Source organism: Ascaphus truei, chromosome 15 (assembly GCF_040206685.1).
Source record: "Ascaphus truei isolate aAscTru1 chromosome 15, aAscTru1.hap1, whole genome shotgun sequence".
Taxonomy (NCBI): domain Eukaryota; kingdom Metazoa; phylum Chordata; class Amphibia; order Anura; family Ascaphidae; genus Ascaphus; species Ascaphus truei.
In genome coordinates, this window is record NC_134497.1 from 1,166,589 (window position 1) to 1,238,677 (window position 72,089).

Sequence of the window (72,089 nt, forward strand, 5' to 3'; positions counted from 1 at the left end):
TCCTCCGACAGTATAAACCAGGAACGGACAACTCCAGTTCTCAAGGGCCACCAACAAGCAAGGTTTATAGGATATCCCTGCGTCAGCACAGGTGGCTTAATCAGTGGCTCAGTCAATGACTGAGCCACCTGTGCTGAAGCATGGATTTCCTGAAAACCTGACCTGTTGGTGGCCCTTGAGAACTGGAGTCGGCCGTTCCTGGTATAAACACTCCCCAAAAATCTCAAGGGCATAAGTGTATCAAATTAGCAGTAATGCACCTTGATGCAATGATGCAAAAGGACGCGTTCTGCCCCTGTTTTTGCAATATGGATACATATCCCCCAATGTGTTGAGCGTGCCGTGCCCATTAAGCAGCTGCTCTTAAGAGAGAGTTTCAGAAGAAGGTGCTAGAGAGCGGTTTGCAGGCAGAGATCATCCGATGCAAGGTCTGAGTCGGCTTCAATCCGCACATTTTAAGCAGCAATGCCAGCTGCCCATTTTTGTGTGCCCCCCTATTATTTACAGCTTGGGTATTGGGTTCAGTCCCCCCCACCCCCAAGTCCACAGATAGTTACCAGTGCCTATGCCCCGCCAGGGGAAACAAAATGGCCTTTCAGATCTCGTGTGTCTCGCGAGCCAATAGGAAGCCACAACGTTATCCATTGCAGCTTTCCATTGGACGGACATTTAAATCCTCGAGAGAAACCAGGAAGTAATGCTGGTAACTTCACAGCTACGTCTCCCAGGAACCTGGGGTCCCCACAGATGGAAATAGTGCGGTTATTCTCCCAGTTCCCATCATGTAGAAACTAAAGGGGCTCAAAAGTACGGGATTGCTGCTTTAAGAGATATGCAGACCCCATTTTATTACATGCCAAGGTATGATATAGTGTTACCCAGACTTGTTACCCAAACCTCTAGGAACATACTGCTTTGCCCCTAGGAACATAGCTGCCTGCGCTCCCATTGTCTTTTGTTTTGCCACAGAAGTAGCACAAAGAATTACTAATATGTTTGTAACCCGCAGGGTTCCCAGACAGTGAGAGTAAAGGAATAAAATGTGGTGTAGTCAGAAGAAATTAGTCCTAGTTACAGACAAAATGAGATTATTGTTCATTTTAGTTAATGCCAACACTGTGGATGTTCATAACAAAGGTTGTATTGAGAAGCGATGATGACATCACAATATTATAGATAGAAAAGTAAATTATTGCTCTTATTCTTTATCTTCTGGAGAGATTTCTTCCCCACAAGCCAGCTGTAGCTTCACACATTATACATAGGGAACATGAAAAGCTTGTTAAGAACCCAAGCTGCACTTCTTCATTCTCCTCTGTTCTTTAACTCGAACTGTGTAAAATATATTGTAGACTCAGGGGTCTATGCACCAGCGTAGAGAAAAGTGTGGTTAGACTCACTGTCCGATTGTTGGAGCAGAGCTGAGTCATACGTCTATTTCTAACATCCTATGCGCAATTGTAGGCTCCAACCACTTCAGCAATGAAGACGTTTGGGGGCAAATAAAAGGGAGAAAGTGGTGGAGAGAAACGCAGAATGTGATACATCTCGTTATAATCTGTGCCCCATGTAACTCCCCCAACTCCTCCTACTGACTCTCCCCAAGGTGCAAGCTGGGGCAGAGACGCAGAATGTGATACATCTCGTTATAATCTGTGCCCCATGTAACTCCCCCAACTCCTCCTACTGACTCTCCCCAAGGTGCAAACTGGGGCAGAGACGCAGAATGTGATACATCTCATTATAATCTGTGCCCCATGTAACTCCCCCCAACTCTTCCTACTGACACTCCCCAAGGTGCAAGCTGGGACAGAGACGCAGAATGTGATACAGCTCATTATAATCTGTGCCCCATGTAACTCCCCCCAACTCCTCCTACTGACTCTCCCCAAGGTGCAAGCTGGGACAGAGAGACGCAGAATGTTATAAATCTCATTATAATCCGTGCACAATGTAACTCCCCCAACTCCTCCTACTGACTCTCCCCATGGTGCAAGCTGGGGCAGAGACGCAGAATGTTATAAATCTCATTATAATCCGTGTACAATGTAACTCCCCCAACTCCTCCTACTGACACTCCCCAAGGTGTAAACTGGGGCAGAGACGCAGAATGTGATACATCTCATTATAATCTGTACACCATGTAACTCCCCCAACTCCTCCTACTGACACTTCCCAAGGTGCAAGCTGGGGCAGAGACGCAGAATGTGATACATCTTATTCTAATCTGTGCACCATGTAACTCCCCCCAACTCCTCCTACTGACTCTCCCCAAGTGCAAGCTGGGGCAGAGACACAGAATGTGATACATCTCATTATAATCGGTGCCCCATGTAACTCCCCCCAACTCCTCCTACTGACTCTCCCCAAGGTGCAAGCTGGGGCAGAGACGCAGAATGTGATACATCTCATTATAATCTGTGCACCATGTAACTCCCCCAACTTGTCCTACTGACTCTCCCCAAGGTGCAAGCTGGGGCAGAGACGCAGAATGTGATACATCTCATTATAATCGGTGCCCCATGTAACTCCCCCCAACTCCTCCTACTGACTCTCCCCAAGGTGCAAGCTGGGACAGAGACGCAGAATGAGATACATCTCATTATAATCTGTGTACCATGTAACTCCCCCCAACTCCTCTTACTGACTCTCCCCAAGGAGCAAGCTGGGGCAGAGACGCAGAATGTGATACATCTCATTATAATCTGTGCCCCATGTAACTACTCCCAACTCCTCCTACTGACTCTCCCCAAGGTGCAAGCTGGGGCAGAGACGCAGAATCTGATACATCTCATTATAATCTGTGCCCCATGTAACTCCTCCCCAACTCCTCCTACTGACTCTCCCCAAGGTGCAAGCTGCAACAGAGACGCAGAATGTGATACAGCTCATTATAATCTGTGCCCCATGTAACTCCCCCAACGCCTCCTACTGACTTTCCCCAAGGTGCAAGCTGGGGCAGAGACGCAGAATGTTATACATCTCATTATAATCTGTGCCCCATGTAACTCCCCCAACTCCTCCTACTGACTCTCCCCAAGGTGCAAGCTGGGGCAGAGACGCAGAATGTGATACATCTCATTATATAATCTGTGTACCATGTATCTCCCCCAACTCCTCCTACTGACTCTCCCCAATGTGCAAGCTGGGGCAGAGACGCAGAATGTGATACATCTCATTATAATCTGTGCCCCATGTAACTCCCCCCCAACTCCTCCTACTGACTCTCCCCAAGGTGCAAGCTGCAGCAGAGACGCAGAATGTGATACAGCTCATTATAATCTGTGCCCCATGTAACTCCCCCAACTCCTCCTACTGACTCTCCCCAAGGTGCAAGCTGGGGCAGAGACGCAGAATGTTATACATCTCATTATAATCTGTGCCCCATGTAACTCCCCCCAACTCCTCCTACTGACTCTCCCCAAGGAGCAAGCTGGGGCAGAGACGCAGAATGTGATACATCTCATTATAATCTGTGCAACATGTAACTCTCCCCAACTCCTCCTACTGACCCTCCCCAAGGTGCATGCTGGGGCAGTGACACAGAATGTGATAAATCTCATTATACTCCGTGCACTATGTAACTCCCCCCAACTCCTCCTACTGACTCTCCCCAAGGTGCAAGCTGGGACAGAGACGCAGAATGTGATACATCTCATTATAATCTGGCACCATGAATCGTCCTGTCCGTACACTGACTGAAAGATTGATTGAAACTGCTATTTCATTAGGCGCACAAGCACCAAATAACTTTTCTGTACATCAGTGGTCAATAAATCCTACAAAAATGGCCGTGCTGGGCCTTATTTCCTGATATTTCCCACCTGTTAAACTTTGGGACAAACCTCTATACTTACATTATACAATATCTGTTCTCTCAAATAGGAAGGGGAAGAGTCTTAGAACAATAGGAACCTTTTCTTATTTTTATTAAACAGTTTGTGCAATAATACGTTTGTAAATGAAAAGGTTGTGCTACTCCCTTCACCGTGCCTGCTACTCCCTTCTCCGTGCCTGCTACTCCCTTCACCGTGCCTGCTACTCCCTTCTCCGTGCCTGCTACTCCCTTCACCGTGCCTGCTACTCCCTTCTCCGTGCCTGCTACTCCCTTCTCCGTGCCTGCTACTCCCTTCTCCGTGCCTTCTACTCCCTTCTCCGTGCCTGCTACTCCCTTCTCCGTGCCTGCTACTCCCTTCACCGTGCCTGCTACTCCCTTCACCGTACCTACTCCCTTCACCGTACCTACTCCCTTCACCGTACCTGCTACTCCCTTCTCCGTGCCTGCTACTCCCTTCACCGTACCTACTCCCTTCACCGTGCCTGCTACTCCCTTCTCCGTGCCTGCTACTCCCTTCACCGTACCTACTCCCTTCACCGTGCCTGCTACTCCCTTCTCCGTGCCTGCTACTCCCTTCACCGTGCCTGCTACTCCCTTCACCGTGCCTGCTACTCCCTCCACCGTACCTGCTACTCCCTTCTCCGTGCCTGCTACTCCCTTCACCGTACCTACTCCCTTCACCGTGCCTGCTACTCCCTTCTCCATGCCTGCTACTCCCTTCACCGTGCCTGCTACTCCCTTCACCGTGCCTGCTACTCCCTCCACCGTACCTGCTACCTTCTCCGTGCCTGCTACTCCCTTCACCGTACCTGCTACTCCCTCCACCGTACCTGCTACTCCCTTCACCGTACCTGCTACCTTCTCTGTGCCTGCTACTCCCTTCACCGTACCTGCTACCTTCTCTGTGCCTGCTACTCCCTTCACCGTGCCTGCTACCTTCTCTGTGCCTGCTACTCCCTTCACCGTACCTGCTACTCCCTTCACCGTGCCTGCTACTCCCGTCACCGTGCCTGCTACTCCCTTCACCGTGCCTGCTACTCCCTTCACCGTGCCTGCTACTCCCTTCACCGTACCTGCTACCTTCTCCGTGCCTGCTACTCCCTTCACCGTACCTGCTACTCCCTTCACCGTGCCTGCTACTCCCTTCTCTGTGCCTGCTACTCCCTTCACCGTACCTGCTACCTTCTCAGTGCCTGCTACTCCCTTCACCGTACCTGCTACCTTCTCAGTGCCTGCTACTCCCTTCACCGTACCTGCTACCTTCTCCGTGCCTGCTACTCCCTTCACCGTACCTGCTACCTTCACCGTGCCTGCTACTCCCTTCACCGTGCCTGCTACTCCCTTCACCGTGCCTGCATCAAACTGTGATTACTTCTTTAAGACAGATCAATAAATCATTGATTCTGTGCTGTCCCTATTATCAAGAACAAGGCTGGTGTTCTACAATGTTCAGTCATTTGTTATCATACGCTGATACATCTCTTTATTCACTCCTGTGCAGTACTCCCAGCTTAGGAATGCAGGCCTATCCGTTTTAATTTGATTATACATTTTATGATTTTTTTTTCTTTTTTCTGCTGGTAAAATAAACAGTCTTTAAATATAAATGGAATGAATCAATTGCTCCAATTGGCAACTGCTTCAAACAAAAAGGCGAAGAATTCAAGCGGTAACATGGTTTCGTTACAACAACTGTGGCTTCCAAAGTGTTGCCAACAAAAGTTAATTATTCCTCCTGAGGTACAGCATTAAAACTTCTGGATCTGTACAACAGCCGAGCAAAGCAATGTGTGATCTTACCTGTATAATTAATGGTCGCATCGTGCACACCTATAACCGCTTGTATTTTCTTATTCCATTGGTACACTTTTTTCCCACCAGATTGGAGCCATAGGAGGATAAAATAAAAACATACAAGTGCAATTAACGTTAATTAAAATGCTGTAGGATTTTAAATTGTACGATTGTGATTGTAACAATGAATAAAGGAGAAGTATCTCACCTGGTTATAATTTAAAGAGGCAATCCAAGCATCTTTTGTTTTAATATATGCAGGCTTTGATTATCTTTATTGAAAAATAATTACTTAAGCTGCGGTTCGATCAGCACAGGTCTTGCTTCCAGGGTTCACTAAATGGCCGCCTTTCAGTTTCAATTCAATCCTTCAGTCAGTGTAACTCAGCAGCTACAATGTATTCTTATATGACTAAGGTAATATTATCTATTACAGTTTGCAGCTCAAACTGCTGGGAGCATTGGTAACAAATTATCATAAACAGGAAAGTGTTACAAAGATCTTGCACTGATGGGGAGGTGGCTAAACCCGCTATTGAAATCACATAATACTCAGTATATTAAAACTAATTAAAAATGGCATGGAGTTGAATTTTACATTTTTTTTAGTAAGTGTTATCTAATACTACAGATTTTTTTTTTTTAAACCTTGGATATTCCTTGGATTGCTCCGCTAACAAAGGTTTAACTCGGCGGACATGTGTACTGGTTCTCCGTGTTCCCTTAGTAATACCATCATTTGACCACTGGTCATAATAATTGTAAGCAGTAATATTTATTTAAAGAGATGTAGCTCTCTCTGTGGGGGCTACTAGTTTGGTAAAGGGGTTAATTTCTTAAGGGGTTATGTCCTCGATAATTACCTCCAGTTCTCAGACTTTTAGTGCAATACTATGGCGTGTATTCAGATAGCCCAGGGGTGCGCAAACTGGGGTGCGCGCCCCAGATTCTCTGCAGGGGGCGCGGCGGTTACAGACGCCCCGCGCTCTTCCCGAAGGCATTTAAATGAAATGCCGGGGGAGCGGCAAAGGCCTCTGTAACTTCACTTACCTTGGCTCAGGCGGCTTCTGGCAACACGGCGGGGTCACGCGACGCCGCGTTGCCATGGCAACGTGATGTCAGACCGCCGGAGCCAAGGTAAGGAGGGGGGGATAGGTGCGAGGAGGGAGAGGCGGCAGGGGGGTGCAGGGGAAAAAGATTGCGTACCCCTGAAATATATTTTCAAAATGATCCAGAGGTGATCATAAAAGACATCCCGGTATTGCACTTTTTTAACTTTTTTATAGAAGAGTTTAAATAAAATGTTATTGTTTTTTCATTCCATGTACTACCTTTCTCCCTGATGTGAGTGCTACATGTTTTTGTGGCTTATATTGTGATTTAAGTTATATTAGGCTGAGTGCAATACCGGGATGTCTTTTATGATCACCTCCTAATCATTTTGAAAATATATATCCCCACTTCCCATGCACTGCGACCCCATATATTAGTGAACACTTAGGTAGAGCTGGTATGACCCCCCCTTCTTATGTACCCCTGAGATAACCTACACATGTGATCTGCTGTGCCTCTGTGACATTGCTAATTAATAATCTAAGGATTCTCAGAGCTGCTTGTTCTGACCCTAGATTATTTGTAACCAGCTGATTGCTAGATTGGCAATACAATTGTACCCATTCAGCCTGCCTACTAGGGAATTCCAGTAAGGACTCCTGGTTCTTTCTAAGTACTGGTTACAAAGTTTCCTGCTCAGCTGTTTGCACTGATGCCTGTATAGCTGCAACATTACACTGCGAGGCATGAGATTGCCTCTTGTTGCAATTCCTACTCTTACAGCGCAGCTCTCATACACCAGCAGCAGAGTTTGAGCTGAGCTTCCCTGGCCAGTTAGTATCTATCAGCGCTGCCAGAGTTCTGATCACGTTACACATCTCAGCCGTTCCCTCCCCTTCGCTATTGGTCAGAGTAACTAGTGAACATTTTGCACCGATCTAAAGCCTTCTGCAGTGGCTGATTCAGTGGACTGTAATCTATGGGATCTTTTAAGGTACACTACACAGTACAGCCTACGGGGGCCCCCTAACCATGTGCCTTATGGGTAATATGGCACTTGATGTCATTATAGGGAGCATAGAAGGTATATATACTGTAGCTCCACCGTTTGTTCTAGAAGTAGGTTCTTCAGAGTTCTGACTTGGGGCCTCACTGTGAGTCCTGTATGTAGATTTGGGTGTATAGCTAACTGTATTAAGAAGTGTCCTGTCACAGTTTGTATTGTATTGTATGTCTTTATTTATATAGCGCCATAAATATACATAGCGCTTCACAGTAGTAATACATGTTGTAATCATATAAATTCCAAATAATATAAATAACAGGTCATGGGAATAAGTGCTTCAGACATAAGAGTAAAATTAAGGAAGAGGAGTCCCTGCTCCGAGGAGCTTACAATCTAATTGGTAGGTAGGAGAACGTATAGAGAAAGTAGGAGGGAATTCTAGTAAGTGCGTCTGCAGGGGGCCAAGCTTTATATATCATGTGTCCATGATTATCCACAGTGCTATTCATATGCTTCTTTAAGCAGATTTGTCTTAAAGGTGGATAGAGAGGATTCCAGAGGTGAGGGGCAGTCAGTGAGAAAGGTTTAAGGCGGGAGAGGGCTTTAGATACAAATGGGGTAGAAAGAAGACATCCTTGAGAAGACCGCAAGAGTCGGGATGGTGCATAACGAGAAATTAGGGCTGAGATGTAAGGAGGAGCAGAAGAATGTAAAGCTTTAAAAGTGAGGAGGAGAATGGAGTGTGAGATGCGGGATTTGATCGGAAGCCAGGAGAGGGAATTCAGGAGGGGAGATGCGGAGACAGATTTAGGAAAGAGTAGAGTGATTCTGGCAGCAGCGTTTAGGATAGATTGTAGGGGAGACAGGTGAGAGGCAGGAAGGCCGGACAGCAGGAGGTTACAGTAATCAAGACGGGAGAGAATGAGGGCCTGAGTCAGAGTTTTAGCAGTCGTGTAACAGAGGAAAGGGCGTATCTTTGTTATATTGCGGAGGAAAAAGCGACAAGTTTTAGAAACGTTTTGAATATGAGAGGAGAATGAGAGAGAGGAATCAAGTGTGACCCCTAGGCAGCGTGCTTGGGCTACTGGGTGAATGATTATATTTCCAATAGTAATGTGGAAGGAGGTAGTAGGGCCAGGTTTGGGAGGAAGTATAAGGAGCTCTGTTTTTGCCATGTTAAGTTTCAGTCGGCGGATGGCCATCCAGGATGATATTCCAGAGAGACATTCAGAAACTTTGGTCTGTATAGCAGGTGTAAGGTCAGGGGTTGAAAGGTAAATTTGTGTGTCGTCAGCATAGAGGTGATAGTTAAACCCAAGAGATGTGATTAGATCACCTAGAGAGAGTGCGTAAAGAGAAAAGAGAAGGAGTCCCAGGACAGAGCCCTGGGGTACCCCCACAGAGAGATCAATATAGGAGGAGGAGGTGTTAGCAAAAGAGACACTGAAAGTATGACAGGAGAGGTAAGAGGAGATCCAGGATAGAGCTTTATTCCGAATACCAAGAGTATGGAGAATGTGAAAGAGAAGAGGGTGATCCACGGTGTCGAATGCTGCAGAGAGGTCGAGTAATATGAGCAGAGTGTAATGACCTCTGTCTTTGGCAGCATGGAGGTCGTCAGTTATTTTAGTGAGGGCTGTTTCAGTGGAGTGAGCAGTGCGGAAGCCAGATTGTAGAGGGTCTAGAAGAGAATAGGGGTTGAGAGAGTGTAGCAATCGAGAGAACACAAGATGTTCAAGGAGTTTGGAGGCAAAAGGCAGGAGGGAGACAGGTCGATAGTTAGGAGGAAAGTTAGGGTCAAGCTTGCTGTTTTTGAGTAATGGTATAACGGTTGCATGCTTGAAGGAGGATGGAAAGGTTCCAGAGTAGAGGGAAGAGTTAATGATCTGTGTGAGCATAGGGATTATAGAAGGAGCAAGAGGTTTTAGGAGACGGGAGGGAATGGGATCAAGAGGACAAGTGGTAGAGGGAGAAGAGGAGATCAGCAGTGACACATCCTCCTCCGAGATAACGGAAAAAGAGTCAAGAAAGGCAGGAGGAGAGTTGGGAAGCAGTATGGGGTGGCAAAAGGCAACAGATGGGATGTTCTGACGTATGGATTCCACCTTTTCCTTAAAAAAGTCAGCAAAGTCCTGAGGTGAGATGGAGGAAGAAGAGGAGGCAGCCGAGGGTGGTCTGAGTAGAGAGTCAAAGACAGAATAGAGTCGGCGTGGGTTAGACTTGTGTGTGTTGATTAATGATGAAAAGTAGGTTTGTTTAGCCTGAGAGCGGGCAGAGTTGAAACAGGACAGCATAAATTTGTAGTGAATGAAGTCTGCGAGTGTATGAGATTTCCTCCAGAGGCGTTCAGAGGAACGAGTGGAGGAATGCAGCATGCGTGTGTGGGTGTTTAAACAGGGTCTGGGGTTAGAAGGGCGAGGACAGCAGAGAGAAAGCGGGGCATGAAGATCAAGAGAGGAAGATAAGGCAGAGTTGTAATTCCTGACCAGGTTGTCAGGGTCTGAAGCAGAACTGAGAGAGGAGAGGGAGGAGCGTAAAGTGGAATCAAATACCCACAGATATTTCTGGGCTGGAACATGATAACACACTTTAAGGGGAAGAGGGAACAATTTCTCCCAGAATAACCAGCCCACAGCAGAACTGGTAATTTCTTGTGTGAACAAGCTGTGGTTTCTTTGCTATCAACGTCTCCTAAATATGAATGGATCATTGCATATACTAATTATAAGCAATTATCTTTTCTTGTGTCCTAAATAACTAGAGCTGCAAGTGCTCCTCTGATTGCATTTTTGCCCTGCCCCTGTGTTATTAAAGTAATATTAATAGAAGCTTTTCTGCATCCATACATAAGTATTTAGGGTTTCTGGATCTAGGTTATTTCCCAAAAAACACCACTAATCCTGCACCACTTCCAGGTAAAACCGATGAAGCATCATTTCCTGTTGCGTTCCACCTCTTGTAGCAGCTCAGCCACAGGTAGTGCACCGAGAAACACCAGATTCAAATGTGTCTCCGTTGTCTTTTCATGGTAAACGCTGGTAAACGCATGGTCTTTTCATGGTAAACGCTGGTAAACGCATGGTCTTTTCATGGTAAACGCTGGTAATTTTTTATTTTTTTTTAATAAAATGAAAACACTGAAAAAGCCACAAAATAGACAAGGAAAACCAGAATCCCTTTATACAATATATTCTATTCTTGGAGGGGAGTGATACCTTGCTTAGTAAGGGCAGGCTTTTTTTTTTTATTAAAGAGAATATTATACCTTAATATAAATATTAAACTCACCCAAAATTATGTATATTATGCCATAATGAAAAAATGGAAAAATTGAGAGAATATACATACTAAGATATTACAATTTATAGTTAATATGTTTGCTAATAGCCAAACAAGTAAAAACATAAATTAATTTAAAAGCCACAAAAATGATGATATCCAGACGTGCCAAGACAGGCCAAACAGACTAAAGAAAAAATGGTACTAGTGTCCACATTTTCATTGAGACCCCCGGGAATCAAGCTTTGCAGCTTGAAAATCCAGTAGGTCTCGCTACGGGAAAGAACTTTAAACCTGTCACCTACCAGGACAGAAGGCGGAATTACTTCTAGTCCCATCATTTCCAGGCCCTCAGTTTTTTTGACACGCTATTAGAGAGGGTTGGGGTTCCTTACAATGCATCTGATCTCAGACACCCTATTAGAGAGGGTTGGGGTTCCTTATAATGCATCAGATCTCAGAAGGGCTATTAGAGAGGGTTGGGGTTCCTTACAATGCATCAGATCTCAGACGTGTTATTAGAGAGGTTTGGGGTTCCTTACAATGCATCAGATCTCAGAAGGGCTATTAGAGAGGGTTCGGGATCCTTACAATGCATCTGATCTTAGACGCGCTATTAGAGAGGGTTGGGGTTCCTTACAATGCATCTGATCTCAGACGCGCTATTAGAGAGGGTTGGGGTTCCTTACAATGCATCAGATCTCAGAAGGGCTATTAGAGAGGTTTGGGGTTCCTTACAATGCATCTGATCTTAGACTCGCTATTAGAGAGGGTTGGGGTTCCTTACAATGTATCTGATCTCAGATACTCTATTAAAGAGGGTTGGGGTTCCTTACAATGCATCTAATATCAGACGCACTATTTGAGAGGGTTGGGGTTCCTTACAATGCATCTAATATCAGACGCGCTATTTGAGAGGGGTGGGGTTCTGCAGAATTTCACAATATACACTAATTATAGGGTTCCTTAACAGTTCCCAGGAACGATCACGTAACCCAGAGGTGGCAGAGTTCTTCTGGTACGCTGGCACCCAAAAGGTTAAGAAGCTGGCATCTTTTCAAATGAATGAATCACAAGAGCCAAATTTGCCTGATTATTGGAGGCAAAAATATTGCAGGACGGCAAAACCTTAATATTATTACTGTGATGGGTGTTAACATTCCCGAAATAAGGGCACAGGAGCAGCCCAGCCTGCAGTGACAAAGTATTGTGCAATGTGCTTTTCCTACGAAATTGAGCCAAGTCACGGCATGATGAAAACTTGGCACAGGCATAATAACCTTTGAAGTGCCTGAGGGGGCCAGCAACATATTGCAGCGGTTACCTACAGGCTGGTAACCAGAATACATATGCTTGTTCAGCATAAATAGGGGGAATAAATAAACACAAATGTAAAAGAAGGGTAGAATATTTAATATTTAATATTTAACTAAGCGTCGCACACAATGGTAATACAAGCAAGTATAAGAGAAGCACAAACATGACAATATATATTATTGTTGTTTTCAAGGAAAAACGATTGCTGGAATTGAATGGGTGTAATCCATGTACGGATCTGTGTATTAATGCATAGAAACGTTTTGATCTGACACTTTCTGTTCTCTGACACAGATTAACCAAGGGCATTTAAGCCACACATACTGCTGCTTGTCTCCAATACACAAGCTTACACACAAGTGGATCAGGGCACTATCAAAACGTAATCAAAGTAGCTTTACCTACTGTTTTTTTTTTTAATACCTTTTTAACTTTGTTTGCAGCAGGGGGTCTCCGGAGCTAACCCGCATTGATTTCATCTCCGGGGACCCCCTGCTCCCTGAGATACTTACATTTGAAGGGGGTGCCATTAGCAGCTCTGGCTTTATACAGAAAATATCTGTTTAAAGGTCCTGTTTCCCAGGGGCCAATAGGAAGCCTCGATGTCATCCATTGCAGCTTCTTATTGGACCATGTGCTGTTGGTGCTTTACACAGAAGTGAGATTCCGGCATCACCTTCAGATGTTAGTGTCTCAGTGAGCAGGGGGTCCCCAGATCTGAAATTACAGAGGTTCATCTCTGAAGACCCTCTGCTTCAAACAGAAGTAAGAACAAAGCTTCTTCAATAACCTCCATAGACCGCGGTCAGTTATATGTATTAAAAACATGTACAGCCAATAAAATAATTAAAACTGTTAAGTAAACATTGGTGGGTTGAATGATAGAGCTTAAATAAATATATAATTCAGTGATTCATTACACAAATGGCTTCACCTCTCACATTGTCCATGTCCCATCTATAAACTACAGTACAATTACAGGCTGTACCCAAATTAGGGATATGTTGATGTGCCAACCAGCTTTGTTTGGGACATGGGACATTCCATACAAACGGTGAACTTTCTTACTAACTTCAGGACAATATAAACTGCGAATATGCAAGATAAAACATTGTTTTACTTAGTCGGTAAGACTCTGATACTACACATTGTGGCCAGCTAATTAATTACAAGTGATTAGATCAGAATGTGAAAATATGATGCAATTTGTGCCTGGAAAAGATTTACATGCAATACTTTACATTTAATTGTGATTGTAGCTCAGACTGCTTTCCTTGAAAGCCATTACACTGCTTTTCACAGCTGCATTGAATCTCAACCACCCCAGTGTACATCTGCATTACCCCAAAGGCGGACAGACTTTGGCACAGCCTAAGGGCAGCCAAAGGGTGCGAGCCGTTTGCTGCTGTTTGCTGCCGTTCGCTGATGTTAAAGTGATGTTAAAGCGGCTCTATTTCAATCTCAACCTCCCAAGCCCTTTATACCCTGTACCCAATTTTCCAACTCTATCTGCCCATGAAATGTCTGTGAATTGACTGTATAACCCTGTTCTTTTAATGTAACCATGTATTTTTATAACTCTATGCCCAGGACATACATGAAAACGAGAGGTAACTCTAAGTGTATTACTTCCTGGTAACACATTTTTATAAATAAATAAATTGGCCCGCAAAGCTCAGGATAATGAACAAGCCGTAAATGGCTTGGAAATGATTATTTTGGAGGCCAGGGACTTATATATATATAGTATACTTGTAGCTCAGAATTTGTCAGTGACAAACTGTAGAGGGAGAAAGGGGGTGGCCCGGGATTAAAGGGGTTACACCCCATTTGGCCATCCCTTGACCTCACCAGGGAGACAAAGGGTTAACTGGGCTAAGACCCAGTGGTTTAACCCCTGTTATAACATGTAAATGTATATTCCCCTGTTTCCCCTGTTTTATTATAACATCTGGTTAATCCGTGTCTGCAGCACACACACACTGGGATCCATCCGGGAGCACAAGGGTTAATAGTTGTATAGTGATTATAGCCCTGTGTGTAACTTTCTCGCCTTTTCAGGCACCATTTTGCAGGCTCCCATAGGCCGCCATTGGGACTCCATGTCTTTCAATGGCGAATCTTGCTGTTGAGTCCTGTTCCTGAGAAGACCAGCAGATGGCGTCCGAGAGGGAGAGCGGCGGTTTCCCATTGAAAGTCAATGGGCTCATTGACTTCAATGGAGAAATCCTTGAGAGAGCTTTCCAGGAACGAGTTGGCTGCCGTCCAAACCTCTTAACCACAAAGCGGATACATTTTCAATAGGAGAGCTTTGATCACTTACAAGTCAAGTTCAATGACAAGTGGCGTGGGAATAAACAGTTCTAGGGCCCCTAGGAATAAAATTCTTTCTGTCCCTATTTCCTAGACATCCCCCCACTCGACCACCACAGGGTCCCCGTATCCTGGACCCCCGAAAAGGGTCAAACCGAGAAGAGCGGGCCGCGCCATAGGTTCCAATGGCGGCGGCAGAAACAGCTCAGGAAAACGGCTAAGTGTCAAAAGCTGAATTTTGGTATTCCATAGCTCCGGTTCCAGAGGGCCCAGAGAGTCAGGGTTTGGGGTATCTGTAGCCACTGCTCCGGCATCGCTGCAGAACCATCCTTGATCCTCTTGGACCAACCCGACGGAGTATGGACCCCCTTGAAAGTTCGGGATTTTTCCCATAGACTCCAATGGCGGCCAAACCCCATTGACCGGCTACGGCGGAAAACTCCCATTGACTTCAACGGCAGCATCGCCCCGTTGAAAGTCTATGGTGGGGATTCCCATAGCCGCCAACGGTGGCAGTTTGCCATTAAAGTCTATGGCGGCAAAGCCCGTTGTTTTCAATGGGGATTTAGTGAAAAAGTGTGATTTAATTTACAGCGGAGATTTGTGTATTAAAATGTAAAACGGTTTTAAGTGTATTTGTGTATCTCCGGTTTCCCAGGTCGTAGCAGGTCGCAAATTGGACCATAGGGTGTCCCAGTTCCGGCATTGAGAACTGGGAAGTTTGGACCTGCTGGACCCAAAGGAACCGGATATTTTAATATGTTCATGTTTTATCCAAACTATTGTATTCCGAGATATGGGTAAAACTCAGAGGAAATTCCTTTGCATACCAGGGTAGCATATGGCCAGAAAGGCGACCCAATGTCTAGGACCTGAGTATGTTTCAAAGGATTTTGTCACCTCCACTGTTTGCATGAGGGTGGAGACTACTCAAACCAGAGCAGTCTTCAAGTGTTCCATTTCACACCTCACAACAAAGGATTTCCTGCCAGGTACTCCATTTGGTAGACTGGCTGGCATTCCTGGTATAGAGGAGGGGTTATAGAGATGGGACCCCAGAGCTCTACTGCGCATATACCAACTAGCCGGGGGGCATGTATCAAACAGTGTTCCCACGTTAACGAGTGGCTGGAGGTAATTGAAAACTAATCCACGACACTCAATGTTAAGGATAGGGCACAAAATGTTTATAAACTGATGTCCACCCTGTATCCTTTGTTTTCAATTTATCACCTGAATGATTACCTGATTGCGAGAGAATTGCTATACCTCATACTTCTCATTCCCCAACCCCAAAGTAAGTGTACTTCTTGTTTGTTACTGTATTATTCGTGTGTTCACCTATCCAAAGGAATAAATATACTTTATTATATCTAAGACTCGTTCAGTTCAGACCCAGTGATAAATACATATCATCTGTTATATATATTTATGTGTGACTATACAGCCCGCCATAATCTCACCGTGACACAAACTGCGTGGATTGGTGTGTTCAAAAGTCGCGTAGTGAAGTGTGAGAAAAAAAACCACATATTCTCTATTGGAAATCGTATCGTTTAAACGGCGTCATTAAAAAAAATCTAAATGCCGAACCGCGCGGGTTAACAGCAGATTGGCGCGGGTTTGTTCTTTCCGTTGTTTTTTTTTTTAAAGAGGAGAGAACATAATAAGATGCAAAATGTTGAGTTGGTATCATGTGTTACCACATAAATTCTTGTTAGGGACATGAACACTAATAGATAAATATTAACAATTAAGGCTGCAGAACAAGTCAGTCACAAAACGAGTCCAAAAATATGTGTACATTCTCCCAATGAGGAGCGAATGATTACGAATAATCAACATATTTCCCATTCAATTATTTAAAAGTTTGCTAGGAAGACGTTTCCCCTTATGTACAAACTGAGCGTGCACCATTTGTATTATGTTGAACAATGTGGTGTGAAAAATCTTCTAACATAATATGCAACCTGCAGTATAGCAAACATCAATATACTGTACATGTTTGCACCGACTGTAAGATATTTCTTTGGTAGGGATTTAATGACACCTACAGAAGGTTAAAAGACTTGTGCCAGTTGCACTATTACACCAGTTAATCTAAAGCATAGTGAGTATGAAGGAAAGATACAGAATACAGAGCATTCAAAGGTTTGTTAGCTAATTCTCAAAAGTTCTACACATTTTGGACCAGTAGATAATGTGATCAGGGTCAGGCTGCATTACCCAGCAGCAACCAATCAGGATGGAGGAAGCTGCCCAGGCCCCTAGCAAGATCCCTGCTCTCTCCCTGCTCTGGGAAATCTTGCGGCCCCCAAAGCCGGTCAGGTCACCATGTCCAGAGAGGTAATACCGGTATATACATACATGTCCAGAGAGGTAATACCGGTATACACATACACGCCCAGAGAGGTAATACCGGTATACACATACACGCCCAGAGAGGTAATACCGGTATACACATACACGCCTAGAGAGGTAATACCGGTATACACATACACGCCCAGAGAGGTAATACCGGTATACACATACACGCCCAGAGAGGTAATACCGGTATACACATACACGCCCAGAGAGGTAATACCCGTATACACATACACGACCAGAGAGGTAATACCGGTATACACATACACGCCCAGAGAGGTAATACCGGTATACACATACACGCCCAGAGAGGTAATACCGGTATACACATACACGCCTAGAGAGGTAATACCGGTATACACATACACGCCCAGAGAGGTAATACCGGTATACACATACACACCCAGAGAGGTAATACCGGTATACACATACACGCCCAGAGAGGTAATTCCGGTATACACATACACGCCTAGAGAGGTAATACCGGTATACACATACACGCCCAGAGAGGTAATACCGGTATACACATACACGCCCAGAGAGGTAATACCGGTATACACATACACGCCTAGAGAGGTAATACCGGTATACACATACACGCCCAGAGAGGTAATACCGGTATACACATACACGCCCAGAGAGGTAATACCGGTATACACATACACGCCCAGAGAGGTAATACCCGTATACACATACACGACCAGAGAGGTAATACCGGTATACACATACACGCCCAGAGAGGTAATACCGGTATACACATACACGCCCAGAGAGGTAATACCGGTATACACATACACGTCCAGAGAGGTAATACCGGTATACACATACACACCCAGAGAGGTAATTCCGGTATACACATACACGTCCAGAGAGGTAATACCGGTATACACATACACGCCCAGAGAGGTAATACCGGTATACACATACACGCTCAGAGAGGTAATACCCGTATACATATACACGACCAGAGAGGTAATACTGGTATACACATAAACCCCCAGAGAGGTAATACCGGTATACACATACACGCCCAGAGAGGTAATACCGGTATACACATACACGCCCAGAGAGGTAATACCGGTATACACATACACCCCCAAAGAGGTAATACCGGTATACACATACACCCCCAGAGAGGTAATACCGGTATACACATACACGCCCAGAGAGGTAATACCGGTATACACATACACACCCAGAGAGGTAATACCGGTATACACATACACACCCAGAGAGGTAATACCAGTATACACATACATGTCCAGAGAGGTGAGGTGATGGGGGCCAGGATGAGGTGAAGTGATGAGGGGGGGCCAGGATGAGCTGAGATGATGAGGGGGGGGCAGGATGAGCTGAGATGATGAGGGGGGGCCAGGATGAGCTGAGATGATGATGGGGGCCAGGATGAGGTGAAGTGATGAGGGGGGGCCAGGATGAGGTGAAGTGATGAGGGGGGGCCAGGATGAGGTGAAGTGATGAAGGGGGCCCAGGATGAGCTGAAAAGATGAGGGGGAGCCAGGATGAGCTGAAATGATGAGGGGGGCCAGGATGAGCTGAGATGATGAGGGGGGGCCAGGATGAGCTGAGATGATGAGGGGGAGCCATGATGAGCTGAGATGATGATGGGGGGCCAGGATGAGGTGAGATGATGGGGGGCAAGGATGAGCTGAGATGATGAGGGGGGGCCAGGATGAGCTGAGATGATGATGGTGGGCCAGGATGAGCTGAGATGATGAGGGGGGCCAGGATGAGCTGAGATGATGATGAGGGGCCAGGATGAGCTGAGATGATGAGGGGGAGCCATGATGAGCTGAGATGATGATGGGGGGCCAGGATGAGGTGAGATGATGGGGGGCAAGGATGAGCTGAGATGATGAGGGGGGGCCAGGATGAGCTGAGATGATGATGGTGGGCCAGGATGAGGTGAGGTGATGGGGGGCAAGGATGAGCTGAGATGATGAGGGGGGGCCAGGATGAGCTGAGATGATGATGGTGGGCCAGGATGAGCTGAGATGATGATGAGGGGCCAGGATGAGGTGAGGTGATGGGGGGCCAGGGTTAGCTGATATGATGATGGTGGGCCATGATAAGGTGAGGTGACGGGGGGCTGCTACTACATTTTATACCCTCTCCCTTGATAAAAAAAAATTGGGGGGTCCAACAAAAAATATATAGTAAATATTTTTTTTAAAGTTTGTTAGCGATGACATTAATAAAAAAGTGTTTCTCGAACAAGATTACAGATTTAAGCCAGTGAGATGGTCTATGTAATCCCCTCTCATCAGTTACTAAGGCCAGGTCTCCGCTGGCTACTGCAGCGCCCCCTGTGGCGGACCCTGCAGGGACAGGAGCCGCCCCTCAATGGGGACGGGCCCGCTGAGAGGGGGGGGCGCTGCGCTGTGTGATGAGTTTTTCCAGCCTGCAAGAAAATTGGGAGGGGAACTAGCGACGGAGCGCTAGGCCACGCCCCCCGGCGGTTCAGCCAATGAGGGCGAACCTGCCGGGTGACGACACGGCTGCACCCCCATCACTCCCCCATCACGCCCCCCTGTCTTTCCCCCTGCAGCTCTCTGCAGACCGGGGAATTCGGCTGCACGCGCCGCCTGCCTCGCAGGCTCGCGTGCAGCGCAGGCACTGGGGCCGAAGCCTTAAAGTAGCTGCAGGCTCACAGTCTGGGAGACAGGTGGGGTGTTACAAGCAGATCGAGACTGGGGCTCTGGTGCATAGACGAGCAGGACGTTTAAACTTGCTAGAACGCAACTAGCATCCCTCCAGTACCATGGTATCCAGAGACTCGGCATGTGGACGACATCCTGGGTAAGCCTACTGAAGCTGCGCCTAGAACCTAGCAAGCTTGGATGCCCCCCGTAACCCATTTTGGTGCGTATAAGCTCTTTTTGTGTGTTGTGCTGTGTCTGCTTTCTTGGTCCGGAATAAATATCCTTCATTTGACTCCTTTGTCCTGTCCCGGTGCTTTGATCCCGGTGACAGGCTTGATTACTCATGATGGGGTTTTGCCATTTGGGAAGGATAAGGATGCTTGATAACCACACAGTATCTCTACATTAACATTTATCCGGAGAGTATTTGTCAGGCCCCTCTCACACTGAGCATGTGGTATGTTTGCATTCCTATCCGAGCTGTGAAACAGAATGTTCTACACTCAAGCACCTTATAATTTAACTCAGAAGAGGTTCTTTCAAGTTGAAATGCACTCAAGTTCCTCCCAACATTTGGAAAAACCCAGTGTGGTGAGAAAAAAAAATCTGAGCACTGGCCTCAGACATTAAAAGAATGTCATTAATGTCAAATCTGGTACGATCAAAAGGGTCCCACAGCTGTTCTGTCATGTCACTGAGTGTCACAGAGCCGACACTTACACAAATGGGGTTACATTGTAAAGTTTCCGCTCCCTAACTGGGGCAAAAATAGAGAAAAAACATTGCACCAGATTTAATCAAAGAAAAATGTTTCATAGGATACAATGTTTTTTTTTGCTTTGATAAATATGGGGAGTTTGTGTTTGCTACAGTTTTATCCCAGTATGAGGCTGAGAGACTTTGATACAGAGCCCAACGTGACTTGTACATCTTCTGTATCTTACTAGCCTTTATTCCTCTTAGATTGCAAGCTCTCCGTAACAGGAGCCTTTTTTTTACGTTACCTGTAAGTGGGAAGATATATTTGACTCTTGAACTTGCCCTAGCTCCTGCTTGCGTCCTAATGTCTTTTGAATCCTGCAATCATTATTTTGCCACCGTGAGGCTGGAGACAAGATACTGACCGGTGGTCAGAATTGCAGAATCAGCATTTCGTTTTGAGATAAACCAAATATTTGCAATCTGTGCTTTAAAGAAGATTGTGTTTGTTCTTGGTTAGCTGCTTCTATAAGGAATCCGTAAATAAGAATTATTCCAGGAAATCGTGCACTTTTCATGGCCAGATTCTTGCAGAGCGAATTAACTGATTGGATGGAATTGCACCGACCTGGATTTTCATCAGAGACAGAACAGCATCTTTTTCTTCATAATAACACTCCCCATCAGTTTGGATTCACAAAAGTGTTATCTTGGAAGGCTCAAAGTGATGAGTGCTGAGCACATTCCAAACTATTAAGGAAGGGATGTTTTCCAGATGATTCTCTCGTCTTTTAAAGATGAAGCCACACAGACCTACAGTATAGCAAAGAATATGTTTTCCATCAAATGCACTAGGACTGTTTTTTCATTGTAGTAATTAAGTGGATATTCCCCTAGAACACATTCACAACCCCCTCCAAAACCCTCCCCCCCCAAACCCCCCCTCTCACCCCTCCCCCCGCATTATATGGCTGTCACGGGAGACTAGGAATTTACACCTTTTACCGGGAACATAACACTGAGCAAAACGAGTTGATGAAATCAATTGTAATTTATTCACTTAAACAGGCAAACACACGAGACACAAAATACATGAGAAATACACATGTCACGGGAGACTCCTGTGGCGGGTAGGATCTCGGTGGCCGGAACAGCATGAGCGTAGTAGGGGTCACAAGCAGGGGTCCGAGGCAGGCGGCAGGTAGCGAAGTCAGGTAACAAGCAGGGGTCCGAGGCAGGCGGCAGGTAGCGAAGTCAGGTAACAAGCAGGGGTCCGAGGCAGGCGGCAGGTAGCGAAGTCAGGTAACAAGCAGAGATCGGCAACGAGGAGACTGGAACAGGACAGGGGAGCAAGGACAGGTCTGGGGGCAGGGACTGAGAACAGGAACAAACAGGGATAAGCCAGATTACCAGCAAGGGCTTTTACTGTGAACAGACTTCATGGTACAGGTACAGAAAACAGGTCAGGATCAGAAGCATGTGCATAAGGAGTCTGACTTCAAGCAAAGGCAAACACAACAGACAGGAAGCAAGCTATAAAGGACAGAGACAGGAGCAACAAGAAGACAGACAGACAGACAGAGGAACCCAGAGCCAACAGAAGGCAGCAGCACACCCAGTGGACAAGGAAGCTATGGCTAGGCAGGAGGTCTAGGCGATCCTGACAACACACTTACTGGGGGTCTGGGGCAAAGAACTAGCCTTTCCTTGTTGAAATACGCAAAGAAACAAAGTTTTTAGTTGACCAGGATTTGGTCCCAAATGTCCTGGAACTCAAATCGGCCTGAAGTTCCTGACGCCCCCGCTCTCTTTCTTCCGGAGGCGCTGAAATCCCATGACACAGAGTTAGTCCCAAACGTCCTTGAAGTATTTTCAGCTTGCAATCCTAGCCGCGACCGCTACGTTCAACTCTCAGAACTTGGCCCCGAAAAAGTGGGACTTAGAAAATATTCTGCCTCGAAATTTCTGAAGCCGGCTCGCGTCTATTTCTGCAAGAGAATCTTTTGGTCATTTCAAATTTGCCGCTGCTGTTCTGGCGCTTAGAATCTGCCGTCCAGATTGGCTGAGGGTTTCTTATAGTATTTCAGAGTTCATTCATGAAATACTACAGCCAATCCGAGCATGGGAAATTTCCTACCAGCCAATCAGAGCGATGCCAGTCTTATGAAGCCGGGCAAGCGGATCTTGGGCATCTACCAAGGGCATGCGCCAACTTGGCACCTCAGTCACTTGGTATGCAGGAGCCACCTGCTGGTTTAGGCTCCACTCAGTCTGAGGAGGCAAATGGTAGTCCGAGGACTGGCCATTCATCCCAGCCTAAACCTTCTGCCCAAATGCTCTTCACACCTCTGGCATCCTCCGAGGCTTTCATGTCTGATGTCTGAGTAGACACAGTGGCACCAACTTGGTAGCCCAGTGACTCACCCAGGACATAGGATCTGAAAGTCCCAGCTCATTACTGTGCACAAAGCATATATGTATTTTAAACACACTGTTTAATAAAACCATACATTTACATACTTTTCCTAAGTCTTATGGTTATGGGGAATAGAATAAGAAGTTGCACTTTATTCCTACTAGCCATATTCCCCACACACTTATACTGGACTTAGACTTTAAAATCCTTGCAACCTTATGTATGGTTGGAGCACCCCCAGAACCCCTATACTGGGTTCTGGGTGACCTGGGCATTAATTGGGCATCCCCTGTTAAACTAGGGACCCTATTACCGTTCCAGGGATACCTCACATCCCTATGCCCCATTTACCTTTCTGGTCTGTGCTGAAGCAGGGAATCCTAGCGGTGAGTCGCGCAAGCGTTTTCAAGGGGAGATTTTGCTAGCTAGACACATTCTGACAAGACTTTCTCCGTAAACCCCCCTTGAAACTCATAGCCTAGCAATCTCCACTCAGCTCACTGGCACTCCTGGGAAGGTGAAAACACATTATTTACAATGCATAGAGTGTCACTGGGCTCAAAAGCTGACACTCTCGAACCCCCATACAAGGATCAGAGGTAACCAAACGGGCTTAACCTTTATTATTTAGCCTGGTTACCCCCTCACCGTCGCAATGGCTGGTGAAAAAATCAGGGTCAGAATGGATAAGGAAAAATAGGTGACAAACTCAATGTGCTCATTTGCATGTTTTACCCAGAATCCTTTTCAACAGTTTAACCACTGTATGACATGCAATAAGGTGCATGAAGCGGGTTTTGGGGGCCTGTGAAAGATTTGCTATTGCCTCCTGTGTTTCCTATTCTATTCTGTATCTTGTCTAGTACAGGTTTTTTATCACTTTTGAACACATTATAACCTTACTGTATCCTGTAAATATTATTAGCCAGTGATTTTTATTTTTATGGTATCTCAGCCCTGGCAAAATTCTTATGCTAGAGGGAGAAGGGAGAGACTTTTATGCTTCCCATTATACCAGGGGGTCGCCAACTCCCGTTCTCAAAGGCCACCAACAGGTCAGGTTTTCAAGATATCCCTATTCAGCACAGGGGGCTCAATCAAAATGACTGAGGCACTGATTGAGTCACCTGGGCGGAAGCAGTGATATCCTAAAAACCTGACCTGTTGATGGCCACCCCTGTATAATACTAAAAGCCAGTATTTTTCTCCATGTAACCCACGGTCACAGCAGGTTTCCGAGGCAACCACCTAACATTGTATTAATATGCAAAAGAAATGCATTCACCTGGATGCAAAGTGCGTTGGTTACTCCCAAAACCTGGTGTGGATGTGGGTCACGAGGAGAGGTTTGAAAAACACTGCTACGGTATAAGCCATATTTACTACAATGTGCTACCCCACAAGGCACCTTCCATGCTGGAAGACCTTATGGCCCCATTAACTTGAACGGGTTGTAATAGGACATATTTACTACAACATGCTTGAAGATGTCTTATGGAATAGCATAGCTTAGTAAATAGGGGCCTATATGCACCATCATGTACCTTCTCCGTGCCTCTTTCTATGGAAACATTCCAAGTAGTGAGCATAGAATTGTAGCAAAGTTCTTTGATACATGGACATAAAGATGTCTAAATGCCTCTCATTGTATCAACATTACTCCAAGATTGCACTGGGTGTGTTATATGCACAGAATGAAAATTCCTCTGCAAAAAGAAATGAAAGTGAGTGTGCTTCACTCTTTAGAAGAAATTAGAGTGAGTGTGTTTCACTCTTTGGAAGAAATGAGAGTGAGTGTGTTTCACTCTGGAAGAAATGAGAGTGAGTGTGCTTCACTCTTTGGAAGAAATGAGAGTGAGTGTGCTTCACTCTTTGGAAGAAATGAGAATGAGTGTATGCTTCACTCTTTGGAAGAAATGAGAGTGAGTGTGTTTCACTCTTTGGAAGAAATGAGAATGAGTGTATGCTTCACTCTTTGGAAGAAATGAAAGTGAGTGTGCTTCACTCTTTGGAAGAAATGAAAGTGGGTGTGCTTCACTCTTTGGAAGAAATGAGAATGAGTGTATGCTTCACACTTGGGAAGAAATGAAAGTGAGTGTGCTTCACTCTTTGGAAGAAATGAGAGTGAATGTGCTTCACTCTTTGGAAGAAATTAGAATGAGTGTATGCTTCACTCTTTGGAAGAAATGAAAGTGAGTGTGTTTCACTCTGGAAGAAATGAGAGTGAGTGTGCTTCACTCTTTGGAAGAAATGAGAATGAGTGTATGCTTCACTATTTGGAAGAAATGAAAGTGAGTGTGCTTCACTCTTTGGAAGAAATGAAAGTGGGTGTGCTTCACTCGTTGGAAGAAATGAAAGTGAGTGTGCTTCACTCTGGAAGAAATGAAAGTGAGTGTGCTTCACTCTGGAAGAAATGAAAGCGAGTGTGTTTCACTCTTTGGAAGAAATGAAAGTGAGTGTGCGTCACTCTTTGGAAGAAATGAGAGTGAGTGTGTTTCACTCTTTGGAAGAAATGAAAGTGAGTGTGCTTCACTCTTTGGAAGAAATGAGAGTGAGTGTGCTTCACTCTTTGGAAGAACTGAAGGAGACTCCCAATTCTTTGACAATGTTACAGTATCGAGGGGAGCTGTTCAGCTTAATTTCCGTAGTACCATGCATGCCGTCTGTATAATGCGAACCATGCATGCCATCTGTATAATGCGTACCATGCATGCCATCTGTATAATGCGTACCATGCATGCCATCTGTATAATGCGTACCATGCATGCCATCTGTATAATGCGTACCATGCCTGCCATCTGTATAATGCGTACCATGCATGCCGTCTGTATAATGCGAACCATGCATGCCATCTGTATAATGCGTACCATGCATGCCATCTGTATAATGCGTACCATGCCTGCCATCTGTATAATGCGTACCATGCATGCTATCTGTATAATGCGTACCATGCCTGCCATCTGTATAATGCGTACCATGCATGCTATCTGTATAATGCGTACCATGCATGCTATCTGTATAATGCGTACCATGCATGCCATCTGTATCATGCGTACCATGCCTGCCATCTGTATAATGCGTACCATGCATGCTATCTGCATAATGCGTACCATGCATGCCATCTGTATAATGCGTACCATGCATGCTATCTGTATAATGCGTACCAGTGTTCTGACAGTTGTGGGTCAAATGAATGAATCAAGTCTTTTAGTTTTTGTCATATAGATGCCACCCTATTGCAAATAGGAACCAAAATGGAAAGTTTGCAAGGTTAACCACTGGAAAGTACATGGGATAGGAGATGTGAAAACTGCCCGGCTCACTTCACAAACAATTGGATGACCACAAGATCACAGGTTTACAATTCTTCTTTGGCCGAGCACTTGATGATCATAAATCAAGTTTTAAAATAATTCTGCATTCACTTCTCTTTGTCCAATACCAAAAAAAGACATCCCTTTTCTAGGTACCCTGTTAAATACCAAGAATGAGACAAAGCGGTTTATACAGTCCCACGGACGCTAGGATTGCCACATGAATGCCACCGTTTAATGAACCGGTGCACCGTGGATTAGGTGTGTTCCATTATACCACGACTACACTTTCCTTTGGAAACCACACACCTGTTTCTACTCTGCCTTGTAACTATAAAACTCCAACAATGATCCTGTCACATGACGAGAATAAACGTTAGCGTCCCATCATCATACATATCCTCTAAAAGGCCAGAAGTGGCCGTTTGGCACCAATACGGGAGCGAAAACATATTGTGCTCTTCCTAATAAGAGTTTGACAACATGATTAACCATTTGCATATACTGTACCAAAGCGGTAATGTCCCTCCAAAGAGGAAGTCAGCTGAGCCAAGGGTAATGCCGGGAGGTATTATGTAAAGTCAGTTTGGAAGAGGACGGGTTCCAACAAATCGTAACTCACTTAGCAAAATCCAAACACATGATTTAAACTCCTTCTTACTCTCATGAAAATATTTGTATTGTGTTGGTAGCCACCCTGAACCCCCTTCCTCCCCCCAAACCCCTCCCCCCACCCTGAACCCCCTTCCTCTACCCAAACCCCTCCCCCCACCCTGAACCCCCTTCCTCCCCCCAAACTCCTCCCCCCACCCTGAACCACCTTCCTCCCCCCGTCCAAAAAGCTTTTTGCTCTGTACTGTCTACTGTCTACCATAACCTGGTAATGCAAAGCAGGGCACCCCGACTTTGCCTCCAAAAGATCACAAGTGCAGCTAATAGTTGCCATCATCCTGAGTGATAATATATCCAAGACGTGGTTTGAGCTGAGGGACCCGCTACTCCCCCCCCCCCCCCCTCCCTCCACGGGCTCGGTTTCCCGGGCTGCAGGAGGGAGCTGCTGCGGGCTGCTGGAAGGTAAGCAGCTCCCGCTCCCTCCCCCTTCCCCCGCAAATGCCCTCCTCTCTCACACACACACACACTCCCGCTCCCGCCGCTGATAGGCTTATCAGCGCACCACGTGATGCGTCACCGCTCGGGATCACAATTATCTTGCATCCCCTGGCGACTGACGCGTCACAGCACGTTGTGAGCCGTGCAGCGAGGGGAACTGGGACCGGCTCAGAAGGATTCCCCTGCTGGTGGGGAACGCTCACGTGGCCGCCCGCGCCACAGGGCGCAGCGGGTCCCAGCCCTGAATGTGTGTGTCGTCAGCATAGAAGTGATATTTGTACCCAAGAGATGCGATATGGAAATTTAGAGCAGCGGTGTGCAAACTGGGAGGCGTGCCCCCCTCGCGAGACTTTCTGGGGAGCCATGGCGCTTACAGAGGCCCTGCGCTCTTCCTGAAGGCATTTAAATTAAATGCCAGTGGAGCGTGTGAGGCCTCTGTAAGGTCCCTTACCTTATCTCCGGGGCTTCGGACGACGCGTCGCCATGGCAACGTGGCGTCAAATGACCTCATGACATCAGAAATGCTGGAGATAAGGTAAGAGGGGGGGGGGGTTGTGAGCAGGGTGAGAGAGCCGGCAGGGGGGCGCAGAGGGAAAACTTTGCGCACCCCTGACCCAGAGTACCTTCTTCACTTCAAATATACATCACAGATATTTCTAAGGAGACATTAGTTTCTCTCATTAATATAGTTCATTCTCAAATAGGCACCTTTTTAAATAATATAGTAGTTTGTATATATTTTTACTAGTTAAAAATCCCTTTTTATTATTGAATAATGAATTTATTAAAATGATTGCCATTGTATTTTATTAGTTGAACAAATCCTCTTTGTAATTTATAATACATACTGTGTTGTTAAATGCTGTCCAATGAATAGTCTGGGTATACATACTACCAATTACGTCTATATGGCTCAACCCCTGATGAAGCATGGAAGTGCAAAATGCGCTGGGATTGATTGAGCCCTTGGAAATGTCAATCCGCTCTTTCGCAATCAGCGTGGCCTGTGATTACTATGGAAGCTGTTTTACGAGCTGTGCTTTGCGGCGCCTTGCTCCAGCATCCGTAAACTCCGTTATGAAACTACTGTTACTTACTACTTTGTAAGTTTGAATATAGGCTTCTTTTCTATAAATATGACTTTATACGTACCTTGGTGCGTACCTCTATACGTACCTTGGTGCACCTTGATACGTACCTTTATACTTACCTTGGCGCGCCTTGTCGCCTTATAGTTTTTCTAAATGGAATCTCTCCAAGTCCAGTGTTCACCAGCTTCTTGAATTTGTGCAAAAGGTTGGCACATGTCCACTGTCAAATGAGTCTTCTCCTTATCCATTGTTTCACTAGTGGCATAGCATAGCACGGCATGGCATAGCACGGCATGGCATAGCACGGCATGGCATAGCACGGCGTGGCATGGCATAGCACGGCATAGCATAGCATGGCAAGGCATAGCACAGCATGGCATAGCATGGCATAGCACAGCATGGCATAGCATGGCATAGCATGGCAAGGCATAGCATGGCAAGGCATAGCACGGCATGGCATAGCACGGCATGGCATAGCACAGCATGGCATAGCATGGCAAGGCATAGCACAGCATGGCATAGCATGGCATAGCACAGCATGGCATAGCATGGCAAGGCATAGCACAGCATGGCATAGCATGGCATAGCACAGCATGGCATAGCATGGCAAGGCATAGCACAGCATGACATAGCATGGCAAGGCAGGGCATAGCATGGCATGGCATAGCATGGCAAGGCATAGCACGGCATGGCATAGCATGGCATAGCACAGCATGGCATAGCATGGCAAGGCAGGGCATAGCATGGCATGGCATAGCATGGCAAGGCATAGCACGGCATGGCATAGCACGGCATGGCATAGCACGGCATAGCATGGCATGGCATAGCACAGCATGGCATAGCATGGCAAGGCAGGGCATAGCTCGGCTGGCGGCTTAGGACAAAAACGAGAGGAATGTTTATTGAAGCTATGGGGAGGTTTTAGCATGGAGAGCAGTGGGCCCAAACCTTGTAAATAAAACGGGCAATATGATTTCTTTATGCAATGTTCTTTAATGTAATTCCAACATAAGCCCACATGGGACCTGTTGGCAGGTGGACATGCTTTATAACAGAAGGGTTACCAAGGATTAAGGATACCAAGAAATGGGGAGCAGGGGCCTCACATATCTAGCTATCCTCAGCCTCAGAACATGGAAAAGTCGCTGTGATAACAGATATTGTTCTTGGGTTAAATTGCTTCTCCGCCCACTGTATTTTTCTTACCAACCTCCTGTCAAGAGAAACAGCCTATTTATGATATAGAGGAAGTGCAAATGCAGCAGCAGCAGGACGAAAGTAAACACAAACCCTTAACAGCAGATCATTTGTCTTAAAAGGGTTATCGCTGAACATAAATAGTAAGAGGCAGCCGTTGGCCGAGCCCCAAGATGCAAACGTTGTGTGGGGTTTGTATTTTGTGGACATTTAAATTGAAAAGGAAATGTGGTTTGTAGCAAATTGATAATGAGCGTATCCCTATATATTTTTTCACCTCTGTAAACAGGCGTGTAAAATATAACTCATTTGGAGTAAGTAGCTTCTAACGCAAAATGCCAAGAGTTTCAGTGTAATGGTTGAGGTGTTGGACTTGAATACACAAGACTGAGGGTTTTATAGCAGCTAAAGATCCCAAGATGGCGGGCGCGCTCCAATGCTGTTTAAATTGCTGGTTTTAAAGCCCTTTTAATAGTGTGAACATAATGCACAAGGTTACCAGGAAATCTCTTTGTCCAGTGAAAGACATACAAGTGACCAACACAGAGTGGGAGAGACCATTATATACAGTTCTATAGAAGCCTCACTATTGGGTATGTTACTTCATCTCCACGTGCCTCCAGCATGATAAAGGAAATACTAATTATTTTAAATATTTTTCTATATGTGTTGTCCAGAAAAATCATATATTTGACTCATTTGCATTTTGTATGCACCATGATATAAGTAGAGGTTTTAAGCTACATTTATCGTATAATTAGACATACACAATCTTAGCGAGCTCAAAACCCAGATGCACAATAATATATATTTCTTTATCCTTCCAGGGGAAGAAATACAAAATACCGTATAAAATTGGTAGTGTAGGAACCTGCTGAGATGAGTCTTCCATGACGTGGGGGCAAGCTTAAAATATTTTGGTCAAAGGACTGCACTAAATTACCCATATTACCCATTTTATGAGAAGAAAGGATATAGAAGAAAACATGTAGTAATGTGCTAAGAATTAGTCATATTAGATGTGCATTGGGGTTTCTTTGTTTATTGTACATTTATTTGACAGCATAGTCAGAAAATAAAGACAAAAGCAAATCTCCTGCACAGAATTTCACTCTGTTCACGGCCCTTGTAACATGGTGGATTCCCGCTCGCATGGTGGGACAGTGAAATCCTCTTCACACCACCTGATACAGCACTGAGGAGGTTAAGCCCAAAGCAGGAGAGCTTGATTAATCTCCCTATCTAACTCGTTAAGGGTATAAAAACCCACAGAGACTCTCTACTCTGATCTCTCTAGCCAGGAAGGTATTGAACCCTGAACCGCTGTGGAGAGAAACCATGTACAAGGCCTTAAAGAACCCTACCCCAGCCGGAGGTTACTGACCTGCACTCTGTTTGCTATATGTGTTGTTGGTAAGGAGCCTGTCCCGGTTCTTGTCGGCGCCGGCCATGCATGCACAATCGGCACTTGCCAGGCACTCCTGCGCATGCGTGGTCGACAAGTTTAGATCGCGCATGCACAGTCGGCATTCGCACATGCGCAAAAATTGTCCCGTTTTTTCCCGGGATAAATAAGGTCCCACTAATTATTGAGCCACATGAAGAACATGACAGGGGGCAGTGTTGGGGGCAGCAGATATTAGTACCGGCTCTGCTACTCCCTCCCCCCCCCCCCCCTCCGCTCCCTTCAGGCCCTCAATTGACCCTACCTCCTCCACCTGCTCAACAGCCGCTCGGTCAGACCTCCACTCTTCAGATGCTCAGTCACAGGCCCCCACTGCTCCTCATCCCCTCCATTAGACCCCCCCTTCCTTGGTTAGACCCACATCCCTTTGGTCAGACCCTAGAGGGGTTAGCGTAGTGTGTGTGGGGGGGGGGGGGGGGAAATATTGTATTATAGGGGGAAATTGTGTGTATCTGTGTGGCCAGGGGGAAGGGTTTAAATGAGCCAATAAGAAGCCGTGACATCATCCCTTGCATTGTGGCTTCCTATTGGCCCACCTGACCGGTACCTGAGCATGACATATCGGAGCCCCCTATGGAGGTAAGTATCTCAGGAATCAGGGGGAGGAAAACTTTTGTTGTTGGGGGGGGGGGCTACGCACACACACAATACCCTGCATCCCCCACAAAACGCACACACACCCTTCTTAAAACTTTATTGTTGCTTAGCAACCCTGTAACTAGGTTACCAGGTGTCCTGTATTTAACCGGACTGACCTGTATTTGGACACTGTCCAGTAAAAATTTAGAGGTAATACTGGTATTACCTCTCTGGACATGGTGACCTGACCGGCTTGGGGGGAGCCACAGCATTTCCCGAGCAGGAAGAGAGCAGGGTTGTTACTAAGGGGCTAGGCAGCTTCCTCCATCCTGATTGGCTGCTGCTGGGAAATGCAGCCAAGCAGGTGGAGGTATCAGGAGCCTGGGGGTTGGGCCAAGGAGAGGATGAAACAGCATGGAGTGTTGAGGTGTATGTGTCTCTTTAGTGCATCATCTTTTTCCATTGTGTCCAGTATTTTTGGAGAATCCACCTGGCAACCCTACCTGTAACAGCTGAACCTTTGTAGAGAAATATATATATATATTGCAGACCTGTCTAAGACATACAAATGAGCATACAGTAATATTTCCATGTGCTATATGCTTTACTGTGGAGGGTTTTTGTCACTTTTTTTACCCACCATAACTTAACTAACAGTGGTGAAACCTGTCCCTACTTCATTTTGCAAAGCCAGTATAACCAACCCCACACTGAGGAGTAGGGTTGCCAGGTGGCCTGTTCAAAAATACTGGACACAATACTGGACCCCCACACCCGCCGAACACATATAAAAAATACCCACACCCGCCGAACACATATAAAAAATACCCACACCCGCCGATCACATATAAAAAATACCCCCACCCCCCGAATACATATAAAAAATACCCACACCCGCCGATCACATATAAAAAATACCCACACCCGCCGATCACATATAAAAAATACCCACACCCGCCGAACACATATAAAAAATACCCACACCCGCCGAACACATATAAAAAATACCCACACCCGCCGATCACATATAAAAAATACCCCCACCCCCCGAATACATATAAAAAATACCCACACCCGCCGATCACATATAAAAAATACCCCCACCCCCCGAATACATATAAAAAATACCCCCACGTCCCCCGAATACATATAAAATATACCCCCACCTCCCCAATACATATAAAATATACCCCCACCTCCCCAATATATTTAAAATATACCCCCAACTCCCAAATACATTTAAAATATACCCGCACCTCCCCAATGCATTTAAACTATACCCTGACCTTCCCAAAATATATAAAATATACCCCAACCTCCCCAATACATATAGAATATTACCCCATCATCATCATCTCACCCTGCCCCCCATCATCATCTCATCTCCCCAGGCTGACCCCCCCCCCCCCCCATATCATTATCATCTTATTTCCCCCCCCCCCATTATCATCATCATCTCACCCTGGCCCCCCCATCATCATCATCTTATCCCCCACCCCCCATTAAGGTTGAAATGGCTGTCTATGGGTGGGTTTACTGGCTATGCTGTGCTCAAAGCTGTGAAATGCAGCAAGCTTAAGCTTACAGGGGACCATGTTATATGGTTTTGAAGCAAAAGGTGGCACTGTGTGCTCATTTGCATGTCATTTCCCAGAATCCCTTGCTGCAGTGGAAGCACTGTGTCCTGGGTGATAATGGTGAAAGGAGGGGTTGCAGACCTGTCTAAGACATGCAAATGAGCATACAGTATTATTTCCATATATATATATATATACACTTTGATAATATGCCACTAAGATTATTCAATGCAATTCTCTTGTTACCAATACACAAGACGGAAGTGATAGCTTATCACCCAGGTAGGCATATCATACATGGAGTCGACAATTAGACAAAAAGATCGCTGTTGAATAGTTGTCCAAGAAGCTGGAACACAAGTAAAACATGAATGAGAGAGGTGGGGAGGAACAATTTATTGCATTCACCGTCTCTCCGGGGCAGAAAGTGTTAACTAGAGTAGTTCTTCATGTTGAACACATTGTGCTTACATTAGTCATCCACTTCCTGCCTTTCCCAGTCCAGCTTTCGCTATGTCAGTGTGATGCTGCTTAACCCTTGGCTGACTGGCCGAAGTTACCGTGTTTATGTACGCTGCACAGCGGCTGGCGCCTGATTTAACATGAGGGATGGCTTCTGTGCGTCTGAGTTGCTGTGTCACACTTAGTTACGAATGAGCCAGGAACCACATGATCGCACATTCTCGGAAGCTTGGGGTGGATTCCCAGAGGGGTCAGCTAGTTCAGTGAACAGAACTTGAACACGGGCCAAACCCCATTCCCATACGCTTTCCCTAACCCGATCCCAATAAAAACCTGTTTAAACAGCCGGCGAAGGGATTTTATTTGTGTAATATTTCCTCTTTTTCCTGTTACAGTTGTCCTGAAAAAGTGCTGTCTCATGAAACATAATGCAGCTTTAAACCAGTAGGAAAAACCAGCCACAGCAAGCGGATCCTTTCCCTGGGTCAGATCAGCACTGCCACTTACAGTACTTGGCATCAATTAAGTCCAAGGCGTAATCCCCCCGCCCCCAGAGGAAGATATTAAATGTGACTATTTAATGTGCTGATTTGCATGTTCATACCTATAATTATTTGTGCCTGCACATTACACGATTAAGGAGTCCATAATAGTCTGCATTGCAGCGTCAGATACAGTATGTCTAAACCCTGGAATTTTCAACAGGGGGTTCCCCAGGTATCACTAAAGGGTTCCCGGCAATAATCAGGTGATTTGAAAATGGTACAAAATACAGAAGAATTTATGATGCATCTGATCTCAGACGCGCTGTTAGAGAGGGTTGGGGTTCCTTACAATGCATCTGATCTCAGATGCGCTATTAGAGAGGGTTGGGGTTCCTTACAATGCATCTGATCTCAGACGCGCTATTAGAGAGGGTTGGGGTTCCTTACAATGCATCTGATCTCAGACGCGCTATTAGAGAGTGTCGGGGTTCCTTACAATGCATCTGATCTCAGATGCGCTATTAGAGAGGGTTGGGGTTCCTTACAATGTATCTGATCTCAGACGCGCTATTGGAGGTTGGGGATCCTTACAATGCATCTGATCTCAGACACGCTATTAGAGGTTGGGGTTCCTTACAATGTATCTGATCTCAGACGCGCTATTAGAGAGGGTTGGTGTTCCTTACAATGCATCTGATCTCAGACGCGCTATTAGAGAGGGTTGGGGTTCCTTACAATGCATCTGATCTCAGACGCGCTATTAGAGAGGGTTGGGGGTCCTCAAAATCTCACAATATAATTATACTGTTCCAAAAATAGGTTAAAAAACACTGGTCTGTACACTATAACAATGTAAGACATTGAAATGAATCCAGTTTATTTAGCGCTCGTTTGAACAAACAAACGTTCACTTTCGAAAAACCTCTCAAAAAAACAAAACAACAAAAATCAGTCAGCGAAACAATGCGACTGAATCTGTTCAGTGATCGAAGCGCTAAAATGCATTAGAATAAGAGGCCAAAACCTCACAGCCACCTTTATTCGTTTATTTTTAAGGGAATGTTTATTTTAAAAAGCCTTTTAAAGATGCAATTCAAGTGCCTTTTTAACATGTATTTTTTTTTACTCAGGATTAAAGCAGACGATCTCTGGAGCTGAACCCCGTTAATTTCAGCTCCGGGGACCCCCTGCTCCTGGAGATACTTACCTTGTCATGTGGGTCAATAGGAAGCCGAACCTAATGACGTCACAGCTTCCTATTGGCCCACAGGGCGAGCGAGCGTTGTACACCGGCCATTACGTGAAGCCTGGTAGCCGAGCAGAGCATCTACTGTTGCCCCATACAGAGGTAAGTATCTCGGGAAGCAGGGGGTCCCCTGTGGAGGTAAGTATCTCTGGAAGCAGGGGGTCCCCTGCGGAGGTAAGTATCTCGGGAAGCAGGGGGTCCCCTGTGGAGGTAAGTATCTCAGGAAGCAGGGGGTCCCCTGTGGAGGTAAGTATCTCGGGAAGCAGGGGGTCCCCTGTGGAGGTAAGTATCTTGGGAAGCAGGGGGTCCCCTGCGGAGGTAAGTATCTCAGGAAGCAGGGGGTCCCCTGTGGAGGTAAGTATCTCGGGAAGCAGGGGGTCCCCTGTGGAGGTAAGTATCTCGGGAAGCAGGGGGTCCCCTGCAGAGGTAAGTATCTCGGGAAGCAGGGGGTCCCCTGCGGAGGTAAGTATCTCTGGAAGCTGGGGGTCCCCTGTGGAGGTAAGTATCTCGGGAAGCAGGGGGTCCCCTGCGGAGGTAAGTATCTCAGGAAGCAGAAGGTCCCCTGCGGAGGTAAGTATCTCGGGAAGCAGGGGGTCCCCTGTGGAGGTAAGTATCTCGGGAAGCAGGGGGTCCCCTGTGGAGGTAAGTATCTTGGGAAGCAGGGGGTCCCCTGCGGAGGTAAGTATCTCAGGAAGCAGGGGGTCCCCTGTGGAGGTAAGTATCTCGGGAAGCAGGGGGTCCCCTGTGGAGGTAAGTATCTCTGGAAGCTGGGGGTCCCCTGTGGAGGTAAGTATCTTGGGAAGCAGGGGGTCCCCTGTGGAGGTAAGTATCTCGGGAAGCAGGGGGTCCCCTGCAGAGGTAAGTATCTCAGGAAGCAGAAGGTCCCCTGCGGAGGTAAGTATCTCGGGAAGCAGGGGGTCCCCTGCGGAGGTAAGTATCTCGGGATGCAGGGGGTTCCCAGAGCTGAAATGAAGGGGTTCGGCTCTGGCGACCTTTTGTTTCAATACTGATTTATTTTTTTAAAGTCAAAGTAAAAAAGAGCCCATACTCACAGCCCATTAGAGTGAGAGTTCAGCGCAGGGCGGGCGTCACTTTAGAACTTGTTGACATGATGTTTCGGCGACACACAAAACCTTCCATGTGCTACTAATACCAGATCTATTCTCACACCACAGCTTTGAGCAAACATCTTGCAACAACCCAATGCCTCCAATAGCAGGATCGCCAGTTACAGGAAGGCCCGGGAAATGCTTCCTCCAATAGCAGGATCTCCAGTTACAGGAAGGCCCGGGAAATGCTTCCTCCAATAGCAGGATCTCCAGTTACAGGAAGGCCCGGGAAATGCTTCCTCCAATAGCAGGATCTCCAGTTACAGGAAGGCCCGGGAAATGCTTCCTCCAATAGCAGGATCTCCAGTTACAGGAAGGCCCGGGAAATGCTTCCTCCAATAGCAGGATCGCCAGTTACAGGAAGGCCCGGGAAATGCTTCCTCCAATAGCAGGATCTCCAGTTACAGGAAGGCCCGGGAAATGCTTCCTCCAATAGCAGGATCTCCAGTTACAGGAAGGCCCGGGAAATGCTTCCTCCAATAGCAGGATCTCCAGTTACAGGAAGGCCCGGGAAATGCTTCCTCCAATAGCAGGATCTCTAGTTACAGGAAGGCCCGGGAAATGCTTTCTCCAATAGCAGGATCTCCAGTTACAGGAAGGCCCGGGAAATGCTTCCTCAAATAGCAAGATCTCCAGTTACAGGAAGGCCCGGGAAATGCTTCCTCCAATAGCAGGATCTCCATTTACAGGAAGGCCCGGGAAATGCTTCCTCCAATAGCAGGATCTCCAGTTACAGGAAGGCCCGGGAAATGCTTCCTCCAATAGCAGGATCTCCAGTTACAGGAAGGCCCGGGAAATGCTTCCTCCAATAGCAGGATCTCCAGTTACAGGAAGGCCCGGGAAATGCTTCCTCCAATAGCAGGATCTCCAGTTACAGGAAGGCCCGGGAAATGCTTTCTCCAATAGCAGGATCTCCAGTTACAGGAAGGCCCGGGAAATGCTTCCTCCAATAGCAAGATCTCCAGTTACAGGAAGGCCCGGGAAATGCTTCCTCCAATAGCAGGATCTCCATTTACAGGAAGGCCCGGGAAATGCTTCCTCCAATAGCAGGATCTCCAGTTACAGGAAGGCCCGGGAAATGCTTCCTCCAATAGCAGGATCTCCAGTTACAGGAAGGCCCGGGAAATGCTTCCTCCAATAGCAGGATCTCCAGTTACAGGAAGGCCCGGGAAATGCTTCCTCCAATAGCAGGATCTCCAGTTACAGGAAGGCCCGGGAAATGCTTCCTCCAATAGCAGGATCTCCAATTACAGGAAGGCCCGGGAAATGCTTCCTCCAATAGCAGGATCTCCAGTTACAGGAAGGCCCGGGAAATGCTTCCTCCAATAGCAGGATCTCCAGTTACAGGAAGGCCCGGGAAATGCTTTCTCCAATAGCAGGATCTCCAGTTACAGGAAGGCCCGGGAAATGCTTCCTCCAATAGCAGGATCTCCAGCTACAGGAAGGCCCGGGAAATGCTTCCTCCAATAGCAGGATCTCCATTTACAGGAAGGCCCGGGAAATGCTTCCTCCAAGAACATTTAACTGCTCCTGGAAATGCAGAAAATCTGGGCTTGATCACACACCTGCTACTACTTTACAGCGGCAATACCGTTTGCATTTTGTTTTCCTTCTTTTGTTTAATAGATGCAGCAGTTACTTAGCTTTAAGGATATGTAATTACAGAGGCTGCCGATCGATCCGTTCTCCCGTAATCGTTCGGCAAAGAACGTGCTTCCCAGGTTCACACTATGATCGCCTATTTCAAAAGAGGAAGTGCTGTGTCTATGTACTCGGTGCTGTATCAACCCAAGGAAGCTTAATACATTAAATCTCATTAAAAAGGGCAAGTGGAGGTGGGAGATAAAAAAAATGCAGTAAGTTATCTAATACTACACAACTGATTTGTTAAAAAAAAAAAAAACACATTTGGATTTTGAATGTATTGCTGCTTTAAGGGACAATAAACCCTCCAAGGACCAAAGTGACATTTCCCAGTGACATGTTTAAGGGGTTTCATCTGGCTGAACCCACATCTAACTATAACATACCCTCCAACTGAACCTATTTAGTGGGTACGCTGCATGTTTTGGTGCCTGTAAGTCCAGCTGTACCTATTACACAGTGTGTGTGTGTGTGTGTGTGTGTGTGTGTGTGTGTGAGTGTGTGTGTCAGTGTGTGTGTCAGTGTGTGTGTGTGTGTCAGTGTGTGTGTGTGTGTGTGTGTGTGTGTGTGTGTGTGTGTGTGTGTGTGTGTGTGTGTGTGTGTGTGTGTGTGTGTGTGTGTGTGTCAGTGTGTGTGTGTCAGTGTGTGTGTGTGTGTGTGTGTGTGTGTGTGTGTGTGTGTGTGTGTGTGTGTGTGTGTGTGTCAGTGTGTGTGTGTCTGTGTGTGTGTGTGTGTGTGTGTGTGTGTGTGTGTGTGTGTGTTTGTGTGTGTGTGATTACTTGGAAGTGCCTTCATCTAGCTCGAGTACAGACAACGGAACCTATTTTAAACCCACAAAATATTTGAGGGTCCGTTTTAACTATTAAGCTCTTCTTTTAAGTTGAACTTGGCTGCTCCCTTTTGTGTGAGGTTACTGTGTGAGGTCACTGTGTGAGGTCACTGTGTGAGGTCACTGTGTGAGGTCACTGTGTGAGATCACTGTATGAGGTCACTGTGTGAGGTCACTGTGTGAGGTTACTGTGTGAGGTCACTGTGTGAGGTCACTGTGTGAGGTTACTGTGTGAGGTCACTGTGTGAGGTCACTGTGTGAGGGTACTGTGTGAGGTCACTGTGTGAGGTTACTGTGTGAGGTTACTGTGTGAGGTCACTGTGTGAGGTCACTGTGTGAGGTCACTGTGTGATGTCACTGTGTGATGCCACTGTGTGGATCAGCGAGCGCTTGTACAGTCTGAGCCCCCCTCCCCACCTCTGTATTATCTCTCTGTTAAGGACAGGGGGGATAAGGGAAAGAAAACACTTCATTGGGGAACACTTCCCAGTTCCCAGGCCCCTAAGACATGTAGCTGTCTGACTACGTGAGATTGCACGTTGAAAGATTTTACTAGAGAAGAGACCCAGAGGATATTATTGTCGATCCTACAAAATAATATTCATTGACCTTTCTAAAGTCGTCTACATACCTTTGGAAACATTGATACAGAAACCCTTGCAGGAGGGTTTTCTGGTCATCCTCAAATGTTCTGTGCAGTAGGTAACCCACAATGCCCTTGTAAGATTAACCATAGTACTAGCAGGCGTAACTCTTTCACTGCCAGAAGGGCAGTGAAACCGTTAAAGTGACAGTTCTCTTGCCAAATGTTATAGTCACTTCTTTTTTTGGGTGGGAGGGGAAGGAACTAATCTGATCCCCAGTGGGATTGCACCAGTGTTAGCACCAGGAGAGATCCCGGGTTAAAGTAATAAAGACTCATTGTTACATGTAGCAGCTGACGAAGATATTGAAACACTGTTTCTGATCCACTCCGAAGATGTGTTTTTTTTCTTTAATATCTAAGCAGTTGGTTCCTGTTTATCCAGTGTGGTTGTGTGAGTAATGTCGTAAGCACAAAGGAAGAACGAAAACAGATAAAGACAGTAGTCAAATCGAATTCAACAATGCAGTGACTCAAAAAACATGAGCATTCTTTATAACTGGATAATAAACAAATACAGAAAAATATGAGATGTAGTCAGGAGCTCTTTATGAACAAGGACATTCTGAAGAGTATTATATTAGTGCAGTCCATTATAAGACCAAAAACAAACAATTGTCATTGACATGTTAAATAAGCTGAATCCAGCAGTGGAAGTGTATTGGTGCGAGACAGCAATACTAGGGAGAAGCACGGCTTTTTATTTAAAAACTCAAAGCACCATCACTTTCATTTTAGAGAAAAGGTGGTTTTTAAAAACACTCCCTTGCTATTTTTAATAATGAATGAATTTTGTAAATAATATGGTCCAAAGAACTTTGGATACACAGATTATTATTTTTAAAAAAATCAGATTTCCAGTATCACATCAAAATTCCTTTTTATTTTTGTTTGCGAACATCGAAAAAAAACAGCTTGCCCAAAATTGTGTTTTCAAGTGGAAAACAAAGTTATTTTGAACATTTAATAAGTATTGTATTGTATTGTATGTCTTTATTTATATAGCGCCATTAATGTACATAGCGCTTCACAGCAGTAATACACGTGGTAATCAAATAAATAACAGATAATATAAATAACAGATCATGGGAATAAGCGCTTTAGACAGAAAAGTAACATTTGGAAGAGGAGTCCCTGCCCCGAGGAGCTTACAGTCTAATTGGTAGATAGGGAAAACGTACAGAGACAGTAGGAGGGCGTTCTGGTAAGTGCGTCTGCAGGGGGCCAAGCTTTATGTATCATGTGTTCATAATATCCACAGTGCTATTGATATGCTTCTTTAAGCAAGTGTGTCTTAAGTTGGGTCTTAAAGGTGGATAGAGAGGGTGCTAGTCGGGTACTGAGGGGAAGGGCATTCCAGAAGTGAAATTAAATCAGACAACAATTGTGCATTTCAGAACTAAGTAATTAACTTAGCCTTGTTGCTGGGCCCTCTGGCAGTTAAGGATTTAAAAGGTCAAATTACCTAAAACACTAGGAAACACTTTAGTGTTTTATTAAACCACTTCTTAGAACAGCATCTAGATGTTTAAATAACATAACAGTAATTGTTGACTAATTTTTCCGCCATACATGTTAAATAGATTCAGTGCTCCATTAGAGAAAGTCTCCAAGAATCCCGGGCCAAATGCCCAACAGCTAAGCCACTGCCCCACACTTTCAAACCCATCGGAGTGATATTTACCTGGCTAGCGGAATCTTGTGTCCAGAGATGTACCATGCCGCAATGAATTCTGGGAAGCAACTTTTCCGATCTTGGTTGATCATTGGCAGGCTCCAATGAGTTCGGGAAAGTTGCAACCCAAAATATTATGGGACACTGCGCAGCTCCCAACTGTGGCAGTAGCAGGGCAGGTGTCCTTTGGGGGCCAAGCTTTTAGTAATGCTGCTCATTCTCAATGGAAGTCTCTTCCTCGTACAATCCGAGAGGCCCACAACCTCCAGACTTACCTCTATACCAAGGCATTTGATGAGTGAACCCCAATGGTTGCAGGGCCGGCTTGTACTTTTGCGGGGCTCAGTGCAAGGGCTTTTTCCAGGACCTCTTACCTGGTCCGGCGTGGCATCTCAGACGACGCAGTGTCATGGTGCCATACAGTGTCATGACAATGTGACACCATTTCATGTCGCATCGCCATGATGACAGGACGCTGTAAGAATCGAGGCTGCCGCACAAGATAAGAGATACTTAGCGGTCCCGCACTCTCCACGGATAATCAGTTTAATTGTTGTGGGGAAGAGCGTGGGGCCTCTGTAAGCGCAGTGCAGAGGCACTGATGGAACCGCCATTACGCCGGCCCTACAAGGAAGCCGCCTGCAATGCTAGAATCTTACTGCACAGCCCAAGCACCTGCCAAGGATACATGTGCTGAAATAAGCTGCTTTTTAAGCATGTCTTCTATGAACCACCATCAGTAAACAGGCTTTCCTAGAGAAAAAAAGCCAGAGAAGGATTTTTTACTCAGCCAGACCTAAAACTGTCCGCGGGAGCCTGTTTCACTTCTCATTCTCAGTGGTACATGGGTCACGTATGACTTTAACAACTGGAAATGAAATTGCCAGATAGCAAATCTCTGCTGACCTTGTGTCAACCTTGACAGGTCAGCAATGCACTTTACTCAGATCTTCACAGAATTGGGATGGGGTGCCCCTCCAGGGCTGAACCGGGCTATTTCTCACACAGGAGACCCTGCGGTTCCCCATATACTCGCCGTCTCGCCATTTTAGTTGCCGGTGTTCTTCCTGGATATTCAAAAATGGCGCCTGCGGTCATTCAATACAAGGTCACCCCCCCCCCCCCCACACACACACACTAAGGCCTCCATTTTAATTTCCTTAATCGGGGTTAAAACACGGGTAACTAAAACTGTAAGTATCTTTATGCTGCTTTACTCCAGGAACACTGGATTCTGTTAATATTGGCATTATAAGTACTTTGCACATAAAACAACAATTTACCTGTTACTTTCAGGACTAACAATTTTATAGAAAGTTTTAAAAAATCCCTCTATTTGCTTATATATGAATATATATATTCTAAAAGTTTCACTGCTTTTTAAATGACTTTGCGTAATCTCTGCGCTGCTTTGTTCTTCCACCTTCTGATGCCTATAACCACCTCGGCGGAACAAAATGTGACATTACAGTGTAGCTATCAAGTGCCGACCAAACTCATAAATGTCTAAAGAGATTATTAAAGTGTACTTGCCACATTATAATTATAGCAATTAGAACCACAAGAGACAATGAATTACAGACGAAAACTGGTTACACTTGTACACAATAGTATGGAGAGAGTATGGAGAGAGTATAGAGGGAGTATGGAGGGAGTATGGAGGGAGTATGGAGAGGGTATGGAGATAGTATGGAGAGAATATGGAGATACTGTAGTATGGAGAGAGTATGGAGATGGTATGGAGAGGGTATGGAGATAGTATGGAGACAGTATGGAGATACTGTAGTATGGAGAGAGTATGGAGATGGTATGGAGATGGTATGGAGATGGTATGGAGACAGTATGGAGACAGTATGGAGACATGCAGACCCACATTTGGCCAAACAGGAGTAAGCATTCAAGAAGCAATCCATAATATTAGATAATATTTACTGCATTTTGTCAATTGTATTATTCAACTCAAAGCCATTTTTAATGAGTTTTAATACACTGAGCAGCCTTTGATTTCTATAGCGGGCATTAGCCACCTCCCCAGCAGTGCAGGATCTTTGTAGCACTTTCCTGTTTGTGATCATTTGTTGCCAATGTTCCCAGCAGTTTGAGCTGCAAACTGTAACACTATATAATGTTACCCGAGTAATATAAGACTACATTGTAGCTGCTGAGTTACACTGCCTGAAGGATTGATTGAAATGGAAAAAACGGCCATTTATTGAACCCTGGGAAGCAGGATCTTTGCTGATCAATCACGGGAGAACGAATCAGCAGCTTAGGTAATTAGTTTTCAATAAAGGTAATCAATGGCTGAATGTGTGGAGTTACCTCCTATGGCGCTGAGGCTGGAAATGGAAATAGAGTTTTGTGCAAAAGTTCTCCTCTTGTGCTGGTAACCTCAGAGAGGGAGACAAAGAAATACAAAGAACACCGCAATAGTGTATTACCCTTAGGACAATTAATAGTATGATGAATAATTTATAAAGAGCATTTATTGATTAAAACAATTGATACTACAATTGATATAAAAGTGTTAATAAAACAGTTGATCAATCTACTGGTAAGATAAATGAAAGAAAACTTCCAAGCGCTTGTGCTTAAGGAAGCTGTACTGCTCCGCTGTTGGTAAAACTGAAATCCTACTCACTGACCATGAGTAGGACATGTACAATGGTTCGGGGTCTTTTACTCCAGAAATCACCGCTCGCCGTGGGGTGCAAACGTCTGTTTGTGCGGGGAGATCTCCTACAATCCTCGTGGTCTCGTTGCCGACAGAGTTTCTTCCGATCGTCTCCTCCGCTGACGTCACCGCCTGGTTAGCACTGCTACGGTGTCCCTGGATGGCCAAAACCTTCCTACGCGTTTCGAAACTCCAATTGATGGGTTTCTTCGTCAGGCTACATGTACTGTATTAAAACAAAACATCTCTTTTTTTTAAGTGCGGCTTGGATTGACTCTTTAAGACCTTTACCAAAATCGGCTTTGCCTGATCAATACAGAGTTTTATTTCCGTTCAGTCCGAGGGGATTTATAGGCTCATCTTTACTAATTGGGGCTATTCCATAAGACACTTTTAGGCCCCAGAACATACCTTGTGGCTGTTCAGTTGAATGGCGCCGCAAAGGGGTCTTATAGGAATAGCCATGCTTAGTTAATGTAGCCCATTTTGTCTTGGTTGTTCTGGAATGTACATTGTCAGCAGCACGAAGAATTGATGTATCGTGCACTAGATATACAGTGTGTAACAGACACAAATGGTATTCCAGAAACCGCCTGCAGCACGTAACGCTCACTGTCCCACTCTGTAAACAGAGGCTTTATGATAAGAAGTGGAAGTGAATAACGACCAGAGCTCAGCGTTTTTCCAGGTGCAATGTGACAGGATTCTTCCCACAAGGACATGGGCCTGGAACCGAGCACAATGTGTTCCTCGTGGTGTATCCGGATCAAAGCTTGTGAGCTGCTTCTCTATACAGAATTTCTAAGGCGATGTCACACTTTGTCAGTAACATAGTAACAAAGAACATTTGACTGGAAGAAGACTGTAGGTTAATTTAGTTCATTCTTTAGGCTTCTGTCTCATCGTATGGTTGCAATGTGATGTTACCCATAGGTATTACAGGTCTCTATACTGTAAATATGTGGTGTAGTGGTTAGAGATCGCCGAAACAAGGTGTGTGAAATCAGGATCTTGCATTCCAAAATCTAAACCAGAACCCTTAATATTTTTAGAACAAAAACATGAATGAAAGTGGCCACCTGTAGCAGGGGTTAATGCAACGGTCTTGTATGCAAAACTTGGAGGTTCAATTCCACCTTGAACCATTTACACTCATTTCATGTAATCTTTGGGAAATCGCTTTGCCTCCAGATTAATCAACAGCTGATAACTATGAATGAATAATATTTTTTATATATATTGGTACCTTGTCCTTCCAGAAATTGCTGTATACGCAAGAACAAGAATTGTGCTGTAAAGATTCTGCTTCCATTTCATTCCAATAATATGAGAAACATTCCGTGTGAAAATACAACATTAAATATACAATCCCATCTATTCATTCAATACACAATCTCATCACAGACCATTATGTTCCCAGACTGAACGTGGTATCTCAGAGCTAATTATATGCAAAAATCCAAACTATATAGCATTGACATTAACATAGCGTTAACATCAAGTTATTGTAGCGTCACAGTGTGTTATCTTCCAAAAACGTGATGGTATACTCCTATTCAGACCCTGAAAAGGGGCTTATGCTGGAGAGGAGAGGGAAATAAAGCTGTGAAATAATGCCATGTTAGTGAAATCCTTCCTATGCTCTTACACCCATGCAGGCCTTGTAAAAGCCCTATTTCTGCATCTGGAATAAAGCCAAGTTAGGCATGACTTGAATAACGTGATGTTAAAAAGGCAATCCAAAGGGCACCTAAAAAAATGTTTGTTTTAATACATGCAGCCTTTGATTACCTTTATTGAAAACTAATTACCTAAGTTGCCGATTGATTCAAACTCACGTGATCGATCAGCAAAATCCCGTTTCCCCGGGTTCACTAAATGGCTGCCTTTCAGTTTCAATCAATCCTTCACTCAGTGTAACTCAGCAGCTACAATGTAGTCTTATATTACTAAGGTAACATTATCTATTGTTACAGTTTGCAGCTCAAACTGCTGGGAACATTGGCAACAAATGATTACAAACAGGAAAGTGTTGCAAAGATCTTGCACTGCTGGGGCTAAATCCATCTATAGAAATCAAAAGATGCTCAGTATATTAAAACTCATTAAAAATGGCATTACCAAATTCCAAAAAGTTTGGCTTCCGTGGCTCCCCCAAACAGATATCCCGCAGGTACATGCTAGCACAATCGTGCTCTGATAGTAATAGATGTGTTCTCATTTGACGGATTGTAGAGAGCTTAGGAGCAAGATCCGAGGAATCTGATCTATTAGAAGGAAAAAGCGGGACGTACGGAGAAGACTCTGAGGGGGCTATGCACTAAGCAGTGATAAGTCATTTTAAGAGCGCAAAGTGCTTTTAGAACGTGAAGTTCCACCGAGCGCTATGCACTAAGCCGCGCAAACAGGTACTTTGCGCTCTAAAACGGGCTTTTTCTTGAATTTTTTCAAAGTCCAACTTTGATCGTATGATCAGCTGTTTGCGCTGAATCCTGCCCTTCTGCGGGATTCACTAAGCAACGCAAACTGACCGTACGTGAAAGTTGCGCTGAATAAAGCTCACCAGCCAAAGGCAGGTGATAAAAAAAGCTGGACTTAGAAAAAATTCTTTGTTTACCTTTTTGCAGGCGCAAAACCAATACAACAGCCCGGCGGGTGTCCCCGGCTGACCCCGCAGGGGTCCCCGAGGGAGGCCGGGGGTCGCGCGGGTGTCCCCGGCTGACCCCGCGGCCGTCCCAGGGTCCCCGCGGGAGTCCCGGGGTACCCGCGGGCCTGCGGTACAAATGTTGTGCCAACAAAAATACTAAACAATATTTCTAACTAAATACACCCCCCTAACACATACAGTACAATAATGTGCAACATAACTATTATCCAGATATGGATAATAGATTATTTGCCCATTATTAAACACTGCATTAGCAAACCTAAATAAAGTAAATAAATACAGTAACATTCAATATATTACTTACCATTAGAAGCGGTGGCCCTCCGACTCCCGGGGAAACAGGAAGCTCACGTACCTTGAAGGCCTCCAACGCGGGTCAGCTCCGGAGACCCCCTGCTCATGTACACTATAATTAAAATGTATTTATTTATTGTACGATCGCCTGTAACAGCCTTGCATGGAGATGGCAAATCTCCATGCAAATGTTACAAGCGGCTTTTTTTTCAATCAGCTAACGTACGGGAACTTTAAGTGCGATAGCTGGGGGGAAATACAAAATACAAAATACCAAGCCAGTTTTGGGCACGTCCGATAAAAAATGGGCTGAGGGCCTTAGGGAATCGCGCCGCCGGCTTCATTTTTTATCGGACGTGCTAATTTTTTTCAGGCCGGTGCGAAAGCTCGGAGCTTAGTGCATAGCCCCCTGAGAGCGAAACTTAGAAATATGCACTATTAAAGCAGATAAAGTTCCCCCATCCACCCCCCCTTCCCCCCCTAGTTGCGTGTTCCTTGTTTGGTGTTTGATTGTATTTGTTGTTCACAGGAACCAGTGATGTCACGATTCTATGTATATTGTATAGAAACTCAATCAAATTTAAGTTACAAAAAAAGAAAATGTCATTAAGCCTCTGATTGGGCCACCTGTGCTGAAGCAGGGATATCCTGAAAACCTGACCTGTTGGAGGGGCAGAGGGCCGGAGATGCGCCCCCTGCTGTAGAGTCACAAAGGTTTGTTAAATCAGGGCTAGTTACCTAAAACATTGCGCAAGTTATTACACACAAACAGCGTCCTGTGTGCAGCATCACGTTATTGTAGCACAACGTTGTGTTCGCTTCCAGTCACGTGACCTCACGTGCGCCTTACTCCCATCTGGTTAGTGCTGACGGTGTTGGGAGTAACGCCAGGTTTAGGTTCAGTGTGACCTAATTAACGTAACATCTCAGCATTAACCTTGCATCACATTATCACTAATGACGTCATAGTTAATGCAATGATCTTTAGTAAGAGGAAACACAACTCACCGTTAGATTATAAAGGAGAAGGGGGGCTCACTGACTGTAACAATGAATGCAAGGGAACCAGGTTCCATTCCCGGTGTCAGCTCCTTGTGACCTTCGGCAAGTCACTTTATCTCCCTGTGCCTCAGGCACCAAAAACAGATTGTAAGCTCCACGGGGCAGGGACTGTGTCAGTAACATTCCTATGTGCTGCGTACCGCGCGCTATACTGTAACTGTGACTGTGTGTGCCATTGGGAGAAAAGCGCTATATGTATGTCTTTATTTATATAGCACCATTAATGTACATAGCGCTTCACAGCAGTAATGTACATGACAATATTACTATATGTAATAAAGTTATTATTGGCCTTTGAAGAAATGCAGTAAGGCTTCCCATCTCAGTAAGTTAGGTTACCATCACGGTAAGTCCCTTAACAGGCCTGGTCCCAAGAGCTTTATTGTAATGTTCCTTTAAAAAACAGCATACAGTGCGCTCCCTGTAATCTCTCACTGAAAACCCCCAACGCACACGGAATCAGAACATGATTTGGGGTTTCGTGTGGCTGTAATGACCTGCTAATTATAATAAAACCTTTGCATCATCTGCCGATTCCTGTAACTTCATATTTGCATTTCCTCAAGGATCGTATCCAACGTCTACGTCACTGCCCTCCCTTAGGGACTTCAGAGGCGCATCTCAGCAAACACATCCGCATAAAAGTGGCAATCAGCAAACCCACACCCTGGCTATCCTGCATTCCTTCTTCCGTATCATGTATAATAAGCATTTCATACATAAGCAGAAACATTCCTTCCGAGAAGGCACAGAGAAGGTACCAATGTGGTACACAATAAATGGGAAAGGTGTGAACCATCATACAAAGTATCAAACGGCTGGTAACAAAGTTACAGCAGCAATACAATATGCTGTCTGCAGTGATCCTTTCCTATGCTGTCTGCAGTGATCCTTTCCTTTTCTATGCTGTCTGCAGTGATCCTTTCCTTTCCTATGCTGTCTGCAGTGATCCTTTCCTATGCTGTCTGCAGTGATCCTTTCCTTTCCTATGCTGTCTGCAGTGATCCTTTCCTATGCTGTCTGCAGTGATCCTTTCCTTTCCTATGCTGTCTGCAGTGATCCTTTCCTTTTCTATGCTGTCTGCAGTGATCCTTTCCTTTTCTATGCTGTCTGCAGTGATCCTTTCCTTTCCTATGCTGTCTGCAGTGATCCTTTCCTTTTCTATGCTGTCTGCAGTGATCCTTTCCTATGCTGTCTGCAGTGATCCTTTCCTTTTCTATGCTGCAGCAGTGGCAATTATTTCCTTGCTTCTGGGAACGTGCATAACTGGGCTTCCCGTCTCTTTCTTAGTAATATAAATACTTGTCGTCATTAAACAATGCCACGTTCATTTCTTTAGTGTACCCCTCCTTGCCGGCGCTTAAGGAGTTGGTTTCAGATGACTATATACAGTACATGTTTTTGCGGAGTCTCTCACACCTGGATCACACAGGCTGGGCGGAAATATGCTGAATAAACCCGTGCGCCAGGAACCTATATAGTACAAACAGGAGCTTTATTCACATCCGCTGATACTGCTCTTCATTCTAAGGCCTCGGACACGCTTACCGCTGGCGTGCTGAGGCGCGCTGAGGCTCAGGGAAAGCGGGTGCTTTCCCTGGCCTTGCGGTTGCTTGCCCGGCGCGCCATCAGGGGGGGGGCCGGGGGCGCGCTGGGGGCGGGTTGGGGGCGGGCTGGAGGCAGGCCAGTGGCGTCACGGAGCTGGTTCGCCTCATTGGGCGAACCGTTCACGTGATCGGCCTGTCGCGCCGGCAAGCGGGGGAATTTTAAAATTCCCTAAGACCTGCGCTTCCGCGCGCTTGCGGAAGCGCAGATGAGCCCCTACTAAAGCCGCTCTAATTGCGGCTGTAGGGGCTCAGTGCTGAGCGGGAGCGCGCGTTAGCACGCTTCAGCAAGCAAGCGGTAAACATGGCCGAGGCCTTAGACAGCACTGTTTGTACTATTTACTTCTTCCCCAGGGACCCTGATGTTAATACGCTCAGCAGGTACTGCGGCTTGTTTCTCTTTGGGTTCGCTGAATCGCCTCTCTTCTGTGCAGTGTCCGATATCCCATTACTAGTGAGCCCCTTTTGGGCATTGGCCGACATTCTATTTCCTCGGGATCAATACAGTACATGTCCTGGCACAGCTGGGCAGACAGGGTCTGGGTAAGCTATAGACCTTCCGATTGGGCAGATCCGATTATGCCCTAAAGTTCCTCTCTAGGGAACACCTTTTGAGCATAGGCTTCCTCGTATCTGAACAAATGGGTACCTCATGGCCATTACTATGGATGCTATCTGGGTAAGGCACCTTTTATAAACGGGGACAGATCAATCTTAAGACACATATCTTATACATGGAAACATATTCACATTATTAACAGTGAGGCTCCTCCAACTGTACCTCCCAGGAACCTACTGTAAGTTCTAGAATATTCAGGGGAGCTATACATACCCGGATGGTGATGTGACAGGTCACCACACATAAAGTGGGTGTGGCTTCCTGTCTTGCCAAGTCACTTTTATACCATGTGATACCCTCCGTGAGCCCACACAGTTAACCCTTTCAGGCAATTCACCCCTTAACTGGAATAGTAGTCTCAAAGGGGGACTACATAAGGTAATATTTTGAATGCACTAGCATTTCTGTCAGTGAAAGGATTAAATATCGCATGTATTTAATGAGAAGTAAGGTGTGATTTCTAACACTTATAATGACACCATGTTCCATCACAAATCGAGCAATAAGCTTAAAGCACACACCCCCTCCCCCCAACCAGAAGCCTATGTGAATCTAAAGCTGCGCTTATAGTGCCTGCGACAGCGTCGGCGACGTCGCTCCAAAACAATTGGAGCGACGTCGCAACCAAAAATTTGGAAGCCGGGTAAATTTGATTTTTCAGAGACTGTCGCCACATGTGACGTCATCAGTCGCATTGCCGTCGCCAGCACTATAAGCACGGCCTAAAGCTGTAGTCCAGGCAATATTCTACATGGACAGTATGTTTTTTTTTAATAAATAAGTTTCTATGAGAAAATACTTGTAGCATTTAAAAAAAAAAAAAAAAAACTACTTTGTTACATTTTTAATGTATTATAAATGTACCAAGCAATTTTTCTTTCTATAGCAACCATTCACAAAGTCACATCCCCTTCCTCTTCTGAAACAGGCTTTGGCACACCCCTTTGTGAGCCCTGCCCTCTCTCTAGCAGTGCACCAATTGTATCTAGTGACTGCCTGGTCACATGATCTTCTTATTTATAAAATGTTTTACCAGGAAGTAATACATTGAGAGTTACCTCTCGTTTTCAAGTATGTTCTGGGAACAGAGTTATACAAATACCTGGTTAAATTAAAGGAACAGGGTTAAACAGTCAATTCACAGACATGTTCCCCACAGAACTTTGCATCTTTGGTCCTCTTCTGCTGCACTGACAGCCATTTAGTGACCCCCTGAGCCGAATCTTCACTGGTCGATCACAGGAGAACGAATCGATCAGCAAATTAGCTAATTACTTATCATTGTGAGGATTGTATTGATGCGCATATTAACTGGGAGAAAAAGTTTAAAAAATGGCAGCTTGGACTGCTGCTTTAACTCCCTATAATGTTAATATATAGGTTAGTATATAGGTTAGTATATAGGTTAGTATATAGGTTAGTATATAGGTTAGTATCTTGCTCCCTGAGTGTGTCCTGCTTATTTAAAAAAAAAAAAATGTTTTTCTAGAGTGAAAAAACAGGATTAGTTCATTTCTACCTGCCAGTAAAAACCAATGTGTTGAAAGCCTCCAGGTATGAAAAGGTTAAACTACTTGGCAGTGTTAATCATAGGGAGATAACAGGCGGATGGAACACTGTGTTATGTGAAGGGCCAGAGCTCTGACCTCATGTGAAGTGAGCACAGCATGTGATAATGACTGGGCATTCACGGATCAATGTGAACTTTGCTTATTATATTAACACGTAAGAGGGAGACTGCAGCATGATACGGGCAGAGGGTGTCTAAGCGCCTCCAACAATCCAGTGCTCAGAGATCCAACAAAACACATATCAACTCATCCTTGTACTGTATACGTATAATAATAACAAGTGTATTCCATATAGCGCTTATCTCCCAACGGGACACACAGCGCATCACAGTTACAGCACAGCGCGCGGTACGCAGCACATAGGAATGTTACAGACAGTCCCTGCCCAGGTGAGCTTACAATCTATGTTTGGTGCCTGGGGCACAGGGAGATAAAGTGACTTGCCCAAGGTCACAAGGCGCTGACACTGGGAATTGAACCAGGTTCCCCTGCTTCACACTCAGTGTCTTTACTCACTGAGCCACTCTTTCAGCATCAAAGTGTGCTACATCGCACTATTTCAGCATCAAAGTGTGTTACATCGCACTATTTCAGCATCAAAGTGTGCTACATCGCACTATTTCAGCATCAAAGTGTGCTACATCGCACTATTTCAGCATCAAAGTGTGCTACATCGCACTATTTCCTCCCCCTGTACCTTATGCTTCCACCTACCCTTCCTCATAGAGTGCAAGCTCCCCGGGGCAGGCGCTCCTTACCTGCTGTAACAATGGAACAGAAAAAGTGTAATCGGGCGCTCCTAATATTAATATAATGTGTATAAAATACAAATTCTAATCTTCAATAAACACAGTGAATAAATTAATGGGGAACACTGAAATGAACAAGTGATATCACGTGATAATAAATGTGGAACAAACTCCCACGCAAATGTATAAAACCACATTTCCACCCCCAATACTGCAAGTAATCCTGTGATAAACAAATGCAAAGCAGCGCCAGTTTAACCCTCTGGAGAGCGTTCCAGGGTCTGTGTAAATCTTTCATCCAGGTGAGGGGAGCGCAGGTGGGTCACAGCATACAGTATATGAAACATTAAAAGAACATAGTGCGACTAATATAGTGACACGTATTATTTTAAAAAGATGATAGTAATCCACTCACATATTTTTCTTTGAATATAAGGCATGTTAGAGACACATTCTCTCTCTCTCTAACTGGAGCTGTATGGAAGCAGGATGTCTGGATATGAATGGGGGTCTTCTCTGGGTAGGATATAGAGGGTACTTTCTCTCTCCGATGTAAGAAAAATGAGGACCTCACATGGTATATAGTATGTCCACTATTATATTCTGAATCACAGCGTATAACACTATTAGTACACTCACATCTTGACATACGAAACGGACGATGCACGAATTCATTGGATTTCGTCCGTGGCGTCTCAATCTCCGGCGTGCGTCTCCTTCCCAGGACTCTCTGTCACTTCCGGTAACGACCCAACTCTAGGCTGGACTTGTGGTGTCACGTGAATACCATAGCCAGGACTCCTCTGCACGACTTGAACAGGGTACGGACAAGATTCTACGCGTTTCGCTGACTTGCTTCTTCAGGATTCTCCAGTTTTCGCCTTCTCCACCGGGAAGGGATAGTTTCCCGATGGACACAATGTGACTGCCATAGGTTACCCTTGCCCCGGTGACCATCAGAGATCTGGACTGCTATCGCAACATGATGTGACTTAGGAGTGTGGCTATAGCGTGGGCAGTCTGGGTCGGCGGCACATTGCGGGGCCTGAGATGCAGCAGGAAGCACAGAGGGGAATCCCTCTGCAGGTGGATGGGACCTTGGTCAGGGGGCAGGGCCCTGAGCATGCAGTAGGAAGAACAGAGGGTAACCCCTTCCTCTGCAGAGCCTCCATAGGTGGGTGGGGCCTAGGTCAGGGGGCGTGGCCTCAAATAGTGCAGTGTGGGGCTGGAGCTGCAGCCTGAGAGACAGGCTGGGAAAGGTGAGAGGGAGGGAAGGGGTGGGGCCTCAGTCAGTGGGCGGGGCTGGAGCTGCAGCCTGAGAGAAAGGCTGGGAAAGGTGAGAGGGAGGGGAAGGGTTAAATCACAGGGGTAAAAACAGACATGAAAGGGAAAGGATACAGGAAGGAAGAGAAACAAAGAGAGAATGATGTACAAGAGACAAATACATAAGAGGGAAAAGAAAGACTTGAGCGAGAGAGAGCAAAGAGAGAGAGCAGAGAGAAAGTGAGCAGAAAAGAGAGAGCAGAGAGAGATCAAAGAGAGAGAGAGACATGAGGGGGAGAAAATAGAGAGAGAGACATGGGGCCCTGACCTTTTATTTGCTCGGGGGCCCGCTCATGTCTAGCTACGCCACTGACGTGGCTACTTTCTATCCAGGACACTGGACATAGTTATCTTTTTTTGTTTGTCCAACACCGGCACAAATAAAAGACAAATATCTTGGAAATTAGGGTGGTTCCCAAAGGTTTGAGGGCCGTGGATCAGCTCCTTGTCACACCAAGTTAAAATAACAAATAAAAAGGGGACTGCAGCTTTAGGACAAAGTCGTTCTGGAAGCCTATGGCTCTGCCAAGACAGGATGATAGATACATCTGGAAGAAAATTCCTGCAACGCAGGCGGTTATAGGGAAAGCATGGAAGCTCTGAGATCACAGGAAAAACCGCCATAAAACCGTGGCATGTTTATGTGCAGATATGAAGTTATTATCAGCTATAATGAGCTGCTTGATACTTTTTCATAGCACTAACATATGGTGTATGCAAATTTCACTTGGATGAAAAAAAATCTCCGTTGTCTTCCTGGCGTTCTGCCTCAGATGGTTACTCATGAAAGAGTAAGCGGGTGATTCAGAGGTTCATGGGTTTCAATCGAGAACAAAAACGGCATTTTTTATTATATTTAACTTTTCTTAGTGTGGATTAAGTTATTGTTGCTCTACATTCCCCCTCTCCTAGCCAGACTGGAGGAAGCCAGAGAGGCCTGAAGTTGGGTTACCAGATGTCCAGTATTGAACTGGACTGTCCTGTATATGGACACTCTGTCCAGTAACGCTAATTGGAACTTCAGTATTTAAGATCATTGCACAATGAGAACATGAAACACACATACACACACACACACACACACACACACACACACACACACACACACACACACACACACACACACACACACACACACACACACACACTGCATCTAGTTTGCTAGAATGTATGGGTGCCATTTGTTTTTTTGTGGGGAGGGGAGATATTTGGTCAGAGGGGGGATATTTAGTCGGAGGGGTGGAGGGTGGGAGTACCATGGTGTCTCAATCCTGGGATACTGGCAGTTTTCTCTATGTGCCCGGTAGACCCAATATGGAGCCAACCGTTTTCCAGCAGTCAATAGAAAGCTGTAATGTCATCGGGGCGTGATGTTGTATAGTTACATACAGTAGTAACATAGTAGAGGAGGTTGAAAAAAAATACATAGTACGTCCATCAAGTTCAACCTGTGCTAAGTTTAGACGACAGATACTTTATCCTATATCCGTACTTACAGTATATTGATTCAGAGGAAGGCAAACAAAAAAACCCCAGTGACACATTATCCAGTGATATCTCATAAGGTAAAAATAAATTCCTTCCTGACTCCAAGAATTGGCAATCAGATTACTCCCTGGATCAACATCCTTCCCATGTATACTTATTTGGTATATCCCTATATACCTTTCCTTTTTTTAACATATCTATTGTATCTGCCATCACAGTCTCCATGGGTAATGAATCCCACATTGTAACTGCCCTTGCTGTAAAGAACCCTTTCCTTTGTTGCTGGTGAAATCTCCTTTCCTCCAGCTTTAAGGGATGGCCCCGAGTCCTTTGTACTGCCCGTGGGATGAATAGTTCTTCTGGAAGCTCCTTGTATTGTCCCTGAATATACAGCAGTAGAAGAACAGAGTTCATCAATAGTGCTCTAAATGACTATGGATAATGAAAATAACAATGTCAATACAGATATTCTTGATAGAAGATGTCTTGATGCAGGCTATTAATATACAGGTGAGTATTGGGTATGTAGGTGAGCGCTGTGTAAAGGACATATATATTGAAGTCCTAGAGGTGTTGTGAATGAAGAGTGTTAAGCTCCATCACATCACTCCTAATGAGGACAATGTCACACACGCTTGAACCACCCTAGTGTATACCTCCAAAATAGAATAAAGGATAAACTCACATGAAAAAAGCCTGGTTTCTTCTTGTTGGTGGCGTGCATCCGGAAAAGTGGTAGATAGGTGGGTATTCTGCTGGAGGCAGTGTGTCAGAGCACAGCCATAAATGATCAGGAAAGCAGCTTATGGTTAAAAGATATTCTTTATTCGGACATCATGGTGCAGTCAGGAAAATGGAGGGAGCTCTTACGCGTTTCACGCCTCGTTGGCGCTTCGTCCCTGAATATATTTGTATATAGTTATCATATCCCCTCCTAGACGCCTCTTTTCTAATGCAAATAAAACTTTTGATTTGTGATCCCATTGCCATATTTTTTTTTGGGTGTGTCAAACGCTGTCACAAAAAAAACTACAAAGGTAGCCACGCGTTCCTCAGAGGTCCGAGGACTTGGCTCAGCTCCAGGGAACAGCGAGTGTGATTAAAACCCATATATCTATATGTAACGGTATATTTTGGAAAGCTGGTTGTCTGTTCGCGATGCATTTGGATACCTCTTAAGATATCGTGACCACATTTTGCTTGATAGTTCCTGAGATCAAGGAGCAGTGAGTTATTACAATGTCTCTAAGCAAGCCAACCACTGGGGGTTGTACCTGGTAGGCTATTTACAGTATTTGGCACGTGACATCATACTGGTGATATCATAATGCACACAGCCTGGTGGCAGATAAGGAGAGTCAGGTATCTGTAAAGTTTACATAGAAAGCTGACAAAGAAAGAAAAAGAAGTCCGTTGGCTCGTGAGGAGAAAATAAGAACACTGGAGAGAGTGACGGAAAGAATTGGGGACATTATAAGGTATTAACGGAAAGTGATGGGAGGGAGAGAGATGAGGGAGGAGAGAGAAGGGGAGAAAAGGAGGGAGGAGGGGGGGAGAGAGAAGCACGGTGGGGGGGGGGATGAGGTTGGTTTCTTAGAATTCCCAAACAGCGGTAGGTACTTTCAGCTAGTGTGTGTGCGCATATATAAATCCCGATCTTGGCACACCTCCATCCGTCCTCAGCTCCTCTCTCCACGAGCCTCAGTCTCGGATCGTCCGGATAGTGTCCTGGTGAGTTACTAGGGACTACGGATGCTCTGGTTGGCCAAAAAACCTGGCTCCTCAGGACGGTGGACTCTATATGCGCACTTACATAGACACGGTTGTGAGTGTCCATTTTGGAGTTTATATGCTTTTGATTTATATTTTATCAAGACGTACTTCACCATAGGAGGTTCTTTCTTTGCAGCTACAAATTTCTTGGAGGTGGTAGGAAGACCCCTCACCGTATAGGAGCAGCATGTAAGGACTTTGTCATACATTGATTCCTGCCAAGAACATTGAAAGTTATTTTTTTTCCCCAAAGGTTTGTTTTGTGACATCTTTATCTGTATTTCTGTTCTATTTTTATATTCATTTTCATTTTTACACTTACTGTGCCGTCATGCTTGGATTTAACATTTTGGGAATATCCCTTTGAGCGCTTGTTAGTAATATATATATATACATATACATATATACACACACACACACACACACACACACACACACACACACACACACACACACACACACACACACACACACACACACACACACACACACACACACACACACACACACACACACACACACACACACATATATCAAATGGAAATATTACTGTATGCTCATTTGCATGTCTTGGACAGGTTTGCAGCCCTGCCTTTCATCATTATCTCCCAGCTTACAGTGCTTCCACTGCAGCAAGGGATTCTGGGAAGTGACCAGCGAATGAGCACACTGTGTCACCTTTTGCTTCAAAACCATATAACATGGTCCCCTAATGGTGAAAGACAAGGCTGCAAACCTGTCCAAGACATGCAAATGAGCATATACTGTAGTAATATTTCCATTTGCTATGTGCTTAACTGTGGAGAGTTTTTGTCACTTTTTTTTACCCACCGTAACTTAACTAAATATACATATATATATATATCCTGTATCACTCATTTCTGTGGCAGCTGAGTGGTTAACCATTTCCATGGCAGACGGGGCTGTAATGCATTGGGGCTAAAGGAATCTGGAGGGTAATTGTCTATTTCGTTAATACCACCTTTGCAGTGGAGGTTCATCTTGCAGCAAAGGGCCCCCCCCATTTTGTGCCCCCCGCCCCCAGAAGCCGATACGAGTGTAACTCCTATAATGTTAGTATCTTGTGTGAAAACATATGATCAGATCATTTCTTGCTTCTGCGGTTACCATGGTAAACTGCACTGGGGAGAGCTCCATTTTAAACTCCTGGAGACTTAATATTTCAAACACTTGTACAGATATAGCGGGCGTTACTGCACCCACTGTTGCACACCAGCATGGGCAATAGCGCATTAACCCCGCCCTTTTTTCCACATGCGGCAAATCCATTTAGCATGGCGGCTGCTCCCGCTAGCGTGATGTGTGTGTCCTGCTGTCAGCGGCGGCGATAATGGCGGCTACATCGGTATCTCATGAACGGAGAATCGTCATAAAAAAGAAGAGAAGAGATCTCTCAAAGTAAGTTAAAAATAAATAAAATGCACCCCAAAAAATGGTGATCAGCGCAAAGTGCAAAGCGCTGCTTTCCGCGCTGCTCCGTGAGGCAACTGCTGACATCCAGGACTATCTCTGTTCTGCTTTCACACGCCGGAAAACACGTTGTAAGGGGAATTCTGCTCCGAAGGAAAGAGAAACACAGCGGCAGAGAAAGTCCTGCCGAATGTTCTCATATTTACCGCCAACTCGATCCCGTGCTCGGATTGGACCGGCGGAGGAAAGATTCCCCCCGGATCCCGTGCTCGGATTGGACCGGCGGAGGAAAGATTCCCCCCGGATCCCGTGCTCGGATTGGACCGGCGGAGGAAAGATTCCCCCCGGATCCCGTGCTCGGATTGGACCGGCGGAGGAAAGATTCCCCCCGGATCCCGTGCTCGGATTGGACCGGCGGAGGAAAGATTCCCCCCGGATCCCGTGCTCGGATTGGACCGGCGGAGGAAAAGATTTCCCCCGGATCCCGTGCTCGGATTGGACCGGCGGAGGAAAGATTCCCCGCGGATCCCGTGCTCGGATTGGACCGGCGGAGGAAAGATTCCCCCCGGATCCCGTGCTCGGATTGGACCGGCGGAGGAAAGATTCCCCCCGGATCCCGTGCTTAGATTGGACCGGTGGAGGAAAGATTCCCCCCGGATCCCATGCTCGGATTGGACCGGCGGAGGAAAGATTCCCCCCGGATCCCGTGCTCGGATTGGACCGGCGGAGCAAAGATTCCCCCCGGATCCCGTGCTCGGATTGGACCGGCGGAGGAAAGATTCCCCCCGGATCCCGTGCTCGGATTGGACCGGCGGAGGAAAGATTCCCCCGGATCCCGTGCTCGGATTGGACCGGCGGAGGAAAGATTCCCCCCGGATCCCGTGCTCGGATTGGACCGGCGGAGGAAAGATTCCCCCGGATCCCGTGCTCGGATTGGACCGGCGGAGGAAAGATTCCCCCCGGATCCCGTGCTCGGATTGGACCGGCGGAGGAAAGATTCCCCCCGGATCCCGTGCTCGGATTGGACCGGCGGAGGAAAGATTCCCCCCGGATCCCGTGCTCGGATTGGACCGGCGGAGGAAAGATTCCCCCCGGATCCCGTGCTCGGATTGGACCGGCGGAGGAAAAGATTCCCCCCGGATCCCGTGCTCGGATTGGACCGGCGGAGGAAAGATTCCCCCCGGATCCCGTGCTCGGATTGGACCGGCGGAGGAAAGATTCCCCCCGGATCCCGTGCTCGGATTGGACCGGCGGAGGAAAGATTCCCCCCGGATCCCGTGCTCGGATTGGACCGGTGGAGGAAAGATTCCCCCCGGATCCCGTGCTCGGATTGGACCGGCGGAGGAAAAGTTTTCCCCCGGATCCCGTGCTCGGATTGGACCGGCGGAGGAAAGATTCCCCGCGGATCCCGTGCTCGGATTGGACCGGCGGAGGAAAGATTCCCGCAGATCCCGTGCTCGGATTGGACCGGCGGAGGAAAGATTCCCCCCGGATCCCGTGCTCGGATTGGACCGGCGGAGGAAAGATTCCCCCCGGATCCCGTGCTCGGATTGGACCGGCGGAGGAAAGATTCCCCCCGGATCCCATGCTCGGATTGGACCGGCGGAGGAAAGATTCCCCCCGGATCCCATGCTCGGATTGGACCGGCGGAGGAAAGATTCCCCCCGGATCCCGTGCTCGGATTGGACCGGCGGAGGAAAGATTCCCCCCGGATCCCGTGCTCGGATTGGACCGGCGGAGGAAAGATTCCCCTCGGATCCGGTGCTCGGATTGGACCGGCGGAGGAAAGATTCCCCCCGGATCCCGTGCTCGGATTGGACCGGCGGAGGAAAGATTCCCCCCGGATCCCGTACTCGGATTGGACCGGCGGAGGAAAAGATTCCCCCCGGATCCCGTACTCGGATTGGACCGGCGGAGGAAAGATTCCCCCGGATCCCGTGCTCGGATTGGACCGGCGGAGGAAAGATTCCCCCGGATCCCGTGCTCGGATTGGACCGGCGGAGGAAAGATTCCCCCCGGATCCCGTGCTCGGATTGGACCGGCGGAGGAAAGATTCCCCCCGGATCCCGTGCTCGGATTGGACCGGCGGAGGAAAGATTCCCCCGGATCCCGTGCTCGGATTGGACCGGCGGAGGAAAGATTCCCCCCGGATCCCGTGCTCGGATTGGACCGGCGGAGGAAAGATTCCCCCCAGATCCCGTGCTCGGATTGGACCGGCGGAGGAAAGATTCCCCCCGGATCCCGTGCTCGGATTGGACCGGCGGAGGAAAGATTAACCCCGGATCCCGTGCTCGGATTGGACCGGCGGAGGAAAGATTCCCCCCGGATCCCGTGCTCGGATTGGACCGGCGGAGGAAAGATTCCCCCCGGATCCGGTGCTCGGATTGGACCGGCGGATGAAAGATTCCCCCCGGATCCCGTGCTCGGATTGGACCGGCGGAGGAAAGATCCCCCCCGGACGTTTTAGGGACCCTGGAGTGAAGTCCCCACTGGTGGCTCCAGGAAGCTGCCAATTATCTCCCGGGCCACAGAGTATTTCATGGAAGGGTTAGGGTTAGGGTTAGGGTTAGGTGTATTTCATGGAAGGACTTTCTGCGGTAAGAAGGGGTTACAGAGGTGGCAGCGCTGAAAGGTAAAATACATCAAGAGCCCCAAAGTGGTTTCTTTCCCCTATCAGGTCAAACACAGGTCACCCGGGAAATATTTGAACCACATCCCTCGCTGGGTGGGAAGTAACGCGATAGGGCGTTCTGACTCCGACAAGCTTAACCAACTCAGTGCTGGACCCGCCTGCAACGCATTGCAGAGTTTGTAAATGATAGAAAAGAATATCTGCGCACTAAACCAGGTTAATACAAGTGATATAAATATATGCTGTGATAGTGAGAACGTACAGTGATATAACCCACACAATACAATAGTTAACCTAAGAGTGTTACTAAATATATTACAATAAAGAAACAGCGAGGAAAGTGTTTGAAAATTGTCAGTTAAACAACACAATACACACAATAAAAGAAAACCTGTCCTGTTGGCACCGCATGAGTCTGCAGCTATTTAGTAGAGATGGCCCAGCATCTCCTGCACTAGAAATCGAAAGACAAAAAAAACAGCACACAACTCGTAGTGTATTAAAAGTGATTATATTGGCTCATCACAGGTAGGTAAGAATCGCACGTACACTTAGATGGAGAATACCAGGCAGTACATGTTAGGGTCTTGATACCACTATGCAGCAAACATCTGGTCATCAGGAGCACAGGATCTCTGCATCAGCTGCCACCAGATGAAGACGGTCTGTGGGTCAGTGGTCACTCTCCCTCCACAAAGTACGAACTCGGTCCCGTCTCTCTCCGCCTCTGTCCCAATCCCTCCGCTCAAGTCACCGGGAGGACTATTCACTGATATTATAATGTAGGGGAAATGTTTTAAGCTGGTTCTCAAGGGTTTATCATTGTCACAGAATTGAGAGTAGCTGCAGGCAAACATGCATCATTAAGAGAACACCCTAAACAGCACCTAGCAGTGTGAGCCGGGAACTTAGGTCTCAATGAAGTAATCTTCCCCACCCAAGATAAGGATGTTGACCCCATTACTGCTGCAGACGCCAGCAGCACACTGCAAAAGCAATTCACAGAAATAATCATTTATTGATCTAAGTCCATCAGTTCTGATACCGCCTTAATTAATATGCAGCACATTTATTTCTTCCTAGGAGGAAAAAAACCAACAGCACTGATTAAATCTCCAAAAAAGAAATCTCCACGGTCAGTGCCCAATTCTACAAGCAGGTGTATGGGGAGGGATCGAGTTACAGCAGGGGCTCAACTCCAGTCCTCAAGCCCTCCAACAGGTCAGGTTTTCAGGATATCCCTGCGTCAGCACAGGTGGCTCCCCGCCCTGTTGACGGGGCCTGAGGACTGGAGCTGAGCACCACTGAGTTATGGGCAAAATGTTATATTATAGATCAAAATCCACTTTCTCCACATGTGTCTTATCCCGTTCAGCTGCCTTTCCTCACTAATCAACACTCATACGTCTACCCCACACTGCCTCTTCTCCGCCTTGGACTCTCTTCTTAGACCTCTAGATGTAAGCTGCTTTTCCTCCTCCTCAACACCTCCAGACTTTGCTGACTATTTCAAGGCCAAGATGGATTCCATGTACCAAGGCATCCCCTCTGCATCTTCCAGCTCTACCTCTCCCCTATCTTTCCTCCTGACTCACTCCGCTGTCACACAGGTGGAGGTGTCTCTTTGCTCTTCTCCTCTCCCTCTACCACTTGTCCTCTTGACCCCATTCCCTCCCATTGCCTTAAACCTCTCGCTTCCCCTCTAATCCCTACACTCACTTGCAGCCTCTCCCTCTGCTCTGGCAACCTTTACCACCCTCTTCAAGCATGCAATAGTTACACCTATTATTTTTAATTTTTCCCACACAATGTTTATTGAAGTTTTTAGGGCGAGGAACAGAAAATAAAACGGGGAAAGAGGTAGGAAGGGGGTAGGGAGGGGAGCTTGCACCCACCAGTTTATAGGGCATGGGGCACTTATACATCTGAATACAGCCATCAAAAGCATATTGGACATGACAATCCAAATAGACCATAAATAAAGCAATTAACACTCTATAGCTCAGATTAAATACTATTGCTATCGAGGCAGGAAAATAACCCCCTAAAAAGAAAAGGACCTGAGTTGTTAAATAGTTCATTCTTAAAGGTCGAAAGGGCGACCCTCACTCTAAATAAATAAAATAAATATTCTCTCTCATTGGCTGTTGATGAATGGATTCCACATTTTGTAGACCCGTTACCCAGAGTATTTTAGAATAGAAGTGAGCTTTCCCATAACATCACCTCTTCCGTTCTGGCTGTAACTGATGGGGCAGTCGGCTCTGTGGCACTCTTGCGTTCCACTGTTATAGAGGAGCTGGCGGCTGTTACAATGTGAGGTTCACTTTCGGCTCGCCAGACTGACATTCCCTATGGGTTTAACCAACGGGATCCAAGTCATTCACTTTATACTCATTAGCCAGACTTTCTAAATTAGAGCCAACCCATTATCTCCTACCTGGCCACGTTCCCTCCAACATTCACGTGGGGAGCATAGAAACATCAAACGTAACCTTTTAGGATTAAATACTACCGAAATAGGATCTTATATATACAGTATTCTCCGTGATCGTGGGGCAGATTTATGTTTTTGAGGTGTAGTCCCATGTCCCGACCCAATCATCATCCGAAATCTCCACGTGGAGCTCACTTTCCCATTTCTTAATATAATTATGTCCCAGGAGGTTACCCGATAAGGCCACTTCCTGGTAGACAATGTAATAAAACTCCTCTGATAACTCGTGGATCTCCAGTTTTCCAAAGGTAGTGGAGTCCATGAACTCAAAATTAGCTGCGTATGTTTGAATGAAATGTCAAATTTGGAGGAATTGGAATAGCTCCTCACTTGGTAAAGAACATCTCGAACAGATTTCCCTCAAACTTCATTAGTTTCCCCTTATCTAATAAATTGCCAATTTCTTGTATATTTTTAGCTTTCCAAAAGTCCTATGTAACTCCGGAGTATGTTTGGACAAAATGGGTATGGCAGGCTTAGCACTGCTTAGTACATACAGCCCGTAAGCTGCAGCAGGTAGTCTCGGCTTAGCACTGCTTAGTACATACAGCCCGTAAGCTGCAGCAGGGAGTCTCGGGCTTAGCACTGCTTAGTACATACAGCCCGTAAGCTGCAGCAGGGAGACTCGGGCTTAGCACTGCTTAGTACATACAGCCCGTAAGCTGCAGCAGGGAGTCTCGGGCTTAGCACTGCTTAGTACATACAGCCCGTAAGCTGCAGCAGGGAGTCTTGGGCTTAGCACTGCTTAGTACATACAGCCCGTAAGCTGCAGCAGGGAGACTCGGGCTTAGCACTGCTTAGTACATACAGCCCGTAAGCTGCAGCAGGGAGTCTTGGGCTTAGCACTGCTTAGTACATACAGCCCGTAAGCTGCAGCAGGGAGACTCGGGCTTAGCACTGCTTAGTACATACAGCCCGTAAGGTGCAGCAGGGAGTCTCGGGCTTAGCACTGCTTAGTACATACAGCCTGTAAGCTGCAGCAGGGAGTCTCGGGCTTAGCACTGCATAGTACATACAGCCCGTAAGGTGCAGCAGGGAGTCTCGGGCTTAGCACTGCTTAGTACATACAGCCCGTAAGCTGCAGCAGGGAGTCTCGGGCTTAGCACTGCTTAGTACATACAGCCCGTAAGCTGCAGCAGGGGGACTCTGGCTTAGCACTGCTTAGTACATACAGCCCGTAAGCTGCAGCAGGGAGACTCTGGCTTAGCACTGCTTAGTACATACAGCCCGTAAGCTGCAGCAGGGAGACTCGGGCTAAGCACTGCTTAGTACATACAGCCCGTAAGCTGCAGCAGGGAGACTCGGGCTTAGCACTGCTTAGTACATACAGCCCGTAAGCTGCAGCAGGGAGTCTCGGGCTTAGCACTGCTTAGTACATACAGCCCGTAAACTGCAGCAGGGAGTCTCGGGCTTAGCACTGCTTAGTACATACAGCCCGTAAGCTGCAGGAGGGAGACTCGGGCTTAGCACTGCTTAGTACATACAGCCCGTAAGCTGCACTAGGGAGACTCGGGCTTAGCACTGCTTAGTACATACAGCCCGTAAGGTGCAGCAGCGGGAGTCTCGGGCTTAGCACTGCTTAGTACATACAGCCCGTAAGGTGCAGCGCGGGAGTCTCGGGCTTAGCACTGCTTAGTACATACAGCCCGTAAGCTGCAGCAGGGAGTCTCGGGCTTAGCACTGCTTAGTACATACAGCCCGTAAGCTGCAGCAGGGAGACTCGGGCTTAGCACTGCTTAGTACATACAGCCCGTAAGCTGCAGCAGGGAGTCTCGGGCTTAGCACTGCTTAGTACATACAGCCCGTAAGCTGCAGCAGGGAGTCTCGGGCTTTGCACTGCTTAGTACATACAGCCCGTAAGCTGCAGCAGGGAGTCTCGGGCTTAGCACTGCTTACTACATACAGCCCGTAAGCTGCAGCAGGGAGTCTCGGGCTTAGCACTGCTTAGTACATACAGCCCGTAAGCTGCAGCAGGGAGACTCGGGCTTAGCACTGCTTAGTAAATACAGCCCGTAAGCTGCAGCAGGGAGTCTCGGGCTTAGCACTGCTTAGTAAATACAGCCCGTAAGCTGCAGCAGGGAGTCTCGGGCTTAGCACTGCTTAGTACATACAGCCCGTAAGCTGCAGCAGGGAGACTCTGGCTTAGCACTGCTTAGTACATACAGCCGTAAGCTGCAGCAGGGAGACTCGGGCTTTGCACTGCTTAGTACATACAGCCGGTAAGCTGCAGCAGGGAGACTCTGGCTTAGCACTGCTTAGTACATACAGCCCGTAAGCTGCAGCAGGGAGACTTGGGCTTAGCACTGCTCTAGTGCAGGGGTAGCCGCTCTAGTGCAGGGGAAGCCGCTCTAGTGCTGGGGAAGCCGCTCTAGTGCAGGGGTAGCCGCTCTAGTGCAGGGGAAGCCGCTCTAGTGCAGGGGAAACCGCTCTAGTGCAGGGGAAGCCGCTCTAGTGCTGGGGACATCACTCTAGTGCTGGGGTCACCGCTCTAGTGCAGGGGAAGCCGCTCTAGTGCAGGGAAAGCCGCTCTAGTGCAGGGGTCGCCGCTCTAGTGCAGGGGTCGCCGCTCTAGTGCTGGGGAAGCCGCTCTAGTGCAGGGGAAGCCGCTCTACTGCAGGGGAAGCCGCTCTAGTGCAGGGGAAGCCGCTCTAGTGCAGGGGAAGCCGCTCTAGTGCAGGGGAAGCCGCTCTAGTGCTGGGGTCGCACTCTAGTGCAGGGGAAGCCACTCTAGTGCAGGGGAAGCCGCTCTAGTGCAGGGGAAACCGCTCTAGTGCAGGGGAAGCCGCTCTAGTGCTGGGGAAGCCGCTCTAGTGCTGGGGAAGTCGCTCTAGTGCAGGGGAAGCCGCTCTAGTGCTGGGGAAGCCGCTCTAGTGCTGGGGAAGTCGCTCTAGTGCAGGGGAAGCCGCTCTAGTGCTGGGGAAGCCGCTCTAGTGCTGGGGAAGTCGCTCTAGTGCAGGGGAAGCCGCTCTAGTGCAGGGGAAGCCGCTCTAGTGCTGGGGAAGCCGCTCTAGTGCTGGGGAAGTCGCTCTAGTGCAGGGGAAGCCGCTCTAGTGCTGGGGTAGCCGCTCTAGTGCAGGGGAAGCCGCTCTAGTGCTGGGGAAGCCGCTCTAGTGCAGGGGAAGCCGCTCTAGTGCTGGGGTAGCCGCTCTAGTGCAGGGGAAGCCGCTCTAGTGCAGGGGAAGCCGCTCTAGTGCAGGGGAAGCCGCTCTAGTGCTGGGGAAGCCGCTCAAGTGCAGAGGAAGTCGTTCTAGTGCAGGGGAAGCCGCTCTAGTGCAGGGGAAGCCGCTCTAGTGCAGGGGAAGCCGCTCTAGTGCTGGGGAAACCGCTCTAGTGCAGAGGATGTCGCTCTAGTGCAGGGGGAGCCGCTCTAGTGCAGGGGGAGCCGCTCTAGTGCTGGGGAAGCCGCTCTAGTGCTGGGGTCACCGCTCTAGTGCTGGGGAAACCGCTCTAGTGCAGGGGATGTCGCTCTAGTGCTGGGGTCGCCGCTCTAGTGCAGGGGAAGTCGCTCTAGTGCTGGGGTCGCCGCTCTAGTGCAGGGGGAGCCGCTCTAGTGCAGGGGGAGCCGCTCTAGTGCACGGGAAGTCGCTCTAGTGCAGGGGAAGCCGCTCTAGTGCAGGGGAAGCCGCTCTAGTGCTGGGGTAGCCGCTCTAGTGCAGGGGAAGCCGCTCTAGTGCAGGGAAAGCCGCTCTAGTGCAGGGAAAGCCGCTCTAGTGCAGGGGAAGCCGCTCTAGTGCAGGGAAAGCCGCTCTAGTGCTGGGGACATCACTCTAGTGCTGGGGTAGCCGCTCTAGTGCTGGGGAAGCCGCTCTAGTGCAGGGGAAGCCGCTCTAGTGCAGGGGAAGCCGCTCTAGTGCTTGGGAAGCCGCTCTTGTGCAGGGGAAGCCGCTCTAGTGCAGGGGAAGCCGCTCTAGTGCAGGGGAAGCCGCTCTAGTGCAGTGGAAGCCGCTCTAGTGCAGGGGTAGCCGCTCTAGTGCAGGGGAAGCCGCTCTAGTGCTGGGGAAGCCGCTCTAGTGCTGGGGAAACCGCTCTAGTGCAGGGGAAGTCGCTCTAGTGCAGGGGAAGCCGCTCTAGTGCTGGGGTCACCGCTCTAGTGCTGGGGTCACCGCTCTAGTGCTGGGGAAACCGCTCTAGTGCTGGGGAAGCCGCTCTAGTGCTGGGGAAGCCGCTCTAGTGCTGGGGTCGCCGCTCTAGTGCAGGGGAAGCCGCTCTAGTGCAGGGGAAGCCGCTCTAGTGCAGGGGAAGCCACTGTAGTGCAGGGGAAGCCGCTCTAGTGCAGGGGAAGCCGCTCTAGTGCAGGGGAAGCCGCTCTAGTGCAGGGGAAGTCGCTCTAGTGCTGGGGAAGCCGCTCTAGTGCTGGGGAAGCCGCTCCAGTGCAGGGGAAGCCGCTCTAGTGCAGGGGAAGCCGCTCTAGTGCTGGGGAAGCCGCTCTAGTGCTGGGGAAACCGCTCTAGTGCAGGGGAAGCCGCTCTAGTGCAGGGGAAGCCGCTCTAGTGCTGGGGAAACTGCTCTAGTGCTGGGGAAGCCGCTCTAGTGCAGGGGAAGCCGCTCTAGTGCTGGGGTCGCCGCTCTAGTGCTGGGGAAGCCGCTCTAGTGCAGGGGAAGCCGCTCTAGTGCAGGGGAAGCCGCTCTAGTGCAGGGGAAGCCGCTCTAGTGCAGGGGAAGCCGCTCTAGTGCTGGGGAAGCCGCTCTAGTGCAGGGGAAGCCGCTCTAGTGCTGGGGAAGCCGCTCTAGTGCTGGGGAAGCCGCTCTAGTGCAGGGGAAGCCGCTCTAGTGCAGGGGAAGCCGCTCTAGTGCAGGGGAAGCCGCTCTAGTGCAGGGGAAGCCGCTCTAGTGCAAGGGAAGCCGCTCTAGTGTAGGGGAAGCCGCTCTAGTGCTGGGGAAGCCGCTCTAGTGCTGGGGAAGCCGCTCTAGTGCAGGGGAAGCCGCTCTAGTGCTGGGGTAGCCGCTCTAGTGCAGGGGAAGCCGCTCTAGTGCAGGGGAAGCCGCTCTAGTGCTGGGGTAGCCGCTCTAGTGCTGGGGTCATCGCTCTAGTGCAGGGGAAGCCGCTCTAGTGCAGGGGAAGCCGCTCTAGTGCAGGGGAAGCCTCTCTAGTGCAGGGGAAGCCGCTCTAGTGCAGGGGAAGCCGCTCTAGTGCTGGGGAAGCCGCTCTAGTGCTGGGGTCGCCGCTCTAGTGCAGGGGTCGCCGCTCTAGTGCAGGGGAAGCCGCTCTAGTGCAGGGGAAGCCGCTCTAGTGCTGGGGTAGCCGCTCTAGTGCAGGGGAAGCCGCTCTAGTGCAGGGGAAGCCGCTCTAGTGCTGGGGAAGCCGCTCTAGTGCAGGGGAAGCCGCTCTAGTGCTGGGGTCGCACTCTAGTGCAGGGGAAGCCACTCTAGTGCATGGGGAAGCCGCTCTAGTGCAGGGGAAACCGCTCTAGTGCAGGGGAAGCCGCTCTAGTGCTGGGGAAGTCGCTCTAGTGCAGGGGAAGTCGCTCTAGTGCTGGGGAAGCCGCTCTAGTGCTGGGGAAGTCGCTCTAGTGCAGGGGAAGCCGCTCTAGTGCTGGGGAAGCCGCTCTAGTGCTGGGGAAGTCGCTCTAGTGCAGGGGAAGTCGCTCTAGTGCTGGGGAAGCCGCTCTAGTGCTGGGGAAGTCGCTCTAGTGCAGGGGAAGTCACTCTAGTGCAGGGGAAGCCGCTCTAGTGCAGGGGAAGCCGCTCTAGTGCTGGGGAAGTCGCTCTAGTGCAGGGGAAGCCGCTCTAGTGCTGGGGAAGCCGCTCTAGTGCTGGGGAAGCCGCTCTAGTCCTCAAGGGCCACCAGCAGGTCAGGTATTAGGGTTACCCCAGCTTCAGCACACGTGGCTCAATCAGTGGCTCATTCATTCTGATTGAGCCACCTGTGCTGAAGCAGGGATATCATTAAAACCTGACCTGTCAACAGCCCTTTGTCCACCCCTGCTCTAGTGACTAGTGGCTCCGTCGTGGGCTATCAGCTCGTTGTCTAGGCCGAGATCAGGTTCCGCGCTTGTGCGGAGCGCTGAGCGAGATCTGTCTTGAGGGGGAGCGGTAGAGGAGGACTCCTTTCGTTATGACAATCAGTGACGCACTCTGGTGCCGCGGGCCTTCCGGAACTCAAAGGGTTAATTAGGCAAAAAGGGTGATATCCCAAAATGTTTTGAGGGGGTGAGTGGGACTGCACCGTTGCAAGGTTTGTGTGTATTTGTATTCGGTAGTGCACAGAATAATGGCTGCAGCCTTACCTAATCTCCGGCATGTCTTGTGCGCGTCAGTACTGCGCAGAATAATGGCTGCAGCCTTACCTAATCACCGGCATGTCTTGTGCGCGTCAGTACTGCGCAGAATAATGGCTGCAGCCTTACCTATTCTCCGGCATGCCCTGTGCGCGTCAGTACTGCGCAGAATAATGGCTGCAGCCTTACCTAACCTCCGGCATGTCTTGTGCGAGTCAGTACTGCGCAGAATAATGGCTGCAGCCTTACCTATTCTCCGGCATGTCTTGTGCGCGTCAGCACTGCACGGAATAATGGCTGCAGCCTTACCTAACCTCCGGCATGTCTTGTGCGCGTCAGTACTGCGCAGAATAATGGCTGCAGCCTTACCTAATCTCCGGCATGTCTTGTGCGCGTCAGTACTGCACAGAATAATGGCTGCAGCCTTACCTAACCTCCGGCATGTCTTGTGCGCGTCAGTACACAGACTGTCATTGTGGAGGAGTTTCACTTCCTCACAGAGTTAATTGCAGTAACCGTAAGCAATGGGCACAGTAATAGCCATATGTTCCTGGTTACAAGAAGCAGAGCCGTGCACTGAGCAGGGAAATCCCCTGAAAAGGCCGCTGCCTGGATGTGCAGACTGCACCCAGCCTCTTCCTGTATGCCGGCCCATTATCTCACCCTTCCCCACAGAGGTCCTGGCATGCTGTTTGGGACGCACTTTTGTTTATCCGCAGTAAATCCACGTTTTACGAAGGGCTTGCGCTGAGTCACTACAAAACCTGAGAGAGGTGGGAAACCATGCCTTGTAACTCCTAAATCCAGAGGCAGAACATGAAACACAGACAGAGCTCAGTGCACATCCAGTGAAACATATACACGGTACAGTGCCTAAATATATATGTATAGATATCTATTAAATAAAATGGTCTTTTAGTTTAACATTTTGGCCGAAGTGTTGTAAGCCCCTGAGCCACTGCACGGCAGACCACATCTCAAGGGTCCCTAACACTAATATACAACACTTTGTATAAGGTTCACTGGATATGCACTGAGCTCTGTCTGTATTTCATGTTCTGTCTCTGGTTTTAAATATATATTGCCATGCTCAGTAGCACTCCTCTGTGACACTTATATGCTAATTTCTCGCTGTGCTCCATCCTGACTTTTTTTGTTCTGCTCAAGGATGTCTTTTCTCTACCCCCTTTTGTATCTAAAGCCCTCTCCCGCCTTATACCTTTCTCGCTGACTGCCCCACACCCCTGGAATGCCCTTCCCCTCAATACCCGACTAGCACCCTCTCTATCCACCTTTAAAACCCACCTTAAAACACACCTGCTTAACGAAGCATATGAGTAGCACCGTGTCTAACACTATACACCTGATACATAAACCTTGACCCCTTGCAAACACACTTACCTGAACGCCCTCCTACTGTCTCTGTACGTTCTTCCTACTTACCATTAGATTATAAGCTCTTCAGAGCAGGGACTCTTTTTCCTAAATGTTACTTTTATGTCGGAAGCACTTCTCCCCTTTATGTCTTATTTATATTATTTGTTATTTATATGATTGTCGCGTGTATTACTGCTATATAAATAAAGACAGGCATACATACATACCTTGACCTCAGCCCTTACTCCATCACCACTACATTGCGAGCTGATTGTAACCATGTTCCAGGTCGATCCTTCTTGTAATGTGGTCACTTTACATTGAATCTCTCTCTTTCACGCTCCCTTTCCACCTATAACGTAGCATTTAACTGATTTGCCCGTTGTTTGGGAGCTGAATTGACACTGAGCCTTTGGCAACGCCTGAGCTAAAACGCTCTAAAATAGTAAGCCAGCTCTTACTTTACAGATTTATCTAGTGCATGAAAGATAACACAAATAATAATAAAAAAAAGAACTTAAAACAATATTGTCAGACCATAAATGACACTTCAGATCATATGGAAGTAGAATGATGTCATTGCTCACTAATTCTCTCTTCTTTTACCAGATGACAGGCTTAATGCCATGAATAGGATTGTCCCATCGTTGCTTAAGCTTGCAGATGTAGCACATCAAGTTTTATTGACTGAAATGTTGATGTTACTGTATATAAAACAACACTGCATTCCTACTTACCGACTGTACAGTGTCTGACAGAGAATCCCAGAGAGGCACACATGCTATTATTAGGTTAGATTAAGCCAGGGGTGTAACTACACTACTCCAAAACCCTGCAATGCAGGGGGGTAGAGAGCAGTGGGGCAGAGAGCAGGGGACAGAGAGCAATGGGGGCAGAGAGCAAGGGGGCAGAGAGCAAGGGGGGCAGAGAGCAAGGGGGGCAGC